This window comes from Melospiza melodia, chromosome 3 (assembly GCF_035770615.1).
Source record: "Melospiza melodia melodia isolate bMelMel2 chromosome 3, bMelMel2.pri, whole genome shotgun sequence".
Lineage (NCBI taxonomy): Eukaryota > Metazoa > Chordata > Aves > Passeriformes > Passerellidae > Melospiza > Melospiza melodia.
The window spans coordinates 39678119-39736342 of NC_086196.1; the positions used below are offsets into that span (position 1 = coordinate 39678119).

Below are 58224 nucleotides of genomic sequence, written 5' to 3' on the forward strand. Positions count from 1 at the left end.
GCAGTCCTACCACATTTACTGAAAGCTGCATGGGACATAGCTGTTGGATTCCATGATGGGATCTCAGGACAGTCCAAACTTTCATGGTGGATCTGGGAATGAGTGTATTGAATGTCCCAATAATACCTTCTACCCATAGTGGCATTCGCAAACACAATCTACAACCTGATGACTCTGAAGACAGGTTGTTGGATCTTGTAGATAAATTAGAAAAAGAATAAAGCATTTGAAAATCCTTTGCCCTTGCTAAGGTTGCTTGCTTTGAGCAATGGTGCAGTCTTCAATTTCTTCCTCCGGGTTTTCAGGCCTGAGATAGCCTGGACAAGACAAGAAGCTAAGATGCTCCCTTTTCTGCCTTCCAGCCACAGCCCCCTCAAGAAACCCCACAGCACAAAGCACTCTTGGGAAATCAGAGCATCTTTCTTTTATATATTCATCTCTATGATCAGAAATTCAGATTTTTTTATTGTTTATTTTTTTTATTTTCAGTATTTGAAAGCATTAATGGGACACTGTCTTTACTCTCCACAGGTCTTTCCAGGGGAATGGGATGGCAGGCATGTGCACACAATCTTCCACTCTGTGGTTTAAGAAATTAGAGCTATTTCTTTTCAATGAAAGTCTGTATTGCCCTTCCTTCTAGGCTAAACTATTGGTATTGTCTTTCTCTTGAGATTAATTTTCTTGATTGTTGCTCCAGTCTAGGTGACTTGCAGAAGAGCTTCTAGAACTTTTGGGCTTCCTTTCAAAATTTTTTACTTTGCCAGATGACAAATTAGCACATGGGAACAGAAAATGTACTTGACTTTATCCTGTCAGTGTAAGAAATTATGTTTGTGTTTTCTCTGTTGTGTGCCAAGATTCTGCCTTCTATCTGGGTGTATTTGTCAGCAGGACCCAAAGTTTACAACACAACCCTCTTCTTAGTATGAGCAACAGAATGCATTTGTGCGTGGTATGGATGTGCATTTCCATCTCGTCTTTTACCAGCCACATCAGCAAGAACTCTCCCTCCAACTTTAACTGGAAATAAATCAATGATATAGCAGAGAAATATCTCAGGTTTCCATCATACAAAATAAGAGCCTGTTAATAATCAGGTTTCCTGCTGAAGGATGGTGGAACCAACATGCAAACACGTAGAGACCACATTTTCCTGCTGAGCAGACATACCTCTAATAAAATGTGTGAAATACAGCAAGGATGAGATGACAAGGTTTGTCTTTGAGGCCTCTTTGAGGACTATAAACTCATAACACAAATAGTTTTCTCAGGAATAAATGTAAATACCACTGAAAGACAAGGTGAGAATATGCTAGAATAAACCTAATTGTTTTTGATAGATTTTGATAGATACTTCCAGACTGTTTCCTCTCTGCTGTGTTGCATTTCCAGCAGACTTCTGGTAAGTTGAAGTCTTCAACTACCCCTCTGTACATAAAATGCAATCAAAAATTGCCAATACATCACTGTTCAGAATTAGAATTTAAGTTTTTAATTCTCCCCTAAAATGCCCAAAATGTGATGGGCCATTTTTTATTTACTGACATTACAGAGTCATGTGGATTCATTAATAAACTGCACTTCATTAGTTAAGCATCAAGCTCCTAAAGGTGACAGTATCTAATGTTGCAATAGATTCAAATATATTTGTCAAATACAACTTTTTCAAGTAAGTAGCTATCATTTTCTGTCCATGTTTGGACCCTTCCCTGACTTGCTTTCTCCCTATTGCTCCAAGTCAATCCTTCTGGATTTGTGGTGTTCTTTTCCCTATTGCACATGAGAATTTTTCCACTATTTGGAATGCCTGGTGCAGTCTATTTCATAGATGCATGTACTGCTTGGCTTCCATTAGAAATATAATTTATGGAGGAGAGAGCAATATTTAATTATGTTATTGATTTCATTGCACTCCACAGGACACATAGGATCCATGTGCACATCTTGGTTTTCATTTAGTTCTTTGTTTCATTGTAAAAGACATTTATTTTGGCTAGATGCAACTATCAATCTATACCAGTTCATTTATTTGGCAGCTGCAAATTTAAAATACTACACAGTATTATTCATTAAGATTTGATGGAAAAAAAAAGAGGGAAATTAAATATAAGGATGATTCCAGAGATAAAGAATACTCAAAGGAAGAAAAAAAAAAAAGAAAAAAAGGTTGTTCCATATTGTCAACTGAGACAACAGGTGTCTCATACACCTGCAAATGCTGAAATAGTGTACATCCACCTGGAGGGAAGGCTCCCTCCAGATGCTAGTAAAAAAGCCTATTGATGCTCCTAAAAGGTTATTGGTGTAACTGCTTCCATAGTTTTGCCAAAACCAGTAATCATATGGATACAACACTAAGGTGTCACTGAATGCTATTATCTAATACTCTCTCAACTACACACATCAGCTACTGGATTACTGGATTTGATGTAGCAATTAGTCAATAAAACCCAGAGCCAGGACAATAGATACAGTTTAATATTGGGAGGAACAGTGTATGTAAAGCGAGGATACTTGAAAAGAAGGCTGTGCTATTGTCTGTGGTTAACAAGGCTATGATTGTTAGAGCCCTCAGCACCAAGATTTAATTAAATGAATACAAACAGGCACTCCCACAATAGGAAGAGGCTTAAGGAGCAGCATAGAGGCAGTTTTAAGGAAGGACTTATTTTTCTTGCCTAATTTACTATTTCCAGTTATTGTTTACAAATCTTTCATGTCAGAGCACGGCCATTAATGAAAGTATTTGTGTTTACTGCTTTTTACAGTTTCCTCGGAAACTAACATGTTATTAATCTTCTTTAGAACTAATAACTATAGCACTAATGCCCTGGTTTTAAAGAGATGGCTGCACTCTAGACAAAGCCAGTTTAAACTCAATTTTAGGTCCAAGGACAGCAAATAAAGGCTAACAGTGCAACTGAGAAAATCAGGTTATACTGAAAAGTAAAGCATGTCTTAACAAGTATTGCTGAGAAGTGTAACCCCTAGCAGAAATACGGGCAGGCTGATTTGTTTGGTTGGTTTGTTCTGTTGGGGTTTTTATTTTGGTAAAATCTTCTATCTTCCCCATTTCTTCAGGCAACAGTCAAATTATTATTCAAATTATTATTAATTAAAATCCACCTTTTCTCACTTAAAAAAAAGAAAATAAAAATCTTTCGCAATAGAATTAATTACGTTCTATGCCTAACAGGTATTTCAGGCACCTCTTTCAGACTGGATACAGCTTCAGCAATTTCCAGATTCAAACTTCATTCCAGGCATATTACCTGGAACTGAAGAATAGAAATGTACTTTCAGAAGTTTCACCTTTCTCAGATAAAGCTAGCTGTGACAGATATGTTTCTACCTCTATATAGAGATGCAAATGAGACGGCAGTGAGGAAAATATGGTGCAGCTTGAGATGGGAATACATTGTGTGAAATTTGCTACATTGGCTCACTTGGCTTCAGTGATTCTGTGTGGAATTTTGACTGCACTGTGTTTGAAAATTGTGTTTGCATTTAGCTATAGTGTATCTATATGATAAAGAAATTACATTTAGTATAATTATTGGTTTAGCACAATACACATTATTGAAACACAAAATCTCATAAATTCTCTTCTTCCTTCAAGACACAGCTCTTTTAAAAGTACCTTATCTGAACTGCAGGAAAATTCACAGGAAAATTTTACTTTTAAAATGCCTTAATATAGAAAACCCCACTTGTTACATTTCTGCTAGAGAGATCTACCACAGAAGAATATCTGATACAGAATACTTCTCTACATATGATTTGTTAAAAATGTTTTTGCACACACTCTTTGAAAAACAGGAAACATTTGGGCAGCTAAAATGGATTTGGTATGGCTCCAAAGGTGCTTCAGTGCACATTAGTTTCAAAATTGAACAATTATTGTATAGCAGTAAAAATGCCATTTTGATCTGAGGGGAAAAAACAGAGCATGATCAGTGACTAAATTCCTTTGCTAGTAGAAAATGCAGATTTAGTGTAACCAAAATAATATTCCTAAAATAAGCTTTTCTTCAGTAAAGAGCATCACCAAAATGCTTAAAGGAGTAATTGAGGACACTGTTCCTTCACAGTTCAGAGAGAAACCCGTTCAATTTAATGATTTAAGCTAATCTGACTACTTAAAGAGAAACACACAGACACCAGTATTTTCATAAACCCTGGTCAAGGCAGCCCCACAAACGACTTGCTGTGACCACTTGCAGTACTGCTGGCAGCGCGGCACCCCAACACTGGCTGCTGCTGCTCTACTAACACACATAACCCCAGGCCAGGAGGGATAACCAGCCATGCTGGAACCCAAGCTGCCAAAGCTGTATGTTAGAAGGATTCAAGTAACTCAGACCATGGCTACTTTTGCTGCAATAACGCCCCTTACTTGAAGCTAAACAGCCTTCAAAACACGCCCTTGCTTTGCGCATGGAAACAAAGAGCTCTCTTCTGGCTTTATCAGTTGGTCTAAATATTTGGGATTTCAACACCATGGGGAGTGGGAAAATGATATTTACACTACCCACCTTTAAGCACTTAATGTACTTCCTTCCCCCTCCTTGTCTCCAGTGTCTGGCAGGTTTACATTTGCCGCAGCTATAGCACCTCTGTCTCCTCTGGGAACAGAACACCAGAAACGGCGTATCGCCTCTAGCTTTGTGATAAGTGGCAAGGAAACAGGATGTAAATTCACATGACAAGTACTCACTTAATAATTTTTCATAAATGATAGTCCTATTATATTTGATACTAAACAGGGAAAATATGTGTACAAACAGAGCCATTAATCTACTTCAAGTCATCTGTAGAGAAATACTGTAAGGATCAGGTTCTCATTTACTTAATTGATTTTTTATTGTCTGCATGCTTGTGCAAGATTATGGTGTAAGATGACATCAACAGTTCTGGTGAAACAACCAAAGAGGGATATCAGAGAATACCACTATGCAAGGAATTTATCTACAAAAAGCTACCAGTGCCACCAAAACTATCACTGAGATAAGGAAGGTTAATATCAAACCTGGAGAGTACTTTTGGAATGGACAATGTTTGATCAGTAACTATAAAGATGCCAGAGTTTAGAAATACATTTCTTTCCCTAAATTCTACACACTTTTAATTCCAGTTCTCATAGACCACCATAGATGCGGCTTCCTCATTTTTTCCTAAGAACTGCAGGGGTACATGAGATTTGGTCCACAGAACAACCTGGGCAGACAGGTAATTTAAACTGAACTGGAATCTGCCTGGTATTTTGCAAACAGAGAAGCTTAAATAGTACATACCACGGAAACCCAAATGTTTTGCTTCTCTGTGGACATTTTAGAATGGATTATGATGATTCTAAAGTTTTATTCTATATTGTATTACACTTTCATATATGCAAAAATTAACTCTTACTACTTGGATATAGGAAGAGGTGGAGATATGAACACTGACAAAAATGAGTCTTTAATTCTTGGTGAAAACGTGCCATAAATTCCATACTGTGTTCCATCACATTATGGCCTTACAATTTATCCTTTTCTTACACATGTAGTAAGTTTAATACAGTCTGACCTTATAACATGTCACTAAAGCTAATTCTCTCCAGTGAAATTAGTCATTAAATTCTCTAGTCATGGAAGAGAGAAATGCAGGACAATTAAAACACCCACTTCTTTGGTGTGCTTTAAAGTAACTACTAAACTACCTGTTGTCATTCTCAGATTATGTTTTGTTGTATCTGTCCAGATACACCAAAATGTTCTATTACACTCATTTAGTTGTTTACATACTCTTTATTTTTCACTGTGATAATTTCCACTGTGTATGGTAGCACATAGCCTTATTTTGTATCATTGTGTTCAGCCAGGCCCAAAGCACATCTAAAATTCAAAACAAAGCATAGCCACAGTATGAAATTAAAAGAACAAACACTAATGAAGAGTTGGTTTAGGCTTTGAGAAATAACCATATTCATGTCATTCCAGGCATTGATTGCTTTGTCTCTAATGCAGTCGTGTCAGGTTTAATAAAAAAAAAAAAGAGAGATTTATAAAGCAACCTTTTAACTGGACACAAATCTCATGCTGTGGTTGTTGCTCTAATGGTAAGGACATAGTTTAGTGATGGACAGTGCTGGGTTAATGATTCTATGGTCTATTATTCTCTTCCTCAAAGAGAATCAAATCCCATGTGAAACAAGCTATGTGTGTTCTGTATAGTCCCTGAGAAATTATGAGGTTTTAGATATGTTTCCGTAAGGTTTAGTACCCATGACAGGTTATGGAAAGTAGAATTTACCCAGATATCCTGCCCTCAAATAACTTGGAGTGAATATATTGTTCCCAATTTATTTCCCTTCTTCACCACTGACATAATTTGTGCCTAAATTACTGCATTAGTATACTGCAGAATCAAAGGTCCTGCATTTATATAAAACATATTAGAACATAATATTTGTTCATGATTGGGGATTCCTCTTTTTTGGAGACACATTAACATAATCTTTTGTACAACAAAGCCATGTTCCTATGGCAATACAGTAAAATATACTAGAACTTCACCATTAATAAATTTTATGATTAATCAATTGTATCAGGTGAAGCAAGAAGCACTTGATTGTTGAACCTTTTATGAATTTGGTTCCCCTCAACAAAAACTTTTCTTGAAACTTACCAGTTTCATTAAGCTTGTGCTGCAGAAAATAGAAAACATGCTTAATAGATGAAGGGTCAGAAAATGAATGAGAATTTGCCAGCAAAATAAAATAAACATTTTAAGTATTATAATATGGATCTATCACAGAAACAAAATAAAGGGTAGACTTTTTGTTTTCTCCCCTTTGGTGCTAGTTCCATGTTAGTGACCATTTGTAAAGTAATCACATAAAAACGCACAGCTCTCCCTTTAGAAGTTCAGATCCTTTATGAAGGCAGGAAAGTCACAGCTCTGTCTGATCCTCTTCTCTGCATGCCTCCTAGTTTTGCCAAGGAAGCAGTACAGAATAACTGTTGACTCCAAATCGGCAAGGGTAGGAAGTCTAATTAGTCTGCAAAGGGATGGCCATTCCTTTGTAGTTTGACACTGGATACATTTCAACACATTTGTACACTCCCATTTTTAAAAAAGGGAGCTTTGTAAAATTCTGGCATGCTTACATCCTGTTTCTTTTGCAATGCATCATACTGTGGCCAGAAGTGCTGCTATTGTATATCCATCAGAGCAACTTCCAAGATTAAACTAATACATACTCAAATCTTATTTTCTTTTCAAACAGCACTCTAGTTTGAAAGAAATTAGTCCAAACTAAAGACAAAAAAAGACCAACAGAAACCAAACCAAAAACCCCAAAACATAAAAGCAGCACATCTGTTGGATAGATAAATCCTCTAGAAAGCAGGCTGCAGTTATGTAGGGTAATAACAGCCAGAGCTATGCAAAGCTCAGTGATGCTGCTTGACACAATGGCCTGCTTTCAACTTCCTCCTTGGTTAATGGGGGTTTGTAACCTCAGGTTTTGCTGTCCAAGAATCTTCTAAAAGAAAGCAGAACCCAATCAAAATGGCATCTGCACTGCAAAATACCAATTCTTGCCCTTTCCCCCTAAACTAGTCTTGTTTCACTGGAGTGTCATTTTGGCAAATCTAGTCAAGTTTCACATCCCAAACTGTAATTAGAGAAAATAAACAATGACATGTCCTGTTAAGAAATAATATTCTGAAAATTGTAGTGGAAGGAACAACTGAAAAAAAAGTATTGGCCAACATGGAATAAGGTTCTATTAAAAAAATCATATGCAGTGCCACAATTTTCTCTTTGCAGTTTATGAATTGCCTGTTTTGTCTAAGATGCCCAAGAAAAATACAGTAAAAGGAAAAAAAGAAAAATCACCTTTGGTTAGTCTGCTGACTTTTAAGCACTCCAGCAAGAGCTAGGCTGCTTTGAGTAAGAATGCCAACCGGAAACAAAAAGTGAGAAGTTGTGGAAACCTGTATCCGATGAGAATAAAAATGGCAATTCTGGAGCATGCCAATGTCATGGCACAAGCAGAACACTGCACTCTCCACAAGTGCCCAAATACGTTTATGTCAGCCCCTATCAATTGCAACTTCCAAGCAAACCTCAGAAATGGCAAATATGGGTACAGGTACAAACATGACAGAGAAAAACCTTTTTAATATATACAGTTATTTTGATACCATGTGCTCCACAGATACCAAATCTTGATATTGGAAAGGAAATGGATAAAATCATGACAATCATTGATATTTGGTCTTTCTAGACTTTGAACCTGTCTTAAAAGATTTGGAAGCACAGTTTTATATCTATAGTCTTCACAACAAATTGTCTTGAAACTCTGAACTGATATTTAAGAGTATGTTTTTATCATCTTTGCTTCCACTTAAGCCAATCCAGACAGAAGTCCTCCAGCATCCCTAAATTATATCTTCCCTGCCCCATCCCCATCCTTTTCCTCTCTTCTCTTTTACATGCTCTGCAATCATGTCACAAAAGAACATCTCTCCTCCATGAACCCACCATTCTTACAGGGGTTCAAAGAAATCACGCTTGCAGCAACTCATAAACCAGCACACATTTGACTGTGCTCCACCTAGAGAGAACAAAGCCAGTTATTCACCAGCCAACTCACACAATTGCTACAACTCACTGTTATTAAAAATCCCCTACTGACAACTCTAAAGTACCTGCCATTCCTGTTGCCACATTGTAGGGGTGGGATTTGGTTGCTTTCGAATTGTTTATGACTTGTTCATGACACATGGCAACAAACACCCTGGCTACATGCATGGAACAGTAATTGAAAGTAGTCAGATAGTGGTAAACAGAATAGGAAGAATAAATTTTATTCCACATAAATACTCATATTGCATAATCTTCTCTGCAGAGAAGCCCACATAATTATGGAAAGTCCTAATTTTGTCCCTATGGAAGTGCTAATTTCATAATTTAAGTCAAAGATCCCTATGGCTCTAGCTTTCTCCTCCCATATGCAGAAAATTTGACACCTAGACCCTAAATTAGATATGATAGAATCATATATTACTAAAAGAGGGACCAATGTTCATACACTGAACTTTATTAGTTTTCTTTTCATGTAGATTGGACTAAATAATTTTCTTCTCTCCCTGCCTATTTTGATGACAATAATCAAAATCTGTGGTGCCGGAGAAGGGAATCTCTGAAGAAATACTTATTTGCCTTTAACAGCTGAATGCTTGCAACAAATTCCCGTGTGATCATTGACTTGTTTGTGAATGCCATAACACAGGTTATGAACCTGCATTTGATGGCAAGTGTAGCATTAAACGAAAAGCCAGATAGAAATGGATGTACTATGTTTGAATGTTTATGAAGCAAATAACAAATTTGCATCAACACTTTCTAAATTTTTTACTTTGCCCCTATCTAAAAATACAATTTTAAGTACAACAGTAATTAGTTGAGCACATTAATTTAGTAAAAACTGAATAAAAAAGGTATGTGCAAATCTCTCATTGTGGACAATCAAATAAATCAACAGTGTAATCCACTATGAAAATTATTTGAAGAATGAGTGAATTGTGTTGATATAGTTTCCCCTCCCACTTCCAGCCTCTCTTTTAGTCTACTACTGTGAGGCTTCAAATACATAAAATTTAAGTTTCAGTTACCCCTTGACAGAGAGAAATATTAATTACATTGAAAATTCTAATTTCTTTTACACTTACAAGAATGAAGCATATATTCCCACACAGAATAAAACCAGAAGCTCACAGTATTGAAATAAACATACATGTCTCCACAAACACTTACAGCAATAAAGATGTAGGCAGGTACTTTTTCTACATTTGTTTTATTTTAGAATGCAAGCTAATTTTTCCTTTCTTCCGTCCACTTCTGTGTGGAAATTCTTGTGTGAGATGTGCTTTCCATATAAAGCCCTTTTACTGGGCACAGCCAGAGCATAGCTGGAAAAAAGGATGACTATGAGTAGTCCCCCTAAATTTTCTATCATTTCATATTTTGCATGTACTTTAAGTTTGCAATTTACATTGCATCTTCATGAACATGAAGATGTGAAAAACTGCTGTGGTTGTTTTAGTAATGACATATGATGAGCCTGTGTTTCTGTTAGCAAGTCTAACAGGGGAATGGGAGTCTCGTGGGAGGAGTTCTAGCAGACAAAGGAAAAACTGTTTCATATTTTCAAACATATCTGAGGTTACCAGGTGTCAAACACTGGAGATAAATGGCATCCAAAATGATATTACATTAAAGTCACAACACACAGAAAATAAACAATTTGAATTACACTCAACAAAACCATCAGATTTAGTATTTTTTAGAGTGAAGTCCCCTAGTGACAAAAAGCGTCAAGCAGCTCTCCTTATCAAAATGACCACTTCACTATACAAATGCTAAAGATTCCTCATGGCATGATAAATTTTCTTCAGGAATCAGGATGCACACAGAGTAGACATTAATGCATGTGCTCTGGTAATCTCCTGGGAAGCCAAGGAATCACATGAAATTTGCTTTATGTCAAATCCCAGAAGAAATTACTTAGTGAGTCTTCAAATGTTACCAAGTGGTTGACAGGTCCTACTATAAACAAAGCCCCTCAGTTCCGCAGTAGACATGGTATACACTGTGTTTGGTCACATGAACAAAATAAGCCTCTTCTGCACTCTTCTGTACTTTTTGTCCAAGTTCCTGGTGTTCTGAGTATTTTGAACCTAGGCCACCCAGTGAGACCCGGTCAGCAGGACCTTTGCTTTGGAGTGATGATGAAGGAACCTACCAAGACACAGGCTGATAAAGCATACTACCCTTGCAAAGTACTTTTGCCACTTGATGCCAAATTTTTGAGAAACTACTTTAAATCTAAGTCTTAATAGAGAGTTTTAGAAAAATGGCTGAAAAAAAAAGTCAGTATAAAAATTATGAGATTAGAACCTCCACTCTGGAGAGCTATCAGCATACCACACTTGGATCCATTAATGCCATTGCTATTGTTCTTGTATTTTACTCAACAGCAAGCAAAGCTTTCTGAACACAGCAAACACTTATAAACATGAGCACTCTTACTGCCTCACTAAGACCATTCAAATGGATGGACTTACTCAGGCAAGTAAGTGTAGGATGAAGGACAGTTGTGTGTGGTTTCTGTTACCAAAAGCTGTTGAGCTGAAGTGCAGCAGTTATGAGTACCTGCATGCCTGTTCTACAAACACAGATTTAGTATTGACACTGAATAAAGTATTTTTCCCAAGACTGTGCAGATACACTTGATTAACTTCAGCACAAAAGAAATACTACTGTTTTTTACAACAGCTTACAGAGATTTCAGTATGGGCTCATTCCTGCAACCTGGGCTCATTCCTGAATTCACACCAAGAAATATGGATTCTATCTTGAGCAGTGCAATTTCTTAACAATATGCTATACATATCAATCTTTGAAAAGCTTTAAATGCCTTTCATACTGAAATTGAAAGGGTGTTTGCATTGAGAAGGATACTAACTGTGGGTATTCTTTCACAGCCACAAGCAAACGCACATGAGGTATTGAATTAATACAATCACTAAATATCTCTTCATTCTACCCCACACTGTTATTCACAAAAATGCTTATAATGCATTGTAGCAAACATTAGGCCTAATACAGATAAAATTATGTGGAAAACATTTTCCCACTGGAAAACATTGGGAGAAATCAGGTCATCATGATGTCTCAAGTTCTGCAATATCTTTTTCAAAAGTAACACCTCCAGGTATTTTGGAAGATGGAGCATTACTCAGGGTTTAGCAAAAGCTAGAAAAACCTTCCCAGAAGCCCTTGACAAATTTTAACTCTAGAATCATTTCAGTCTTGCAATCCAATCCACAAATTTATCAGGATGTCTTAAATGTTTCATCATTAATACCTTAAGAAAGCCATTCTGTACCCATGGTTAGTATTTTTTCAATAAATAAGATTTGCATCATCTCAGTAGCCCTTCTTTGCATCTCGTACTGGTAATGATCAGAATCAAACTAGGAAGTGACAATGTACTTTTTGTACTGATACAACCTCATCCAATGCATACTAAATGCACATTATGAACAACATTGTTTCTGTTTCCAGTATCCCAATTTTTATTAAAAAACATCATCTTGTTAGAATCTAAGTGAATTGTGCTTGCAGTTTCAGTGAATGTTGTGTTTTCAGTTTCATTCCATTCTAATCCCTCAGTTAAAATCACAGGATTTTCCCAGTTCTCTGCAGGTCTTGTAACCCTTCCCAACTTCATCTCATCCACAAATTACATCTGACTTAGATGGTGACCTCAACCTAAGTCACTGATACAGGGTGAAACAGGATGTGTCCCTAGGCTGATCTCTCTCCATTTCCATTCTGAAAATAATTTAGAATTTATGCAATCTCTTTTTCCACCAGCTTTAATCTGGTTTTCAATTCTCATCTTAATCTATTTCTATTCAAGTATTTTTAGAGTCTTATGTCAAGCATTATTTCATTTTAAGTAAATTAAATTAATTGCATTCATTTTCTAAAAACTCCAAGTCCCAAACCACTTGGGATGAGGGGAAGAATGAAAGGGCAAGGAGGAAATATGCTATATGCTACCATACCCATATTTGTACTTCCAAGGCTTTTGTTCACCATCTGAAGTAATATCTTGCTTAGTCTTGTAGTTAGAATAGCAGGTCTAAAGTGGATCACAGTTTTTTTTATTTTTTAATACAACTGCCTAATTCTATTCAAGATTCTTATTACTGCATTTATACTTATTTCAGTATTGTAGAAGGAGGTTAATTTGGACCTCTGATAAATTCAGTATTTAAAGATTTGCATTAGATGCTACTACTTTATTTATTCCTGTCATTTACAACTACAATGTTTCTATATCTCAAATCTTCTAATTTCTGCCCATTGTTCCCTAAATTATCCTAACAAGTATTTTTCTGTTTCTTCATGTAGTGGGTTGACCTTGGCAGGACATCAGGTGCCCACCAAGATACTCTATCACTCCCTTTCCCAGTGGGACAGGGGAGAGAAAACAAGATGGAAAACAACTAGTAGGTCAAGATAAGGCAAAAAACCCCAAAAAACCCAACCCAGAACCAAACAACAGCAACAAAAAAAAACCCCCCAAAAAACAAAACAAAACAAAAAACCCCAAAAAACAAAAAACCAACCAAAAAACCACCTTCTCTGCCTCACCTACAAATTCTATTTATTTGGGGAACTTACAATGATCAGCCCTTGTCTTCTCATTACTTGTCAGAATTACAAAAATCCTGACTATATTAATAAGTGTTAAATCTAAATAATCCGATTTTATAGATAGGCTAATTGAGGCAAAGGAAAGTTTACAATTGCATCAACTACTTAGCTGGAGATCTCCAAACTTCTACAGATTACTTTGTTGGGCTTTGACTTGTGAAATAGCTCTGAGTAGTTAATTTCCATATATCTTTCTTTAGATATTGTAGTCATACTGCTGCCAAAGAGACTCTGAAGCTCTACAAAGAATGGAAGTACAATGACTACCTCTTTCTTTACACCACATACCAGCTAAAACCCAGACCAGATAATCTTTGCAAATTACCCAAGAATGCCTAAACATGCAGGCTATCACTCAGACTTAGCATTGTATTAAACTACAGCAAACTCAGCATTGTATTAAACTACAGCAACCTCCTCCCAGTTATGGGAACAGCACAGATTGAACACAGACACTGAAAATGGGGAGGCAAATCAAAACAGGAAGGAAAGCACAAAATCAGTAGATAGCATTTTAAGGCAAACAGACCTCTGTAGTTTTTTGCATACTAGGCAATAACTTATGCAATCTCCCAAGTTCTCCAAAAGGGCAAAAAAAGTCAATTTTAATTACTTAATAGATACGCCATATTTAATAAGCATAGATTCTTAGGATGAGAGGATCTACTCTCCATTTTCAGAATGCTGTCAACTTGCATTTTTGTGGCTTCCCTTTTATAGTTTAACTTAACATTCTGCTATTTTGTCAACTAGGTTAACTTCCTCCTGTGCTGTAACTCACATTTGCTCCAGACTGAATTAAAAAAAAGTTGTTTTTTTTCCCCTGTCATTCTAGTGCTCCTTTCCACCTCTTCTATCCCCCTGTAATCTTCTGCCTTGAGAGCCAACATTTTTTCTCATCACTTTCAAGGTTCTAAAGAAATTAGACAACTTCATTTCAGTCATTGTCCTGTTCCCATTCCATGTGTGATTTTAAGTATCTCTTCTGCAATCACTTCTGTGCCCGCTCTCATTCTGCAGAATGCAATTCCTTTTTCTCCACTGGCATATGCCTTCCCTCTTTCAAGTTTGTTTTCAATGCTCTTATAAATAAGTTTCCTATTCTGAGATCATTTAGGGCATTATAACAGTGTCTATAATCAGACTGTTCCAATACTCTTGTAAGCCATGGAGAGCTCTGCTGGCAGCACTAAATACTCTTTTCTTGATTGATAGTGAAATATCTAATGGAAATTCATGTTTTGTCCAGTTCTCTTGTTACTAGAGCTGTGCACTGAAAGGTGATGATGCAGTAAGAAAAAAGTATTGCTCCTTTTCCCAACAAACTTGGTTAAAATTCTAATGTTTAAAAATAGATACTGAGGTGTTTGTGAAAAACGGTTGCTGTCAGTACCAGGATGCTCTGGTGGTTTAGAAACTTGGCATAAAAATCTAGGTTTTCCTAGCCCAGATATCCTGGCTCAGGCTCTAATTCCATAAACCGCACGACAAAGGATACTGTAAAAGTACGCAAGAATTACACTTTATATAAGCATGGGCACTTTCCAATCTCAACCAAAACATTAGCACAAAGACTTTACAATAACAGAAACGACATTTGATCTTTTGTAAATTTAACTTCCTCTGAATTTGTGTTCTCATTCTTTTTGTATTGGGCTCGTATTTTACAGTTGACACGAAAAAGGAGAAAACCAAAGATCATTCATTGGGAATACCACATAATTAAATGCTAACTTTTGGTCCTATGCTAGTATACATCTAAAACCTCACATTAAGAACAAAATTTGTCAGCAGTATCTACATATTTGTATCTGACATTTTCCCAATACTTGTAAACAAGGTAATGATTGATTGTTTTTGTGAAAGGCATTCCTATAGCTCACCATTGAATTTACATGCATTATATTGTACATGCACTGATATGTCTCCACACAAACCACCTCCAACCCCCAATTCTGCTTCAGGCAAGAAGTTGCTCTGCTGTTAGTTTCGCATAGGTCAGTATTATAAAGTCTCAAATATTACTGTTACAATCACATTCTGGAATGTGATCATACTTAAGCTTATGCTTCCTAAACTTCCCTTACAAAGGACACTCTTAAATATTCCACCTGAAATTACTTCAAAAATTTGAGAACACTGCTTCCAGTATTAGTAAATCCCACTAATTTGAAAAAATCTTCACTGTTTCATAAAGGATGACCTCCTCTGCAATGCACTTTTTAAATACTTCTGTAGGAATCCTGAAGTATAATATGGAACTTTCCCTGGAGAGAAATGAAAATTTCTCTGCAAAGAACTGCAAAAACATAAAGCCTTTTAAGTAACAAACACTGAAAAGAGGTTGACTAAAATTCTAGCTTACATAAGTAGCAAAACTGAACGTGGTATACCTGATAAAAATCTGACAGAGGTCTCCTCCTCCCTTCTTAAGCAAGACTTAGAAGACTGAGAACTCACAATCCAAAGAATGGCCAACAAGTATGTAGGTGGCAGTCAGACTGAAAAGGAGAGTTGTTAACTGCAGCATGGAACAAAATCAGTACTCTATTCAATACTGAACTGGTGTGGGGAAGCAGTTGAGAGAAGCTGCGTTGATACTTTATCACTCAGAATGCCTGTAAAATGAATCGGTCAACACTTAAAAACTCACACAACGTTTAACAATGGGGCCATAAATTTCAGTGTCTGTCACAAATTCCAATTTGGAATAGTTATAGCCTATGTACTTACATTCTCCTGACATTTTCAAATATGTACACTGTTTGAACTGTTCTACAACAGTGGTTTGTATTTTTGGGCTATCTCCTGTATTTAAAGCAGTCCCAGAGGCTATACTTAATGGAATGGAAATGCTTTGCTATAATTTACTTTAGGCATCAGTTTAGATGATAAATATTCAGTCTGTTACACCAAAAATTAGCAGCTTAAAGATGGGGTTTAAAACATGGTTTTATGAGCTGTTACAAAACTTCTCAATTAAGAATAAATTATTACAGCAAAATCATTTTATGGAAAATAAATTCAATAGGTTATGTCAGGTACTGTGGTCTGAAGGTTGGTATTAGGATATGTTTCATTTTACATGAAATTTTATATAGTAAATCTTTTAACACTAATTTATTTTCAGAAAGAATGTCTTGCTAGCTTCTCTAAGAAATTCTTAAACTTTGTACTACCATTTTCATCTCCATTCCCCTCAGAAACATTTACTTTAATTTCTTTCTAGGTGGAAGAAAGATAGTAAATGTGCAAAGGATTATTCAAACAAATTGTTCGATTCAAACTAATTGTTTGATTATTCAAACAAATTGCTTTTACATTGCTTATCACTTTTTTACTGATGATTCCCTAGTTTCATAGAGGAACCAAAATGTACAATATAATCATGGCCAACAGAAAATATTTTATACACTTTAGGAAATACTTAAATTTTTCATTTTCAAGCATAGTTATGTATTCCATTTCAATTACAAAAAAACTCCAATAACTTTAATTCAAAAGCCTCAAAGTTCTTTTTATTATTTTATAAATAGAAATAGGAAAACTGATTTTTTTCCTACAACTTCTAGGGACTGAAGCCAGTTTTAAAAAATAGCAGTATGATCCTGAAATGAAAGAAACTTCTGACTATTTTATAGCAATGCTACATATACTTTATAGCAATGCTACAGTGTAAACCAATAACTATATATGCAGAAGACTTGGCAGTAATTCAGTTTGACACTGAAGTGAGAGATCTATCTTGCATGAAACACTGTACAAAATAGTCTTACTGCTCAGATCTGTACAGCATTATTGTCAAAAAAGTTTCAGATAGTTTTATTCTAAATTTTCCCGAATGATTAAAATCTAACCCAAGTCACTGTCCACATTAGCATGCTATACCATATCAGAAAGCAACACAAAATACACCACACTTTATCTTTTAAGTCTCAATCAACTAAAGTGCTTAAGCATACATTTTTAAGTTTCATATCACCCATGTGAAATCTGCTGTCAAAGACACTACACACTTTAAGGGATTCCACCAGCTAAACTTTAATGCATGCTTATGTTTAATTTTCTTTTCCTTTCTTTTCGCTTTGAATATAAGACTCATTTTAGTCACTCCAAAGCAGTGCAGCTATAAATAACATGGATTTGATCCAGCAGCTTGGAAACACAGACAGATCAGATAAAATGTCATTAAAATTATTACATATATCAGACATGCTTTACGGTGTACTCAATTATTATGTCAAGCCAGTTAAAATACGGTGTATTCTTTCCTTTAAACAGCATGGGGGATTTTTAACAATCAAGAGCTCTAAAATTGCAGTGGCAGACCTCATAAAGACTCAAAATTCAGTTTCCAAGATATTTTAATTAAATCCCAAGTCCAAAAGTCTTCACAACAAAGCAGACAGGAAAAATATTAGTTGGAAATACAAAGCTCTATGACACTAATACCAGAGACAAACCTATGAGCTTATTCCCAGCCTCTTAAAAAGATGGAACAGTTTTGTTCTTTCAGTAAGTCTTCCTGAAAGTTCAAATTATTTAGAATCTCTGCCTCCAGTTTTGGGATCATTGTTGATAAACATCAGTATTTTTTCTTAATTACCCATACAGATATATAAAATTTTAAGTGTTTACACAGAAGGAGCAAGAACCAATAATCAAGAATACATGTAGTAGTCCATACACCTGTGGGGGATTAAATTGGAACACCGTCAAAATTACTCCCTCTGAAGTATCAAGAGATGTTTTTTCCAGAACATTTTCAAATGAAATACAAATGTCCTCAAAACTCCCTCAACTTTGACTTAAGTCTCAGATAATACAAATAGTGAAATAATTTACATATCAAAAAGTCCTTCCCAGTGTGGACCTGTCAGCCTTCTCACATTCAGCCTCGCATTTCAGGAGGAAAGCACTAATCTTAGTTATCATTTTAAAGCTATTATACCTATTAAATAATTGTTTGCAATAATAAAACAGGTGTAAGAATTTTAACAAAACATCCTAATTCTCAAGTTTTTTACAGTGAGCATTTTCCAATTCTGATAATCTGAATATTGCAAAATGAATTCTAACTCGAGTGCTATTCACAGTACTTTCGTTAATATTTTGCATACATCAAGCCACTGCATTCATGTTTCAAGCTCCACTGTCTTTAAAATGAAAACAGAGATTCCTACTGTACCATTAATTGCTAATCTGACACTGAAACAGTGGTTTCATAGTCATGAGTGATGGGATTGAGAATTTCTGTGTAACTCCACTTCCCTAATAGGTACAGCAATAAACTGTTAGTTCTTTAGGCGAAAGACATGAATCTGTTGGATTAAAGCTTCATTCTCTGCCTGTAATGAGTAACTTGAGGGCCTTCTGTAGATTTTGCACAGCAGTGCTCACATCTTCATACTGCAACGCACTGCCGGCATATTTGCAATATTTTTGAGCTCTGGCAAAGTCCTCTGGAGTCAAGCGGACTTCTCCTGCAAAAACATAAGTATTACAAAGTTACTACAAAGGAAATGTGACTTAAGCTTCCTTTCTTATATTTTTTATGTTTTACTGGTGTTTGTGGTAATATTATGAAAACCAGGCTAATATTTGTGGTAGTATTATAAAGACCAAGCTACAGCATTTCTTCTGTTCTGTTCTCTTTTCTCTCCATTCATATAAAGCTTAACTTCTTTGCTATTGAAAAATGTGAGGACCTTTCTAAACACTGGTATTTGCATGACCCAGTGCCTTTCAAAAGTAAGCCAATACCTTTGAGAAAGATCTGCTCTTCATTTAAGACAGCAAAGGAGAGCTTTTATATGACATTAAGTTAGCTGTAATCATGTTACAACCTGCAAGAAACAAGGACAGTGCTTTTTGTGTTTACAGCATAATTACTCTGCTTTCTTCAGAAATAATACATAGTTAGAAACTGTTCCTTCTCAACTGGAATAACTTCTCAGAATGTAGAAGAATTTCTCACTGGCATGTTTTCACATATTCTATGTTTCTGTTTTTCCAAATAATTTTTGTTTCCAATTTTATGTAAGATGACTGAAAACAAGATTGATGCCATTAAATGTGCCCATTTTTGTAACACTGGAGAACACTAGCAAAAAATATTCCCATAATATAGTATAAAACCATAGTATTTTACTTCTTAATCAGAGTTCTCTTGAAGTAAGTTAAAACTTTAGGAATTCTGTTGTGCTCACATGCATTCAGTCTTGGAGAAGACATAGTAGGGACTTAAGCCCTAAATGGCAGAAGATTTTATATGTGAATAGATCCCTGATGTGGGTGTAAAACAAAGCATAACTGTGTTACTGTACCTCCTTCCACCCACAAATTCACTGTGAGTTTTAAGGCTAATCCCATGCCACTCCAATAATGGACAAATGTATATATATTCAAATACAGACAAATTATAAAATCTTTACTCAGGTTCTTTCAAAACAATTTGTAAATGATAGATTTTTATCTATCTATGATTTTATGGGCACAGATAAATAATTATATAAACCACTAAATATTACGCATATATTTAAAACCTTTCCACACAGTATGGTATAGATTTCACAGATTAAGAGAGAATGTGCTTTTAAATGCATCATACGTTTTACATAAAATTTAGTTAAACAAAGATTTAGGTCTCCAAGTACATTTTCCTCTTAAGCAACTACATGAACATACTTAAAGCCATTTTTATGGCACAATTTCCATTAGCTGAATCCTTTCCTTCAAAATAGAACTGTTGTTAGCAATACTGTGAGAATGTTTACTAAAGAATCTCTATTCTTATCAAAAAATGTCTATTATATTTGCTTTTCCTTCCCCCAGTCTTACTATTTAAGTACAGCTTTTGAACAAATAAAACAGAAAACCTGGGAACATTAAAAATTAGACTGGTCTGCTGATTTTTAAACAACCCTACCCAAATAAAATCTGAAAGGTAAGCACACTGAAGATTAATTTTATCAATTTTTAAAATATACTCTAGAACTCCACTTATTTCCCTTTCAATAAATAAATATAACTATTACGGGACATAAAGACTTGGTGGGCTCATTATGATTGCAATGTATATTAATTTCATGCTTAGTAAGGGAAGTCACATTAAATCTCTTAAAATACATACACATGGGAGTAAATCTTTGCGAGGGAGTACATAAACACAGGCACAGATTTAAGGTATTCTGTAACCTCAGGAAAGTCACAGACTAAAAAGCAGCTGGGGTCAATCCGCAACCATATTTCTGAAGATCTTTAAGAAATTAAAAAGACCAAGTTTCCCTCAAAGTAGCTTTATGCTATGATGCCAAAAGAAACTACAAAATCATTCTTTAAAAACTGGCCAGGGCATCAGTCCAGTATTCAAATAATTTATTGGAAGCAAGCCTAAATTCACCCGTCTAATCTTATTTTTACAGTATGAGCTCTATTAATGTTTTGCTGGCATAAAGCCTTATTTATTATGAAATCTACCTCAGATGCTATTATGACACAACTTGAGGGAAAAAAATTAATAGTTTTAAATTTATAAACTAAAGTTTATAGAGTAAGAGGGTTGGTCTTTTGATGTGCTCAGTAGCTTGATTTCCTACTGAAGTTGACACCTCACAATGGAAAAGCAAAATAGAAACAAACCAGCTCTGTGTTCTGAAGTTTTACAAATAATGTAAAACTTAACTGCAATGACTGACATCAAAGGTATAACCACAAAAGTTAGTAACCTACTTCAATTTACATATTCAAGCAGTTTTGGAGGAAATGCCCTGGCGGTGCTGGTGGACACAGATCTGCCCATGAGCCAATGATCCACCCTTGTGCTGGACAGTGACAATGGCATCCTGTCTTGCATTAGGAAGAGCACTGCAAGCAGGTGAATGGAAGTGATCCTGCCCCTTTCAGCCACATCCTGAGCACCATGTCCAGTTCTGGGTTCCTCAGCACTAGAGAGATAGACTGACATCCTGGAGACAGTCCAGCAAAGGGCAACAAAGATGACTAAGGGAATTGAGCATGAGAACCACCCAAGAAAGCTGGGATTGTTCAGCCTAGAGAAGAGAGCTCGGGGGGATCTTATATCAAGTACATAAACACCTGAAGGGAGAGTATTAAAAGCACAGAGACAGGCTTTTTTAGTGATGCCCAGTGACAAGACCAGAGGCTGAAACACAGGAGGGTTCTATCTGAACATCAGGAAACAGCTTTTACTCTGAGGGTGACCAAGGTCTGGGACAGGCTGCCCAGCGAGGTTGTGCTGTCTGTCTCTGGAGAGATTCAAAACCTATTTTGAGAACTAGCAGTGACATTTTTTCTCAAACTTCTTCAGTGCAGGAAATTAAACCAGAGGGAGGGTGCATGAGCAGGGGGAGACAAAAAGGACATGGTCCTGAGTGACTGGTTTTACATGACCTGTGGAAACCCAGGGCACCGGGAATATTTCCCTGTCTGCTCTGGGGTGCCCTGACCCCCAGGAGAACACTGACTTTGACCCTCATTCATGGAGAAAGTTCCTAACTCCAGAATAGACTAGAATCCACTAGAGTGTGAAGTAGATTGTAGAGAGCAGTGTAGATGTATCATTTCGGTGGGAAATTCAGGCTTTGGGATTTTTAGTATGTAGTGGATGGAAGCAAGATGGAGGGCACAGAGCGTCATCCTGGGCTTCTTCTTCATGCTTCTTCCTCCTTCTTCATGGGTTTGGGTGGCATTTACTAATTGGGTGGAAAAGTTTGCATTGCGGGCTTTTGGGGATCAGTTATTGGGTTAAAAGAGAAATAATCTAGGTGTCAGTTCTTAATTGGATAGTTTAGTTTTAAAAGACCTTGTAATGATAGATTGTAGCCATTTTTGCAGTGCTTGTCCAGTGCACTGAGCCTTGTGTGGACAGTGTGCAAAACTCTAGATAAGATAACAATGAACAAGAACCTGAACACCAAAAAGATCCAGTGCATCTCTCCTTCCTGACACAAGATCACTCCAGGAGGGTCTCCCCCGACAGGGGAACCCCCTGGGAGGGCCCAGCCAGAGTCCCAGAAATTGGGGAATCAGCAACAGGTACCCCAACAATGACCCTTCCAGCAGAAGGGCTGGACCAGACCACCTCCTGAAGTCCTTTCCAACTTCACGTATCCAGTGATTTTTGACTCTAAAAAAGCCCAACAACACCGAGATACAAAAGGTATACTGTATTTATTCTGAAACAAACTTGCTTCCTGTGTTAATCTGAAATTATTAGGACTGTAGTGATATTACTGAAACATGACAGGAATATGGAATCTGTAACAACAAGCATGGTTCTCTTAGTTTAAGAGAAACACAAAGTGAAACTGATTTGACTAGAGCTGCTGAAATCACTTTGGGGAAAAAAAAAGTTTTAGAATGAAAGTAATGTGCATTTTACATAAATACATCTGTTTCTCCCTGGTATCCTTTTCTATCCTTCAGATGTTTTTCCTTTTTACGACGCCCAAATATAAGGCAGATGATTTAAGAACATTTCAATCATACAAATTGGTACATAAAAACAGTGATGGAAAAGGTAACAAGTGGTTTTTGAAACAAGATACTCTTTTTTCCCATTAAATCACTTGAAATATTTGAAATATAAGTACTCAAGGATTTCTTTTTAAGATCATGAAAACACACTCAATGTCAAATTATTATTTCTACTTTGTGTGTAGAATATTAAACATTATACACACAACTACAATGGACAAATGCCTTCTTTATACTATGTCACCTGTGGAAGGGACCATATGGCAACATAAGAAGATCTTACAAAATCTGTGTAGCACAACTATGAATGCCTTTAGTGTTAGTAAAATCTAGGGGTAATAAATTTTTCAAGACAACTACACCAAAGAAGTGCACACACACATACACGAAGTTGCTGCATAATTCTACATTCTGTTGTCAGACACATTAACCTATGCTTAAATGAAAAAGCTTTGACACTTTCAAAAGTCAGGGTTAAACTCTGAAACCTCTTCCCACAGGACAGGACAACAACTGAAAGATTTATGCTAACTAAAAATCAAAGAACACTATGCCTTTAACTTAATCTTTCTTTGATAAAATATTCTACTCCTCTCCACCAAAAGTTTTTCTCCCGTAACAGCTTTAATCAAATGACTTCTCCCATGTTACAGAAAGCAAAGAAAATATATAATTTATCTTTAAAATATACATTTGATCTTACTACAAGAAAGAGTCTTGCAGGAATATGTGGAATATCCTGTTTGGCTATGCCTATACTACCACATTCAACACTGCCAAGGAAGGCGTCTCAGCACTCAAACTCGACTGTCTGCAGCATCAAACTGCTGGAACAGATTCCAGTATGGTTTTGGCCCATGAAAACTAGCACTTTCCCAAACAATTCCTGGGCATGACTTGTGGTCAGAGCAAGCTACAGATCATTCAATATGAGCAGTCTTAACAAGCTACCTTGTTTAGGTGTAGAAGTTTAATAATATGCATGTGAGAGGTTCTGTGCCAGCTGCTCTCCATGCCAAATATCTGCAAACCTGTGTAATTTGTTAGCATGGACATAGACATCGTGTCTAAGTCATGGAACAAATGTACCTTGCACTGTGCTAGCTCTGTGGGTCTGTTGGATGGAGGGCAACACTGATCCCTCCTTCTCATGCAAAGGAAGCCTCAGTTCCACAGGAATGGTACACACCTCAATATGCAGCAAGGATCTAGCCCAGATATGTATATTGCACCTCAGGAACTGGAGAGAGCTCATGGGTCCCACAGTTTTGTACATCCATTAACACATACAGGCATTTCTCAATCTACTGATGGGTTAGAGAACAAGGCCACTGTTGGCATAGAAAGGACTCCTCAGCAGCATGAGAAGAATGCACAAGACCATGACAGGCAAGGACAAACACTTTCCATTCCTCTCAAGCTTCTTAACTCCACGCATGCAAAGAAAACTATCAGTGTACCCCTGCTGACACATCCCCTATGCTCTCTGAGACTCCTGCATAACTGACAGTGTGTTTTCTAAGCTTTCAAACCAAGAACCTGTATGACCTTTATCATTTCTTTCATTTCTTGCCTGTACTTTTGTAGCACTCCCTCAAAAGAATGTGAGACTTTGAGCTGTTACAAGACCCAAACTTGTAGTGGCACCACAGAGATGTGCAGAGGAGGAACACAGGCATGCAATTACACAGGTTAGATCAAGTTAAGAGATTTATCATGGTGCTTAGCAGGGGTCTTAATCTTTGAATTACACAACATTACTTATTACGCATTCTCATAAACACACTTAATTCCTTCTTATTTATGTACTTATTAAACCAGGTTATCTCAGGTAGGTGGTAAAAGGGAGCAATGCAATCATACCATTCAGATATGAATAATGGAATGTCTTCAACTTAATTAAAAAATTATGTTTCAATCAAAATTATGACATTTTTGACAACCAGAAACAAACATTCAAACCAAGAAACAATGATGACTAGAATTTTTAGAGTAGTTACCAAAAAACCTGGTACAATGACTGTCTAGAAGATCATGATAAGTTAGTTAAACATGAAAGCTTTGCTTCTAAACATCACAAAATTTTCCTTCCAGCTAGCAGTCACTATAGCAAGCCTTAAGTAAAGCTTTGAACCATTTCAGTTGAGGAGCTACCAAAATCCCCACAGCAGTCCCCAAAACTCAAAAACTATCACCAAGTTTAAATGTTACAGCTACAGGTCTGAGGTGTTGTTTTCAATGAAATGAGTTACTGCCACATGAGACATCAGTGCCAGCTCAGCTGGCCAGGGCATGCTGCTAATAATGCCAAGGTTGTGGGTTTGAGCCTTGTATAGGCCATTCACTTCAGAGTTGGACTCAATCCTTCTGGGCCCCTTCCAGCTCAGACTAACCTGTGATTCTGTGATTACAGTAATACGTCAGAAAAACTGTAGCACCTACAGTACCTTTTGCTCTTCAGGAGAATACTAAAGATTAGTATGTCTCTATCAAATTTTGCTATTTTTATTTCTTCTGTAAAAATGGCTTTCTAATATATTAGAATGGAAATATCCTTAAGCACTCTTTATGCCAGCAGATTAAAAACAAGTTGAACAATGAATTCCTACTATAGCATTTGATTGAAGCAAAAATGCTTTTTCTGAACAGCTATTTTAACACAGTCTTCAATAGCATAATAAAGTAACTAAATATCTCTAAGTTATAAAATATACTTATCTAAACTTTGTAGTCATAACAGGCAATGTTTTACTGTGGTTAGTACTAGAACTTAACATAGCAATTACATATAATATTGTATACTAATGAGAGTATATCCTGATGAGGATAAACTAGACCTCCTCCTCATTCAACATCCACATTATATTGCCAAAAAAAATCTGATTATTACAAACAGATGCAATTTATGGAGGTCTTTTACACTCTTTTCTCTTTTCCATGGACAGAAAAATTCTTAGAAAAGAATTTAACAGTTAACTCTGTGTCCATATGTACTCATGTACCATATGTACATGAGTGTTCAACTGAAAATCTAGGATGATTCCAGCTTTATTGTCAGTTACTACTCTTCCACAAGCCATGATTTCCCCAGGGTTAGCCCTTATGTGTACACTTCAAAGCATGGGATATGCAAGCAGACATAAAATACATATGATATAGGTTAACAGTGATTTCAACATCAAAGACAAATGACATCCTGGAAGATAAAAGCCTTGATTAAATGGTACATCAAAATAACATCATTAGCAGTACCTTACAAATTGATTGTTTCATTTAGCACAAGTGCTACTTCCAGTCAGGACGCACACACTATTTTTCTGCACAAAATTGCAACTTGAATGTTTATGAATTATTTTCTGAAATTAATAAGTAACTTACATGCTGTAGACCCTGTAGAATAAATTTTAAGTAGAGGGAATGTATATTACAAAAAATACAATTTGGCAAGGCTATTGGAAATATAGGCTTTGTAAAGCATATTATAACCTCACCTGAGAAGCAACATAAATAATAAAAATCCTTATGCAATGCTAGCTCCTTAATTCAAAGCAGTCAGACAGACAACACTATATTGTAACAGCTTCCAGAAACTACTAAAATCTTAGCACACAATGCTTAGACTTTGTCCACTCTTTTTAAAATTCTGGAATAGCGTTCAGATAATAGTAACAATATTTCTCAAACTTCTTTCTTCAGTGCAGGGGAGACAGAGAGGACACATACAACAATACAAATGCCACAAGCTTACCTGCAGACTGAGCACTGTAAAGGGAAGGATCAACCAGAGGAATATTCTGTGGAGCAGGCTGAATGGTGTTACTTGTCACTCCTGCAAATCAATGCAAAAAAAGGACTTTGATTATTTTTACTTATTGACTTTAAAACTAAGCAAAAAATCAGAACAGATATACCTTACGATTTTCAAATTAAGCAGCTGATAGCATACGAATTCTGAAACTGTAAGAAATAATTTAAATGCTTTCACTTTGAATATTAATGTTTTACAAAATAAAACAGAAAAATGTACAGACTGTAATCCATTTTGCCAGTACAAGATTTCACAGAAATTTAATTTCAGGCATTAAAAAAGTAAGAAAATACTAGTCCAAGAGACAGTGGTTACCTTGAAGTATTGAGGAAAACCTGCTAAATAAAAGTGTGAGTAAACTTTTATATTTGAAACTTAAATTCTACATTCTAATACCAGAGGCAGTCTATATTATTATACTTTTAAAGACCTGTGCCAGTCACCTCTCATTTGCCAGTATCTCCTTTCTAATTCCTTTGAAAACAATTAATGAGGATAAAAAAAGCTAGCTACATTTAAAAGGGAAATAATGGTGCTAGAAGAAGAAACAGTACTTTATGCTGTGAAGCGTTCTTGTACCTGCGTTCCCATTTTAGGTACACTCATTTGTTTTGATCGAAAACTGTATTTTTGCAATATGTCCAGAACATACCAGACTAGCATAAAGTTATTTCTGCAACATCTGCTGTCTAGGAACATATATGTATTCTGTAAAAGTGCTCCAAACTATGATTTACATATTTCAAGAAAACATTAAAAATATTTCCAGTAGTATTTTTATGATTTTAGCCTATGAAGATGTTTTTCCCCATAATAATGTATTATTGTACTTTCTATGTGATGGACTAGAATTTGGGGAAAAATTCATCTCCCACTGAAGGCATGGATTTCTCAGGTGTGATTTGGAGATACCTGTGTTATGAGGTACTTCAGCTGGAGTGTTGGCAGGTGCATGGGCACCTGGTGGTATATGTATGCCAGTGTAATTACTAGTTGGTATGTTGTTAGCTTCATATGTAGATGATGATGATGATGGAGCTGTTCCACTATGGACAGAAGATGACCCCGCTTCTTCCCTTTCAGCATCTGCTAAAACGATACAAAATAGGAATTACTGCAACTACTATGTATAAATACTTTAAATCTTTGGCTTTCCTTAACACCTCCTTTCAAATTTTTATTACTAAAAAAATTGCCACCACAGAGTGGGACATAAAACATCAACCCAAACCACACAGGGTTGATTTGAAGAGGTAAAATGCAACATGCCATACAACAAAGATCTAGACACTCACATACTTTCAAAGATCTCTTCTGTTCAACTTGAAGAATCGTTTCCTTACTTGTCTGAATATAAGCTATCTGTCTCATTAGAACAATTTGTTATATCTTTGTATTCTGCATCCATAGAAGTGGAACAAGTTATTACAAATAGGCAGTAATCTACATTTTAACATATACATGAACCAGAATATGGAAAAATGTATTTGCCTTACAAACTCTTCATAAAAGACTAGACAGTGCCAATTCTTTTACCCAAATCAAGCCACAAATAAATAAGAACCAAAAGGAACTTTGGGAAAGTAATACCAAACAAGAAACTAAATGCAGCTTAGCCAAGTCATAATTGCATCTGGAACAGTTAGAGTACATAATGATCTGCAAGAATAAGGTTCAATATATCCCACAGCATGTACAAAGAACATACATATTTTTCAATCTAGTCATGTTCTTAAGGTTCTGATCTACTTTATTTAATACTGATTTAAAGGGTAAGGATCCAGTCAATTCAGAATAAATGGTTGATTCCTGCTCCTTCATTTGAATTAAGTTCAATTTAAAAAAACCCTGATTTTCATTTTACTGTGTATGCATTCACCTGTATCAATTATGTCAGATGGAACAAGCAGTTTTGGGAATTGCTTATTTAACAGCCAGTGCTTGAAAAGGAACAAAGAAATAAGGGAGGGAAAAACTTGTATGTCTGTAGAGCTAGCAAAAGAGATCCACATTGATCTTCAGCTACACAAGACTATGAGTTATGCAAACACTTCTGCTGCTTAATAATTAAATGGTCTGCTAATAAAAATATTACTATTATAAATATCTGAATTGTTTCCTATGTAAGTCCTTCTACCTCCCAGAAAAAAATTCACATGCTATCTTTAGGAAAAATGTTTAAAAACCTTCTAATTTACAATACAATTTACTAATAAAAAGGTTATAGAGCGGAGTAAAATTAAGTATTGTTATTAGAGCATTTTTAGTTGACTTTAATAAACACACTCTAGTTTATGGCACAATTTTTAACACATGCAAATGAACACCTGACAAGTTTCTGGAAGACAAAAAATATCTTAAGGTGTCAGATTTTTTTTTGCTATATTTTTTGTTAGTAACTCATACTGCAATATTGTGTGCCTAACGTGTGGAAATAAAATTAAATGTCTGAAACTGGCGAAAAGAAGATGAGATTCAAGAGTAAACGTTGCATATGCTATCTTTTAAACAACAATGTAATGATAGGAAACTATTGTTTGAATGCTGTATTTTTCACTGGTTTTGGTGTCAACTAAAGAAATACAAAACATTTCAGAAAAAATAATGAACAAAACCAGAGGCTCACTTTACATAAAATGAATGAAATAGTTACACACAACACTCACCAGGCCTTCTGAAGGTGAGGCTGCCAAACATTACTAGCAACAGTGTTACCAATTATGGCTACAATTTGCCCAAGCTGTAAATAAAGTTGGAGTTTCCAAGCTGAGTGTCTGCTGGAAGCTAGGATTTTGGGAAAGCTGTAGTAAAAACTACTAAGCAACTGCTGAGCATGAGGCAGTGAGAGAAAACATGTTTCCACTGTGCTTACTATCTCAGCTATGAGAAATTACCTGTAAATTCATGCCCTTATTTAAACTGTAAATGCATTTATTCCTTTATTCTGCCCCTTGCAGCTTCCTGTTGCCCTAATCTGGTTCTCGAGGCACATTCTGATTTCCTTCTCTGTACTAGGATTACATATCCCATATCTGCAGCCCGTGGCCACATACTTGTGTCCCTTTTGCAGTGCCCCAGTTTTCTCTCCAAGCCATTCCCAGTTCCAGCTTCCAACTTCCTCACTGCACAGTTCAGGGTCAGTACTCACTCCTGAAACAGTGCAATGCTGTGGTCAACACTGGCCACAGAGGACATGAACTCAAAGGGTTAAAGTCCGGCAATGTTAAAAACAACCAGAAAAAGTGTTAGAAGTACTATCCACTAGTAATAACAGTGCCTTCAAGAGGCAAATTCACAAATGAGCAATCCACTTTTTCATCAGGTTTATGTATCAAAAGATTAAGCTCAACTGTTTGATTTACTCATTGTGCAACTAGATACTGTTAAAACTGTATTAAACATAAAAGTAGTTTTGTTTAACTCTCCTAAGTCTTTAAAGTGCCCAAATATCATAAAAGCATTGTAACTATTCTTTCAGCAAAGTAAATATTTAAAATATTCTTCATCAAAACTAAAGTATTAGAAACATTTTAAGATACCCACTCTCCGTATTTGTGAATAGTTTTTAACAGTAGTGCCGGATAGAAGTATTTCAGGTTGCTATAAAAGAACATTTAAGTCAACAGAGGTTTTAAATTCTATGGTTAGAATGTCCAAAACATAATTGAAAAAAAGTATCTTTTCCAGGGAATGAAAAAGAATGCTACAAAATTAGAAAATTATTTCCTCATGCTACAGTAATAACCTAGAATTCAAAGTTCCTTACAATTAAAAAAATTCCTTAAAAATGCTGAAACTAGGCTGTGAAACAGTGACACAATTGTTTTACATTTCATTTCAGCTCCAGGTGAGTTTTTTGTCTTGGAACCTCATCAGCTTTTGTGCTTGAATCCCAGCATAAAGAATTCACGAGCTCTTTAAATTTTCTGCAGAGCTACAGTATACCTAGACCACCTGTCTGTGTTTTTTAAAATTATTTATTTACTGAAGGCAAAATTTTGTGAAATCATCAGTGCAGCCCCACAACAGCCGTCCAAAGATACTTTTACATAAACAGAGGATTCTCAAGGTTTAATGGCATTCCCTTTTCTAGTGTAAGCAAGCATCAAGCATGACTTAATTTCAGCAGCTCAGTGCACTAAAATATAAAATTAGCAAATTTTTTTTAAGGAGTCCAAATTCCTCCAGTTCTCTGGACTCCTGTTTTTCATGAGTTCAGAGAATTATAATAAATACAAATTTTTTTCTTTGTCTCATTCTGCTGAATTGTTTCTCTTTTGCTTGAGATGTTGCCAAAAGATTCACAATGTAAGGTTCTATTTGAACTGCTTTTAAAAAACAAACCAATCATGTATTTTTTTCCACAACATTGAGAAAAGAACTCAAAAATCCATCAACTTTTCCCACACTGCTCTTATTACAGCTTTCTGAAATTCTGAAATGGAAATGTAGCCTACATATTATATTGCAATAAAGGTGATTAAATTGAATGTATTTACTATGGCTATAGTATGGCTATTTAGGAACTTTTTTCTATTTCCATTTTTTTTTCCATTAGTGTAAAACCTTGCTGGATGACCTAGGGGTAATGCTAAGTAACCTTTATGTGTATTCTAGGACTTGTATTCCAACTGCATTAATAAATTAAGCATGTCTTTTAAGGTTTCCATGGTGGCATCCTGACAAAAGCATCCATAAATCCAACAGCAGAACTGCATAAAGCATGCCTATGTACTGTAAAAACATCTCCAAGAGTTACAGTATGGTTTTCAAGAATCACAAAAAAAAAACCCACTTTGGAAAAAAATGGTAATTTGTCAAGCTACAGAGACCTAGTTTCACTCTGTTTAAACAGACTTTTTCCACATGCGAGGGGAGGAAGAAAATGAGCAAGCAGAAAGGAATGGGGAAGGTCCAGTCATACACTCAAACAATACTGCTTTTCTTCTTATGATGCAAAAAGAGGAACTGAAACTCTTTTGTACTGATTCTTCTCATAAAAATTAATTTGCATAAAATTTTTGTCTTATGTGAGACATTATGGACACCTACATCATGGAGCTAAATATAAAAAATAAACACTAATATATATTTTTCATATAATTTCTTAGAAAATTAGGAATGGAAGAAATAATCTCTCTACATGAAATACAATTCAACAACAAAATAAACAAACAAAAACCGTATTGTCAAGTTACAGATCTTGCAGGCTCCCTGTCAAAAAGGATGTTAAAATTTTGATTTGCTCAGCATTTGTGTCCCTTTTAACATGCATGTAGACACAACCTAGTAATGAAAGCAAAAGTCTTCACCAATTCCCATTACCACCTGTAATGAACTGCAACATATACCAAGGATTTGAGGAAAGCCTGAATTCTGCTTTCCCTCCTACAACAGTTTCTTTTGTAGCCTTGAGCAAGTCAGTTACTTCTGTGCATTAATAAAAATTAATAAAGAGCCTATTTGTTACTCTATTGAGAAATAATTAGCTTCTACAAGTCACACACATGGATTTTTAGTAAAAGTTTTGTAATGTTTACTTAGAAATTCTATTTTTGCACTTATTTAAAATTCATAGTTCACTTCACATACTCAGGTCAGCTCTACCACACTATGAGCCAGACCACTAAAAGAGCACTTATTTAAAGGTGAAAATATTTAACTGAACTATTCATTACATTTAATATAACAAGAGATTTTTCTCCCACATGTTACATTCTCCAGTAAATCATTACTCTGGTGTAATTTGACAAAGATGAAGTGATGTTTGCAGTTGGAGTTGCATCATAAGTATCTCTAGCTACAGATGCATGGACGGCTAAGGAAACTGCCTTGGAAAATATTGTATGTTGAAGAAGAAATGAGTTTGCTAATGCTTCACTTCAAATACAGCTGTGCCTACACTGGAGCACATTTCAGTGGGTAAGATACCCATGCCAGTGTTTAAGTCTGTAGGGTGCCTTTAGGTTAGGAAAACATACTAACAAGAACAAACAAGTAGCTTGGATATAAAACTATCATACTGGGTATTTGTTCACAAATATTTGAATTTACTTATGTTGCAGTGTTCCTGGAGCACTAATATATAAATAGTATTTTATCCAGGAAATTGCAAATAAATTATATTTGGCACCCAGGCTCTTAGACACTATAAAGATAATAACAAACTGAAATAGATGTTTGGTACACATTCTCCTTAAAAAAAAATCATGATCATATCCTTTTTTTTTTTTTTTTAATGTAACACTGTCTGGGACATATAAATGACAATGTGGAGATGCATCAAAATGTGAGATTATATGATGAAAAGATTGAGAACCAGAGAAGAAACTAGTTTTCTAATGTTTTGACATGTTTAAAACAAAGTACTAAGAAGAAAATGACAAGTTTACTCATAACTTATTAAAAGCAATATTTATATTACTTTATATTAATTTATACTTCATATGTGTGCACAAGTATAAGTACACTGGTCATCTGTATTTATATACACAATCAGAAAATGTATGTAGCCACCCCTATAAGGTGGCTCTACAGGTCAGATAGATACTCTACAAGGTAGATCTTTCCCTTTTGCACTGTAGATTTGTTTATTGACTCATTGAATTTGGAAAAATTTGTATTACTAAATCTAAGCTTAAGAGATAAATAAGCATCAACTTAATTGACAAGCCATAAAGTCTCAAGTGCCAGCTCAGAAGAAAATTACAAACTATTTGATGGTCTCAGTTGCTCCACTAGGTATGTGAAGAATGATATACAGAGGTTGTCATTGTGCAGAATTAGTCTGTTTTAATTTGCATAGTGAAAATATCCATTCCAATTCATCTTATCTCATAAAAGATCACCCTTTGAGATTTGTATTCAATCTGCATTGAGGAGAAAAGTAAAGAAACTGGTCCCTACCAAAACCAATGAAACCGATCACTATCTAAAGCAAAACAACTTGTTCTGACACACATTCAGTTTGGTTAAGTGGATGTCCTTGGAAATCATCTCCTTAACTGTTAGATAAAGTGGGAACCTCAAGGAATCCTGTACAGGGAGCTCAGGCAGCCAGGAAGCAAGGAAAGGAGGATGAGTGAGAAAGAGGCAGAAATCCAACTCAGTAAGAGTAGACCATAAACCTGTTTTGAAACTGACATTATTACACAGGGAGGAAGGAGTTGTCTCACAAGTCCTGTCTCACAACAGGTCTTTGCTTTGAAGTTGAATTCACTTGCCATCAGTCCACTTATAACTTCTACTTAACTTCTGAGAGGGGATAAACTGGCAAAGGGATCACAACTTTACAGAACAGATTTAAAAGAGGAACTGTGGTTAATGTTAAAGAAATGTATGGTTCTGGCCCAAAGCTGACAATACCTTCTTAGAGAGTAGCTGTATTCAAAATAATAATCTCCACTACAAGGAAAAGAATATTTTATTAAATAAGTCAATCACACAGTAAGGTCCAATAAAAATAACAGCAGGAGAAGCTGAAAAGAAGGCAGCTCATTGTGAATGGAACATCAAGCTGGGAAGCTGTGCTTCCTGAGGGGTGCTCCCTGAAGAACTGTGCATACCACCAGTTCACCTTAGCACAGCCTTCCTCTCTCTTAAAAAGAAAAAGGAAACACGTACCAAAACTCTCCCCCTCCATTCCAATGGGGCCAGGCTGAGGAGTCTCTCCATTCTTTAAGCAGTTGTGAATGTAGGCTGCCTTCCACCTGGCGTACTTCCTGTGCTGGGCGTTCTGGGGGAGGGAAAAGGCCAGCCATTTTAACCACTCACTTCTGCAAATTAATGCATTCAAAACAGAAATACAAACATCTTTTCCACTTTCTCTGCTGTCATTTGATACCCTTTTAAAGATAAACATGTAAAATTATTAGGTGAATTACAAAAAATAATTAAAATAACAGCTCTAACAAGATCTCAGCATGAAAGGAAAATGTGGAGATCTTCAATTAGCGCAGCATATCAGGAAAAGGAAATAAATGATACCAAGAAAAACTAGTATGAAAGACATAGTACTGGGTAGTAATTACTAACATGAAATAATGAAGAAAGCTTCCTATCTCCATAAACTTTGATGATTATTTACTTTAGATTTAAATACTTGAAACTTTAAATGCTACCACTGAGTATCAGAAATATGGAATTTCTTCTAATTATATTATTTAAAAATTTAATGTAAAAGCATTAACACAAAAAGGCTGATGTAACTGCAGATTAATGTGATTTGTTTGCAATATTATCTGACATTAAGATTTTCCATTTTGTTTTTTAAAATATACTTCACTGTTCCTAAGTACAACTTTAAGCATGTCAAAACATGAAAGGAAGATTGGCCACTTTGTATCTCCTGGGCAGTTACAATAGTGTTTAATCCAGGAAGAGCTGTCAATTGATGCAAGAAATATTAAACTGATTATGCAAATCAACTGTTTTGCCAACAGTTGCATGGGAAACAACCAGTTCTGACAGTTATGAGGTAACATAAATCAAGGATCAAGGCTGAATATAAACATTAGAAATGTGGAAGGATGAGTGGAATAATTTGCCCAAATGAACAATGCAGGCTGGGAAACCACAGTTCACACCAACCCCAAAAATTTAAAAATTAAATTTTTATTTTAAAAAATTAAAAATTATTTGAAAATTAAATCCAAAGTTTCTAAGAAATCAACAAACTGAAATGCAATACTGTACTTCACAAAGCCTATTGCACTGTCATCTAGAACAGGGTAGAGAGACACAATACAAAAGGTATCTCCAGCAAGCTCCCTTGCTCATATTTAATACATTGTATCACCCAGGATGCTTACACAATCCAAGAGAAAGATCTGGTCTTCATTTTTGAAAACAAGATGTTCTCCAGAAAAAAGCCTATTCTGATGACATATTTATTAAAATGCATTCACGCTACCTCAAAAAGGTAAATTGCAATTGGAAAACATGGCTTTCTGTTAAACTTTGTTTTAATAATCATTTCTGGTCAGTCAGTGTTACAGATTAAATTCCTTCATTTTTAACAAACACTCTAGAAGCCACAAAATACAGAAAACACATACCCAGAGTATGCTACTTTTAGGAAAGATTATTATGCAATATTTAAGAGCCTGTGCATCTCTCCCCTTTTCTAATATGGTGATTATTTATTGACAAAGTGTGAAGATGCAGCTGTATCAGGTGTCCATCCCAGGTGCTGGCAACTCAGCACGGCAGGCGGGGTGTCTGTGAGGGCAGGCCAGGGCTGCCCCACGCTGGACAAAAGAGCCCCAGTGCCCCCACCTCGGGGCACAGCTGAGGCCCTCGGCCATCTGGTGGTGCCCTTGGGAGAGCATATTGAAGGACAGCCCAAGCACCCCCAACCCTGGCACCAAGATGATGGATGGAGAGAGGAGAATGGAACAAAGTGTTTGATGTCTGTCCTGCATCCCGACTGCAAAGCTTATCGTTCCAGAACTGAGAAGTGAAATGCTGTTGGTTTGGTCTGTTTTTAACACGCACTGCTGTCCCTTTCAGAAAGCTGCCCTAGTGAATGAACGCTACTCCTGAGGTAAATGAAAAGAACGCTGCTATTGCAGAGCTTCCTACTGCTCTGATCTAAGCTGTGTCTTGTAAAACCAAATCTTCCAGAAAATCCTTCTGCCTAGTTGTAACATGGAGATACAGAACAACCACTCTTCATCTGTGACAGAATCCATTCATATTATCCCATAATCAATCACTTTCCATTTAAAAACATACATATTATGCTCAACACCCATTTTCTGATTCTAGGTGTTGAATATCTGCTTTCTGTGCCTTATGCTATTGCTTTAAAAGCCTTTTAATAGTTGATAGTCCACATATGAAGGCAATTTCAACTATCCATTGAAAAGACAGGCCGGCGGTCTGAATACAGATGTCATGCTCTATAAGCAGGTGTCAGGCTGAATTTAACTCAGGCTAAAAAAAAACTTCTGCAAAAGTCTAAGACAGTCAAGTCATACTTCTCCCATCATCCCTTTACACGAGAATGGATAAATAAACTGTTGAAATGTAATGATACTATACAGAGGAGCAAATATTTTCTATATTTCTTGTACACTCTCTTTTACCATCGGTATTCACCAATTAAACAAAATGAGAGAATTCTGCTTCTTTCCAGTTACAAAGCATTTCTGTCCTTTCAGCATCAACAACAAAAAACCCCAAGACACAACAGAAAATATACCACTGCTAGCATTCTACACTGACATTTGTAACAATTTCTTCCATCTTCAAAGCAGGATTGCGTCAGGTACTCTGAGGAGTCAACTGATCAGTGCACTGTCCTGTGCACTGGACTCCTACATACTAGGATGGTTTTTTTTCAGTCCAATTCAATGTGCAAATATGCATTCACTCTCTGGCTCTAGGAAATGTTATTACTGGATCTAGTAAAGGATGTCAGGGCACAGGGCAGACAGTTTTAAGAGAACACATCCAAAAGCAAACTTATGTGTGCCTCTCAATAAGATGAGTATTTTGATAGAGTCTCAGGCTATGGAAGACGGAGAATCTCGCAAGAACTCTTCACCAAGCATTTCTCTGGGGTAAGACCTATCTTTAGTATCTACACTTACATCCTATAGTATTCCAGAAGTGCATCCCTATCAAGACCATGCCTTACCTTCTTTCCAATATTTACAAATGAAAGTAGCCACAACAACTGCATTTTAAACTGAGCAAGTACAACTATACTTTAGGCACACTTACCAGATTGGGGATTTACATACAGGATGCAAAGCCTGTGAATTTCAAACAGGACATGGAAAAAAGTGAAGGTGGACAAAGCTAGGAGCCTTGCATCATTTTTCCCCCATAAGCATTCCCACTTGCTCAATGTAAAAAGCAGACTTTGAGTTTCTAATTGATCCTTGTCATGAAGCATCTTCTAACAGATGTCTAGTATTTCTATGTAAATCTACAATTTATTTGAAATACTTTGCATGATTCTTTATGGCTTTCTAACAAGTATTTGGCTGCATTGTTCTTTGAAATTCATATTCACGACATATAAAAGCAATGTCTGTGCTTGGGAAAGCAATCAGATAATACACTCATACGCCTGACACTTACCTCTTCAGAGAGCTCCCCAAATACTGTTAGAACATCTATCAGGAGACTTGCAGTATAAAAGGACTTTATCATGTTTCTGCAAAAAAGAAAGCATTTTGCTAACTTGGCAATGTCACTCTCTCAGAATCACATTTTACACGTTGTAATCTTAGACCATACTGGCTTATTTCAAGCCAAACATTGTATTTTTTTCTCTTTTAATCTGATGTTACAGAAGCTGCTTCACAGCATTTAAATCTACCAATACTGATTAGTCTCCTAACTACTATGCAGAAAATATTCAGCATTTTTTAAAACTGGTTACGTGTTCTGAACTTAGTTTCTTGCTTGGAATTTGTAGGACACCAGAAATCCTGTATTAGCTTAGAAAAATACATGAACATGCCGTAGTAATTGCTGTAAACCAAAACACATAATGGATCATCACAACTATTCTACTATCACTGGTCAATAGAAACTATAACATGCTTGATAAAATAAAGCACAATATTAGCCTGTGGTTTTAGAAGGCATGCCAGTGGGTAAGCAACTCTTTAAGGAGCATAAGGAGGAGGATACCAGTTAATGTGTGATACTAGAGACCTATAAATAGTAACAAAGTGAGTTTTCCAGAAGAGAAAAGAATGTACTAAATCTCAATTCTTGCTTCCACTAAAATTAAAGAGTCTGGATATTCACATTCCCTGACCAGTATCTTCAGATAAGAAAAAAAAGATTTTCACCTACTTATGAAATTGCCCAGCTCTGTCTTCATTGTCTGCATACAAAAACATTTTCAAGGCATAATTCTCCACATGAGCAGAGCCAACAATTTCCTGAGTAATTGCTTCATTATCACCAAATTGCTTTTTCATCTGAAAAAGGTTGGAAAAATACATTAATTACTTTATTAGACTGTAGCAATTCTGCAAACACAAAAAGAACCAGCTGATTTACGCAAGGTCAAGTATAATTTAAAAAGAAACAACTTACACTTTGTTTTACAAATCTGCAGCTTCTAACATAACAAATGCTAAAAGCAGCATGTGAAAGAGAACGCACACTCTTGGGGAGAGAGAAATATTATGAATAAGTAGCTCTGAATCTTCAGTCACAAAATGCTTAGAAAAACCATCAACACCCCAACATCTTCTCCACCAAGGTTAAAAATAAACACAGCTACAATGCTGTGAAGGAACAGCAACAGATATTTTTCCCCTCAGCATCTTAAAAACCCAGCACTGAAGCTTGTGTCAAGATTCAACACAGTTCAACTGGTAAAGTAATGCATGCTTTACAAAGGTGCTGTAGATCAGAGTCGTCACGTATCTCTCCTCTTGTGAGGTTATTTCACTGCAGTTCATTACATCTTTCAAAGTGTCTGAGCCCTACCCTGACCTGCCTGGTGATCTATGGATTTACTGGAATTTTCAGTGTAAGCACCGTATTTCAATTGAAAGAACTCTTTTCAAAGATGTTAGAGTACCAGAATCCTCAGGTTTCCTAATAAAAATCAGTAAAGCAAACAACCCTCTAACAGTTACAACAGGTGGATTTACAGCTTCTGAATAGGCTTACTGTTTGCACATAAGGAAATCTCAGGTTATCCTTAGAGAACAAAAACAGGAACACTGCATGATACTAACCTGCAGCCTTTATTTTGCCAAAAGATTTAAAAACAATCTCTGAATGGAAGTTATTTTTCACTGTGCGTGCGAAGAAAATTTTAATCATGCAGGCAGTATTTCCATATTTTTTAGATTGCTGCCAACTTTCTAAGACATAGAATGTTGCCAGAAATGTTACTTCATTTCAGTAGTTAAATATAAGCTTTCCAAATAGAATTTTAAATTTAAATGCTTTAATCAAACTACTCTATGTACTTTTCAAACAGTATTTGTTTTACAAAGTGTAATTTTCATGTAAAAGTACCAAAATTCGTGTGTTTAAATGAAACATTCAAGACACTGAAGCTAATTCAGGAAAAACCTGTTTGTATACACATATATTTCCCTAACCTATCTGTATATCTCACCCTCAGAAAAGAACTGATTACTATACTTGATCTGATGTTCAATTACTTCAAACACACAACGGACACTTACATACACTTCTAAAAGTACTAAAGTTAACCAAGCTGTTTACTTCTGAAATTATGCTTCACACAATCTACGATTCAATATAGCAGTACTGGTGTTTTAAACATCGATACAAAATTTCAACCTAAAACTCAATGCATTTAGGCTTAATCTTAAAAAAAAATTAAACCGCACCCCTCTGCGCCCCCTGGTGGTTATGGGCAGACTCAAAACAGCAGTTCCTAAATTACAGCAGGAGCTTTCCCACAAACCCCAATTTCCTAGCCCCAAAACTACTCTATTAGACTTGACCAGGAGTGCTCTCTCCATCCTTCACCCACCCGGATACACAGAAGAATATTCAATACCTTTGCATAAGTTGTCACCCAGACAATCTTACCAGTAACCAAAAGCTGAAACTATAGATTTTTTGATGCTTTTTTACTCTTTTCAATTTTGAAACAGAAGGGGTAACTGAATGCAGCAGATAAACTGCTGCAGTACCACAAGTGACCCAGGAAATCCCAACATTTCTTAGGAAATGAACAGCAAAATCCTTTTGAGTGTTAATCTCACTTCTGCTATCTCTTTCTCCCTTTGAACACAAACCCCAGTCCTATTAAAGATGCCAAAATCTGATTAAATAACACACCAAGAAATCACTGTACACTGAATTTTCCATTGCAAAAGATCAGTGATAAAAAAGCAAAAAGTACAAGTTATGAAAAAAAAGACAAATGGCTCATGTTACAATTTTTTTCTGAAAAATCACAGAATGGTTTGGATTGGAAAGGACCTGAAGGGTCATCTAGTTCCAACTCCCCTGCTGTGAGCAGAGATGCCATTCAATAGAAGAGGTTCCTCAGGACTTATCCAACCTGGCCTTGAATACTTCTGTGGGCAAGCGATCTTTCATAAGTGAAGGCTGTTCCTTCAATCTAGTTCCACACAATCTCTTCAGGCACTGCTGGACTTTGGATGGAATCACCAGTACTGAACAAAAAAAGAACTGCTGCTTCATTTTTCAACACCACTTTTTGCTTCCAAATGAGCACTTAGAATCAGCAAACTTCTTCCTTTGAGAACACTGAAAACTACAGGGTATGAACATAAACAACTCCTGGAACTTAAACTGACCATCTGTACCACAACTTTACCTTTCCTAAACTCTCTTCTACTTACGGCTTTCAATTAGTATCAGGTCCACTTAGAAGAGCATGACATAGCTATCCCTTACCCACACAGAATAGACTTGTGTTTACAAGATTTTAAAAAATAAAATCTCCAATCTCTAACATAGGATACAATCAAAAGTATCGTTATCTTTTAAACAGTATTTTTAAAAACTCCCTGGATACAACAGTTCAGGTTAGAGATTTCAAAAGCATCCCAGGACTAGGCTATAAATTCCTACAGCAGTGAAAATAACTGTACAGACTTCAAGGAATCAAAGGTAAATGAATTTTAAAAAGTCTTCTAGAACACCTGCATTAACTTCCTAATGAATTAAGATTTGTCATGAGAACATGTATAAATAAATCATTTTAATTTATGCTGTCTACACAAAATCTTATGGCAAAATTCCAATTACATTAGTGCATGCATACGCACATAGAGCTTTATCTCCTTCCAATCCTTCTGCAATTTATTACACACAACTGAAGTTCATGCAGTATGCTTGCATGCAGAATAGCTGCAGAGACAGTATTTCCAGAAATTTGAATAAAAATTAATTAATATTATGATAATTTTTGAGGAAAGCAATAAATTCTACTTACAGCTTCCAACTGATCCATAAGTTTGGATAAAAATTTACGGCATTCTGGCGTTTTACTGTCAATCTTCATCCCTGTCTGCATTGCATACAAACGACCTTGAAATGATACAAAAACACACAAAAAACACTGCAAGTCATTATCTGAAGCAGAACTCTTAAGCCAACAATGCAATGCCCCCCAACATACACGAAGGTCAAACTCATCATTTAACCATATACTGACTCCAGAAGGAGTGAGCAGTGACAGCAAAATGTAAGGTTAGGCCTTGCAGAGATACTAGGAGATAGTTTGGGGAGATTTACACTTTATTTTCCCCCAATGAATATTCCTACTCATTTTAAACTGATGTTTGTACCACTGTTATGCAATATCAAGTGCTTTTACAAACTACCACAACCTCACTTGCAACTCACCCAAACAGGAACTTTGAAGTGATTTGAGAGAGTGTACAGATATAAACGGATCTTCATGTAGCAGGAGCCAATTATCCTTAAAAGCCTTGAGCAAATGGTACTAAGCACCTACTAACTCCATGTATATGCATACATAGCATCAAACACTGATCTTTACACAAACCTGATCCTTACATCAGGCAAGACAGACTTTATCAATCTTCCCCTCCAAGTAGAGTTGTCAGGTTTTAGTAAGATCTTGAACATGAATGATTAATATCTTCTGATTAATAATTATCTTTTTACTACCAAAAACCTGTGAGTTTTAGATTTGCACATGGCAGAACTTTATAGGCTTCATAAAACTGTAAGCTAACACAAGTAAGCATTATTTGCTATGATTAACACACACGGAGAAGGGAAAATAGCCAGAAACATTCAGTAATCAAATGCAGAACATTTCCCACAAAAAAAAAAATTCCTCTCTCACTTCTGACTCTCAAGGGAGTCCTACAAAACACTTACAAATGCAGAGTTTAAGAATCAAAAGCTGTAACTCCACCAAATATTGTCATGAGGTAGTTATTATGGAATACCCCATGTCCCTCTTGCAAGCAATCCTAACTTGCCTCACAGCTTTAGCATCTTGCTCCTCCCAAGCACCTCTTCATACACTACAGAGAATCTTTTCCCTTCAAATTACCTCAGTAAACATGAATATAACACAATTGCTATCACATTGCACTTATCCTGATGTTTGCCGCAGAAGAAAACATTTTATACTCACAAGCTTGTCTGCCTTTTCCACCTATTAGCAATTTGTCTGATAAAATTCAATCTCTTTTTACAAAACTTAGATTCTTCTGGTGAGTGCCATAATTTAACTAAGTTTTCTTGGATTTTTAAAGTAGTATTTCCTATTTTATATACAACTGAGTGTTCAAACCAGACTAAGCATACATTCCTAATTTGGGACTGCAAAGCTTACTTATTTTTCAATGATGAAGCTGCTGGGTTGCCTATCCATTTAAAGACACTATCCCTGAATAATAAAATACTTGTGCTCTCCAGTGCCTCTCTGTTTTTACTATTACAATGTATAGAACGATCTAGCATCTTCGTATTCAAGTTTTCAGTAAAGAACAACCAAGTGAAAGTCTTGAACAAAACTAAAGAAATTACTAAAAACTTAAGAACAACTACAATACTTAAATATAACAAATGGAAGAATTTCTATGTGGGTTTCATCAAGCGGCAACATTACTATTAAGCTAATTACTGATAAGGGTGCTCTTAAATCCACCTTATTTATCTTCAGGATGCTGACATGTTAATGTTAAACATTACAAAACTAGCACATGTAAGGCTGAAATTAGATTTCAAAGACAGTCAAACACAGAGAGAGACAGAATTGCATCTAAGGCACTAAAATTAATATTAAAAGCAGTCATCAATTAAAATACCACCATCACATGACAAGGAGCTAATCTGCAGTCTTCAATTAAATTGATTTTTAAGTACATACTTGATTGTAAGCTCCCCTGAACCCATTTCATGGTATAATTTAACAATATAAAACTCAAGAATTAACATAAGGTTGCTAAACCTATGAAGCATCTAGATCAGTTATTTCTTTTTGATGAATGCCAAGATCAGATATTTTCAGAGGCAAATAAATTAATTTTAGACTGATATGCATTAGAGTGACAAATTCAAAATATATTTGTTCATTACAGGATATAGATTTACCCTACTTGCTGAAGTATGCATCTTCAGATCTCGTCCATAATTCATTTATATAACATAAATAGAACATAAAAAGAACTTTGTTTCCATATAAATGGATCTTAAAAACATCTTTAGCCTTGATCAGTTTAAAAATTAAAAGATCATCTACACTGTAACTGTTACTCTTGTGTTACCGGTATGTAGGTTTTTCCACTCTCATTCCAAATACACCCATTTAAATTGCAAAAGCCAGATAATTTTTCCTTCACTATATTCACTAATATCCCAAGGGTTGTATTTACTTGACTGAGACATCTGTATGCTCTGTATAAAGTCCTGAAAAAACAGCCTTCTCCCCTCTTAGGATTTCAACAGCTGAGAAAGACTTTAAGACTCCTTCAGGCACTCCAATGAACAAATGCAGAACAACTCTTGAACACACAAAAATAACATGCCAGAGAACAATAGTTACAGAAACAAGAAAAACGTTTTTCTTGTCCATACATAAATTTACACTGTGGGTGACACCAAGTAATCTTGCCTACTAACACCTTCCTCCTAACAAGATTCTAGGACCAAGGTACCCAAGGCTCCAGGTTGTTAAAAATCAAAGTACTATTATCCAAAGCACAGACTGTCAAGAAAGAGTGAAGGTGCTCTTGCAGAAGCATCTCTAAGATGACAGGAACAGAGACATCCTAGAGACAGACTATTGATGTCACATGAGCTAAGATTAAATGTGTTCACCTGTCACAGCAATTACACTTCTGTGCCACACAACTGACCACAGTAGAAAGTTACCACATGCAGCCATCAAGTCCCAATTTGTACCACTGCCTATAGAAATTAAGATTTCCTGAAAGATCTCATGAACTAGCAAAAGGTCAAAGCACACTTAAGTTACCCTAACACGAGAGTTTACTGTGATCTTTCTGAAGTCTGGAATTTTTGCATACTCACTTCTTCACATAGATTTATACGTTTGAAAGAAGGACTAACCTGTCCACAGACAGGCCTCTGATGAGGCCATCGTTGAGATAAAGGCAAAAGCTATTCCTTTTTTGTCAAGCAAGTGGTGATCAAGAAAGAGCAGGATGTCTGTGAAAACAACTATTGGCAGAGCATCACTACCTAGTAACATGCAGAGCCAAGAGGTAGTCTTGGCTTGATGCTATTGATAAAACACTGATAAAACCTGATTGCAATGAAAGATGACACAACCTTCACATCAGGAAATGCAAAACAGACACAACCAGTCAAAATCTCCACAAACATCAGTTTCAGTTGATGAACTGAAGAAACAGAAGAAAAGTACACTCTACCAGTTTGAATCTCATCAGTGACACACAGAATGTTGATAAGTGTGTTTAGGTACACTTACTGCTTTACTCAGTGCTGCTCTAGTCAAAAGTAAAACTTTGGGATTGAAAACCTCTACCATAACTTACCGAACAAACAGAAGGTGAAATAGTTGAAAAACTGAACGAACTAGAGATTTCTAGGAAAAAAAAAACAAAATAGGAAGAGGAAGAAATAAATTTGTATTTATCTTGAAAGACAATACTGAAATAAATATAATAACCTTTCAATGTTTTAAAATTTTAGTTTTGAAATTATCGGTATGAAAAGCAATATGGGAGTGAATCTGAAAGCAGTAAGCAATCCTTTGCCTTACTGCTGACAACAGGAAAAAGCATCTACTAGTTATACTTTTTCCATTTTTGAGTATTACTATATCATATTCATAAGGAAAAGAAATTAATTTATTTCCAAATGCAAGTTTTTCCACATCTGTGTCTTCTGTTGTCCTCTCTGCTCCAATTTTGAAATGTCCCATGTATTTTACAAGAAGGCTACCTGTAAGACTGTGCTGGTTTTGACACTACTACCTTTGCCAGTTAAGGTGTTCTCTTGCGTATCTTTTGTGTGTGCTTGATCACACAAGTATTACTTATTGTAAAAACACATGTTTTTACAACTGAAAAATATGTTTTCACCTAGTGAAGTAAATCTATTAATGTCCTTCTCCTGCCTAACTTGCAGCAAACAGACAAATGCATCTCAATACTAAATTTTCAGCAGCAAGAGCAAAACATACCTTTCCTTTGTTAATATAATCAGACAAATTTTAAACTAGCAATTAATGGTCAAAGAACTCTCCTCCACATTTACACTGACAAGTAATCTCAGTAGCAAGTAACTCATGAGTGAGAGGTCAAAAGTTTACCACCTCCAGGATCTCCACTAAGAAAGTCAACAGTGACATGAGTTCAGTTGCCCCTTTCCCCACATCCAAAAGAAAACAAATTATTTACATTCCATTAAATATAGCTGTTCTGATTTCTGTAATATTGCAAAAGCAATGGACAGTATTATTACTATGTTTGCTAAGTCACAAAACTTTTGCTTCAGTGGAAGTGGTTCAATTTCTAATAGGTGGAAAGTAATCTCCAGAACAGTACAGATGCCACAAAAGAAATCCTCACAGTGCTATGTATTACAAATGCATTGTTTTACCTTATAGAATACGACACTTGAAAGGCCATTTTACATCAAAATCATTTTGGTTTTCTCTTCAGAACTTCTCTAAAAATTGAACAAAATGTTTAAAGTTCATGTCCCTAATGACCAGTGACACACTCTTAAAACTAAAGAACTTGACTTAGAGGAGGCATTTGTTTAGGAACTTCTAATAAAAGAAAATCCTCTGTGAACAGCAAAGCTTCTAAAAATGTTGATGTAAATGAAAACTAAAACCATACAATGTAGCTGCAAAAATTTTAAAGTTTCAAAGCCTAAACGTATGTGAAGAATGTAGACAATCTTGGAATTAAGTGACCTGTATGTTTTATCTCTCTTCACTATTTATGATTAAGATCTGGAATATCTGGGATCAAACAGATGAATTAACTTATTCCTCCTTTTTGTTTTATGCACTCAGTTTTATAATAGATACAACTGTTTTCTGCCCCTCTCTATTCAAACTAAGTAGCAAAAAAGACTTTTATGTGGCCAACAAAGTAGTACTGTATGTGCAGAAATTAAAGTACTAAGGAGGTAAAGGAGGCTAGAGAGAACTAATGTTTAAATATTAAATAACATCAGAAGCAGAGCTAAAGTCACTTGTAATTTCACACACAAAGACACAACTGTTTTGCCAATTATTAACTAAGAGAGTTTGCTCAGAGTTTGCAGACAGGACATTTATCTTCAAATTCATAAAGACTTGGCAAGTAATCATTCTCACAAAAATGTTTTGCCAAGACAACTACAAAATATACATCTTGATTTGCTGCCCTTAATCTTTGTTCAGTAAATACTAAGTGTGGGTGTGCTGGCAGGAATTATACAGTGAGCTTTACAGAAACTTCTCTGCCTTTATTTATGTCACGTAATACCATGTTATTTTTCCTTTACTAATACACAGCACAATTTCAGAGCAAGTATTTTGTCTCTAGTACGTGCCAGACATTCATTCCTCATACACAGTAAGTTACTCCAGATTTATGTTTGGATAACAACTGAAACTCCCCTCACTCCCATTTTAAACTAAATTTGTGCCAAGTAAAAAATACTGGAGAACAAAAGTTCCAGCCAGCAAGCAAGCACAATAGGTTTATTCTCTATCTTCTGAATTCTGTCCTACAACCCATCTTTCTTTATCCTGGCCTAACAGGATCAAAAGATTATACTTCTTTTTTCCTGTGTGTATTTAATTTTCTAGCATAGAAAATAAATTATTAGCAACTGAAGTGATTTTGACATTCGATAGTAAGAAACGGACATAAAATAGTAACAAATAACATTGCAATAAATTTTAGTGATATTTTGATTCTGATTAAGGGATGAAAGCTTTACCAGGCCATAATTTATCACTCATTCATATTCTACATCCCTTTGTCAAACCACTGACAGAAAAACGTTTGTTAAATGCTTGGTACAGGATTCCAACAGCTGGAATACAAATGTGGGAAGCAAAGGGCACAAAGACATTAAATCGGATTCTACTCAAATCCAAAACTACTGGAAACATTTTCACATAAAAATGCTCTTGTTCTCCTAAATATTAGTGTGTCATATTTCAATCATGTAATTTCTGCATGCAGATAATAAATATATTTTTACATGGCTAAGTCCAAGCTGCCTGAATTCAAGGACCTTTACAAATAGATTTAACATACTGACAAACAAACTTGGAAGGTCTTACACTGTCTCTTCATTACATGATGCCAAAGGAAACTTGCAAAAGACAAGACATTAGACGAGCAGCATCAACTGAAAATCTAAAACATTCCAGAGAAACCAAATTACTTTCAAATACTTATTTTCAAGTAAAATTAACTTAGGGAAATCTGTAAAACAAATATATATAATGCAAAAGTGGAAGAAATGAAGATTAAAAAAAATATAATTAAGAAACTCAAAAGAAGATCGCATCATGACCCTCTTGCCTCCCAGATTCTTTCACAGTATTCTAAATCTTACTGAAGAAAATGAGTGGGTAACAGTATAGTATGTTACATGCCAGACAAATTTTATTAAGCCAAAATTATCTCAAATGCCTCTTAAAACTCCTGAAAGTAAGGACTCAAGTAAGTCCCCTTACAATTCATTTTAATAATAGAATATTATAGCCAAGCTAAATAGGCAAGACAAAATTTCCAAAGACAAACGTGACTGATAACTATTAAGGTTAGATGACAAAACAAATAACATAGAAATACCTACTAGGAATCTCAGGAAATAATTGTATTTCACATTACCACACTTCTGTCTGGTTTAAGGACTTATTTTGGTCTTGTAAAATTTGAGTAAGAGTTATATGTACAATTCATAAAGTTCTTAGCTTTCCTACAATATTTAAACTACGCATATTTTTAAAAGCTGGTCTCTACAGTTAAATAAAGAAAATAAAGCAATTCCAAATAAAACAGAAAAGCTACATTAAACATAGGATTTATAGCAATTGAGATCTCTAGAATGCAAAAAGAGTAGAAGGCAGCTACTCTGGATTAGTTGCGGTCAAGTCACGAGGATAAAACAGCTTTTAGTGATTAGAGCACAAATGTGAAACACCATTTTGTTTAGTTTAAACTGGAAGAAGCCTATGTCATGTGTTCAAACTACTCTGTGAGGTGAACCAAAGCACCCTAGATGACCAGGAGATAAGCTTCCAAAGCGCACTCCTGACCTTATTGGCTACCAGCACCCACAGCTGAATTAGGAGAAGCGTTGCCAGCAGGCTGAGACGAGTGATCTTTCCACTCTACTCAGCACTGGTGTAACATACCTGCAGCCCTGGGCTCCCAGTACCAGACATGGGAAGGGCCACAAGGCTGACGAAAGGCTAGGGATGTGTCACACCAGGAGAGGCAGAGCTCACACTGTTTAACTCTTGAAAAGCAAAGAGGGTCTTAGCACTGTGTCTAAATATCTGACAAGGGGAGGGGATCAGTGGGGAGTGAAGACAAAGCCAGACCCCTTCTCAGTGGTGTCCAGTAGACAGGATGAGAGGCAATGGGCTCAAAATGAAATACAAGAAAGCCCATTTAAACATAAGAAAAATCTTCTACTGTCTGGGTAATCACACACTGGAACAGGTTGCTCCCAACAGTAGAGTCACCATCCCTGGGGATGTTCAAAAACTGCCTGCAGAGAGTCCCGACCAACCTGCCCCAGTGATTATGCTCTGAGAAAGGCATTGCACAAGGTGATGTACAAAGGCCTTCAACCTCAACAGTCTTGTGATTCTGCAAATCAGAATGCTGATGTTGATGCACCCTTCCTTCAAAGGCAGCAGCATATCTCAGGCAGGAAAAGACAGTTGTTAATTCTGCTTCCAGAGAAGCAGAGTAAAAAAGATATATAGAAAAAAAATTGAATTATATGACGGAAAAATGCAGCTTAGTGTATTTACACTATACAAGTGAAGTTTAGGAGTTTAACACAAATACATGTAACTCAGAAAAGGTTTCAATCTCTGAAGCACACTTGTTCTATACGTTCTCATTCTCTGTTAGAACAGATTGTTTTAACATATTACCTACATAATCAAAGCAAAGCCCAAAATACTACACAACAGTTAATATCATCCTAATTTTTGCCACTACCCACAGTTTGCTTTAAGGATTGTGGAGTTTATACAATTATCTTTGTTATTCCCACCACTTTTTTAGTTTTTCTGTCTCCGCAGACAAAGCAGTTTTAAAAGCACAGTCTTCCCCAGTTATAAAGAAAAACAAACAAAAAAATCTTTGAAATAATCAGAGCAAACAAACAGACTGAAAACAGAAAAAAAAAAAATAGAAAGCAAGGAGAAAAGTTTAAATTGCGAAAAAGTTTTAGCTTCTACTCCTAGCAGAATCAAGACTCACAGTACACTATGAAACTGGTATTTACTTAAATATCTGACTTACACATGCTAGCTTACCCTGAGTAAAGAACAGATTAAATCTATTTTTCTGTATGCCAGCTCTAATAAAAGACTTTAAAACATTTGTTGTATTAGTAGCCCACAAAACAGATCTCTGCCACCAGCAATATGAGAATATGGAAAATGTACTTTTACAAATGGACTAAATCTGAATATTTAAACTGGAAAGCTCAGGGATTTGATCATATTAGATACAGAATTCTACAAGCACATTTTTTTATGCATTTGAATTCCACAATGTCCCAGTAGAAATGAGGTTACTAAGCATGTGCTGAATCTCTCCAAATACAGCAAATACCACTTACTTTTAATTTTATTAAGACTTCCTAATTACATGCATTTTCTAAATTAATCATTCAGAATGCACCAAGATACAATAAAAAGTTGAATAATTTAAAAGCTCAATTAAAATATTTGACCATTATTAGTAATCCCTATTAAGAAGGACTAATTGGATAGGTAAAGGATAAGAATTGGTACAAAAATAATGGTATTTCAGTTGCAAAATTGCACACTAACTATATTTTCCCAAATTCTTAGTCTGGTCATGAACTTCACAGTCCTTTTTTTGTAATAGTAATACTAAAAATCTCTTATAATTTGTATGCAGAGAGAAGCTTGTTTCACAGGTGTCTGACTACACTTGAAAGTGACAAGTCAGTCACATTTCACAGATGGACATTTCTGTTAAAAGCTGAATGACTTCTGGTTCAAGAGGTTGGCAACTAGTTGTGGAATAAAAGTTGTCTCTTGCTTTTCTCTCTTGCTTGATCTCACAAAATCACAATTATTAATACAAGAGTCTGGAAGCATTTCTCTGATGCTTTTCCATCTCAAGAATTAAAAACTGAAGATTTTTTTCATGCCTCTTTTATATAGATCATATCTACTGACCTTACATTATTTTTTCTGATGTTTAGTAGATTGTAAAGCAAAAATCACCATACTTTGCTTTTTGAAAGTTACTAGAGACATAATTTCTCACATGAATTCATTGATTATCCAAACACTGTTCATGAAACATCAGTCCTTTTCTGGCAACTCACTGGCATTCTCTCAAGACTTTAGAATTAGAACATTAATGTTCAGTAAATACAGACTACCACATATTTCTGCAAAGAGATTAACAATGCAACTGGAAGGCTGAAACAACAGCCATTAATGAAAATCTTGCTTTTAACTCCAAACTTTAAGTTTTTGGAAGATACAGTTACCTCTAAAACCTTGCAATTTGTAAAAAAACCTGACAAAACAACTCATCAGTCCAATTGCTTATGCCACAGTTGGAGACAAGATTTTTTCAGTTATTACAGGCCAGAGATTTTTTTTTTATCAGAGCCTGCCTCCTTGTGTCTGCAAAATAACATCTCAAAGTAGTCAAACAGTTAGACTCAAGTAAGTTTTTTTAACATAAAAAGTTATTTTATTGACTACCAATTACATATGTGCCCTTTGCTAGGCAACCAATGTAGCATACTTTTCAGGTATTCCACTATACCTGCTAAATAAACTGACCTTTACTGAACCTGAAATAGCTACATAGTTAATGACAATGATTAACAAATAACACAAAAATGAAAAAAGTATCATATGTGGAGGAAATCATTTTAAAATAAGGTGGTAGATTACCAGAGTGCTGGACACTTACGTTAACCATTAAGTGTCTAATCTCTTTAAAAGGAGAATTATTTTGTGAGATCATGTCCTACTAAAAATTTCTAAAAAATAAACCTGATTTCTTTATTTCTCTACAGCCTGTGTTCTAGGTAGAAGAAATGTTACAACCATGTGAATTTATGGTGCACACTGGATAGAAAAAATATTTTAATTACTTCAATCAATTACATCCATCTACTAATAATAGATAGGGCTAAAAGGTACACACAGCATATAAAGCTACGGATCATAATCTGCTTTGAATCTGAATACCTAAAAAAAGAAAATTAAGAATGAAGGTTTTGTAAGGATTACACAGGATTACCAGCAACAAACCAGTTTTTAAATTTTTGCAACGTGGAAGCACCACAACAAGAAGTGTTGTGTTAGAGTGTACAAGAACATCCATGTTCAACATTTTACTTTTCATGTGGAAAATTATGTGGCAGTTGAAAAAGACAAATAATCCCTGCTGTAGCTATTTATATTGTGTAAAACAGATTAATGTTAATTAAATTACAGTTTCTATAAATCAACATATGTCAGCAATACCAAAAAAGCAGGAGTCCTTCCTTTGCCCCAGCCAGTGTGTCTTGTTCTTTTTCTTTGTCTGTGTGGGAACACAGCTGTTTAGGCAGCAGTGAATTGGCCTGGCTGAAAAATAGCTTATTATTGTCTTTCATCATACAATTACACCAACATTTGCTTCTAAAGCAGTCCAGAGTTGGGAATGAGAAGCTAGAGAAAGACTACAGCAATTTCTTTAGGTGGCATTCTGATTTATGCTAGCTTACTGCTCAAAATGCATTACAACACAAGAGAAAAAAAAAGTCAAATAAATTATGTAATTGTCACATAAATTTCCAGCTTTAAGAGTGCACCTATAGCACCTGTGATGAGAGACAAAAACATTAACAAGAGCAGAAAGTAGTTTCTCGGAAACTTTTACTGCTAAGCTATAGAAAGCAGTATTTTATGTTGCAAACACATCTTGCTAGAGTCCACTTGCATCCGATCCTCAAATTAATTTGCATTATTATTGTTAATAACACATTACACAGCTCTTATTATTAGACATATAAAAATGCAATTTAACTAAAATTAATATAAATTAAAACCTAGTGTACATATGCCCATACTACAAACTACTGTGCCATGGCAAGATTAATAATATTGTGACTGAAGCTTTTTTCTGGGTATGACCCACTTATGGCAACATTCCAAAGCTACAGACACATCACAGTTCAGACTGATGGTTACACCCACTAGCTAACCAATGATCCCGCTCACAGAGTGGCTGTGTAAGCAGCTTTGTGATGGAACGCGGCTTTCAACAGCACAGGGCGCGCTCTGCTGGGCCTCACCAGCCCCTGCTCCTGGGACACACAGGGTGCCCTGCACAGGCCACAAAAGGGGACACACAGGGTGCCCTGCACAGCCCACAGCAGCTCCTGGGACACACAGGGTGCCAGGCACAGCCCACAGCAGCTCCTGGGACACACAGGGTGCCCTGCACAGCCCACAGCAGCTCCTGGGACACACAGGGTGCCCTGCACAGCCCACAGCAGTTCCTGGGACACACAGGGTGCCCTGCACAGCCCACAGCAGCTCCTGGGACACACAGGGTGCCAGGCACAGCCCACAGCAGCTCCTGGGACACACAGGGTGCCAGGCACAGGGCACAGCAGCTCCTGGGACACACAGGGTGCCCTGCACAGCCCACAGCAGTTCCTGGGACACACAGGGTGCCCTGCACAGCCCACAGCAGCTCCTGGGACACACAGAGTGCCAGGCACAGGGCACAGCAGCTCCTGCCACACACAGGGTGCCAGGCACAGGGCACAGCAGCTCCTGCCACACACAGGGTGCCAGGCATGTGCCTGCAGATGAGGCTGGTGGGGAGAGAACACCACATACATCTAGCACACACAGAGTTTTCCTCACTCTATTCCTTGCACACAATACATTACATAAAATGTATAGAGCTCCTCTGAAACCCATTTCAAAGGCTCCACAGAGATGCTCACTTTTTTCAGTGAAGCATCTAATGAGAAGCATTACCTTAACCCTACATAAATCCACATGCCTTTCAAAACATTATCTGAAAGGAATCCTGAAATCTTTCTGTATCCCCTGCACTACACTTCCAAAAATCTATCTTTTTAGCAAGGCTTTTACTATTCATAGCATGCTAGGAGTATAAACAATACATGTTTTTGACAGTAGCAATATTAATAATTAAAACTTTGGGATTCCATGTAATTATGCCAAACCCCTGATGTTAAAAATTAATGTTTCATAAATCTTACTTTTGCTTCAAAGCCAGAACTAAATGAAGAAAAAAAACCCAACTATGGGGCACGAGTACTGCCTTTTCTGCAATCCAGACAAACTCACCTACCATGGTAGGAAGTGTCATCAGTGGAACACTGGTGAAAACACATTCTTCTCCTTCGTGTATTTAAAAAAACAAAGGATCTGAGCAAGACCTAACTTGAAAAAGAGGTCTCAGTGCTTTTTACTTTACGTAATACTGCAATGAAACAGATACCTCTAGAATACAGTCTTTGCTATATTCAGTAATGAACCAGATGTGTTGAAGTACTCAGATGAAAAAAATAAAATTTTCAGACTATTTAGGACAGACAAGGCAAATGATTTACAGAAAATAGTAATTATCCAACACAGGCTTTTTTTTCCCTCTACACTAAGATGTAAGTTTCAGAATGCAAAACACAAAGAAGAGATTGTACACTAAAGTATTTCTGGTTTAAAATAGACTTGTATTTTATCACCTACACTAATGCACGTCTTTTTCTTGTACAGCCAGACAGTGTGCTACATCTAGCAGAAAAATCCAAAGAAATAAAGAAAAACAAACAAAAAATCCCCCAGAGCAACCTGACCTAGCTGCTGCCTCCTGCCACACAGTGTCACTTGTTCTCTGTTTTTCCAGCAAATAAAGAGTGAGTACTAGTGAGAACATCCAGTTTTCTAGTAGGTGGCTGCCTCACTTTCTGGGCTGCACTTTTCCATGTTAGCACACTATTCCTGTGTAACACATAAAAGGCAAAATGATTCTTCTGTCACTCAGACGAGTTATCTGAAACCTGAATTTCACTAACTCTTCTTCTAAATTAAGATCACCTTACAAAGAAAAACTATCAGTTCTACATCTATTTTTTATTTCATTTTTCTCGAAGACAAGCCAAGTAAATCCCTGGAATGACCTCCTATCTCAATAAAAATACCAACACTGTGATGACCCATCTTCCTTCCCTTTAAGGGTGGGCTGTCAACAACATAAACATTCGTTTCTGGTGATCTGCTAGTCTTAGGCCCTTTACCAGTGTGGCTTAACTGTAACAGGAATATAAGACTAACAGCACGCTTGTATTTCCTAATTCACTATACAAAGTCTTTTAGGAAGGCTCACAGTCCATGCTGACAACCATTAGCTTAGAAGCCATATCAACTTGAAAAATCTACATATTAATTTCCAAATTTTACAGTAAGGTTTTGCTGCGCTCATTTCAGTGAAAGAAGCAGAAAAAGAGCAAATCTCCCTTTGAGAACTCCGAGAAAGCAACAAAGCCTCACAGAAGAGAAAATGAAAACTTCTATCAGCACTAAAGATTCTCAAACTCAAAATACTTATTCAGAGTTACACAGGACCGAAGGGAGGTCTTTTCAGGAGAACAAAAACTCTGAAAACTTCTTGAATTGTATTTTTTGCCGTGCTTAATAGGACTGTGCCATCAGGACCGCTTTACACGGTGTCGCACAAGCCGGCGGCGGGGCTGCCGGGACGCGCTCCGGCCGCCGAGGGGCTGGAGCTCCGCAAGCACGGAGCGGGGGAGAGGCGGGCGCGGCTGCCGCGACCACCCCGCACCGCCCAGAGGTGGGGCTTCCCCCCGGCCCGCGTCTCCGCGCATCCCGCGGGCCGCCCGCCCGCCCGGGCAGGGGAGGAGCGCTCCGCCCGGTGCAGCGGCGGCCGGGCCGGGCCGGGCCGGGCCCGGCGGGACGGCGCCGCGGCCGCCTCCTCACTCACAGTAGTACGCCACCACGGGCTCGCGCTTGTCCAGCTCCTGCGCGGTCCGCAGATGGTGCTGGATGCTCTTGAGCTGCGGCGGCAGCGGGGGCAGCGCCGGGGCCGCCATGGCGCGGGGGGCGGCGGAGGCGGCGGCCGCGCTCGGCTCTCGCTCCCGGGGCTGGCGCGCGCCGCTTCCGCTTCCGGCTCGGGCGCCGTGGGCGGGCGGGCGGGCGGGCGGCGGCGCGCGGGGAGCGCCCCCTGCGGGCCAGGAGGGGGCGGGCGGGGCTGTCCGTCCGTCTGTCCGTCCATCCATTCATCCGTCCGTCCGTCCGTCCACCACTCCAGCACTCCACCACTCCACCACTCCACCCATTCATCCACCACTCCACCCATTCATTCGTCCGTCCTTCCGCCTGTGGGGCCCTACAGCGTAAAACGCCCCCTGCGTGGCTCCTTGGTGCTTGAAACGCGTCCCACAGCAGCCGTGAGGAAGGGCTGGGGACTTGGGGGCGGTCGGGGCTGCTCCCCGGCGCAGCCGGCCTGGCTCCGGCTGCCCAGGGCTGAGCAGTGACGCCCTCCCCGTCCCTTCTGCCTCCCTCCCTTTGGCAGGTCAGCCCAGAGAGCTGTGCACACCTGGCCTGTGCAGGTGCACCTGCAAGTAAAATCCCTTCTCAGACTGAAACTTCTCCTCCTTGGGCTGCCCCAAGGCTTGCTAAGGTCCGTGAGGCCCTTGGGGGCTGCGGTGTGCCTGTTCTTCTGGGCCTCTCCCCTTCATCCCCAAAAACTGTTGTCTGCAAAAATCGCATTAGTTACCCGGTATGCAACAAGTCAATAAATACACATTCGAGAGAGATATTGATTATTCATTTCAGAGTTGTACGAGCCTGGGTGTTTGGGGCTATTCCATAAATCAAGCGCCCCAACTATCAGCACTTTGCTATTTATACATTTTAGCAAACAAAGGCTGCTTTGTTTTTTAATAAGAGAACAATAGTTCTCTTATTTAGTTTTCTGTATTCTGTTAGTTCATGATTCTCTTGCTTCTTCTGCTAATTGATGACCATGTTTATTCTTTCTAGTCTGAGTCACTGGGTTTCTTGGGTCACTTGTCCATGAGCTGGTGGTGAGGATTTCCCCCTGCCAGAATTGCCTTTTACCCAGTTGGAGCTGATTGCAGCACAGTAGCTGAGTGGTCTTATTAGTTTTTCTTTATTTTGTGAGTTGGCTTGTAAATTCTGCATTCCTTGTGTCAACTACCAGTGGGCATCCTTCTTCCCGAGCTTTGTTAACCTCCCCCAGGGTCTGAGATGGATGAAGGATGTCAAGCTCTAAACCTGACAAACAATGTAAACCTGGTAAACAAGACATTTCTACTACCAAGTGATTTGTTTTTCTAACACTTGGACATCAGTTGAGCTTGCTTGTTAGCTGCTGTCTGTTTTCACAGATTAAATATCCCTTGCTGATTAAGCTTGAAAGTATTGGAAGATTAAACATCAAAGAAAATCCCTCCTTAAGAAAATTTAACATATTCTTCATTTTGTAATACTACCATGGCCTGGCTAATAGGACTGGGCTGCTTCTTGGTGGCTATCAGAAAGTCTGTCAGCTCTGGAGCATGCATCTCAGAGGATCGCCACTTCCCAGATAACTTTTTCTCAGAAGAACTGCCAGGGATTTCTAGTTTTGCAGAGAGGGGATAAGAACAGCATGAGAAATGTGAACTGTTGAAGCAAAATTGTTTTAAATTAATCTCACAAGTTATTGCTATATAAATTTAGTGTCTCTATACTTCATTCTGATGGCATAGTTAAAACTATTTTTACACTTCTTTTAGGTAGCCCTTTTGCCAAACCTTGATCTCAAAGTGTGTGTTTGCAAAGGAAGGGAATGTCAGTGCTCCAGGGCATGAAGAAGGGTGCATGCTGGAGGGAGGCAGAGGGTAGGAGAGGTGGTTGCATTGTCTCATTGCTGGCATGGAAGTGTGCCAGAAAGGGAACAGAAGGGAAATGATGTCTGAACAGAAGAGAGGAATCCATGAAAGCAGAGAACAAGGAGTGGTTACAGGACTGGGATGCTGTGGTGTTATACTAGAGCCTGGCTGGCCCAGAGCAGCTATACCTTTGATGTAAATGCAATCACGTCACAATTACGGCTCTTTGTTAAGTGAGAACTGAAATGGTCATGATGTCTGACTAGAGACAAAACTGACTGCAAACACATGAGCTGGGGATTGCTTTGAATGCTATCTGTGAAAATTAGGTGGCTAGAGTATGGTGGAAAACAATGAAAAAGTCAAAGAAGCACTTACAGTGTGAACCTGATGTAAGCAACAAAAATGCTTCCTCAGTGTTCTGGGAGACAGGAATTCATGTGCACTATGTAAAGAAATGGAATTGAATCAAAGAATCCCCAGCTGTATTATAAATTCCTTTCTTAATGGCAAAAACAGAAAAAAAAGGCTTC

General features: G+C 36.8%; 1 protein-coding gene across 6 annotated transcripts; it reads right to left on the minus strand.

The window, feature by feature from the left end:
- Window positions 1–17300: 17300 nt before the first annotated feature.
- Window positions 17301–55905, minus strand: VTA1 (vesicle trafficking 1). 6 transcript variants are annotated; one of them, XM_063151419.1, is made up of 10 exons: window positions 55777–55849; window positions 45085–45134; window positions 44654–44746; window positions 41517–41611; window positions 38408–38535; window positions 37682–37757; window positions 34214–34325; window positions 27503–27679; window positions 26531–26611; window positions 17301–18767 (listed from the first exon to the last, which is right to left on the minus strand). In XM_063151419.1, the coding sequence occupies exons 3-10, from the start codon at window positions 44664–44666 to the stop codon at window positions 18622–18624; spliced, it is 828 nt and encodes a 275-aa protein (XP_063007489.1). In that variant the 5' UTR covers window positions 44667–44746; window positions 45085–45134; window positions 55777–55849; the 3' UTR covers window positions 17301–18621. The 6 variants fall into 6 exon arrangements, with proteins under 6 accessions (XP_063007489.1, XP_063007490.1, XP_063007487.1 ...); XM_063151420.1 differs by lacking the exon at window positions 44654–44746 and having other exon boundaries at window positions 55777–55855; XM_063151417.1 differs by lacking the exons at window positions 44654–44746; window positions 45085–45134 and having other exon boundaries at window positions 27503–27676; window positions 55777–55905.
- Window positions 55906–58224: the final 2319 nt, after the last annotated feature.

What these genes read in the sequence shown, in the direction of transcription:
- VTA1 (XM_063151414.1), bottom strand. Translation starts at nt 44,777, where the DNA reads ATGTTACTAGGTAGTGATGCTCTGCCAATAGTTGTTTTCACAGACATC. An exon ending in TGAAGTACCTCATAACACAG is followed by an intron (nt 26,612 to 27,502) that starts GTATCTCCAAAT and finishes ATTGATTTGCAG; the next exon opens with GAGTGACAAGTAACACCATT. An exon ending in TTACAGTGCTCAGTCTGCAG is followed by an intron (nt 18,768 to 26,530) that starts GTAAGCTTGTGG and finishes ATGTTTTTGCAG; the next exon opens with GAGAAGTCCGCTTGACTCCA.